This window comes from Akebia trifoliata, chromosome 14, assembly GCF_017979445.1.
Source record: "Akebia trifoliata isolate Shusen 1 chromosome 14, ASM1797944v1, whole genome shotgun sequence".
In the NCBI taxonomy this organism is placed as follows: domain Eukaryota; kingdom Viridiplantae; phylum Streptophyta; class Magnoliopsida; order Ranunculales; family Lardizabalaceae; genus Akebia; species Akebia trifoliata.
Genome location: NC_141388.1, coordinates 16,528,267 through 16,600,355, shown reverse-complemented (window position 1 = coordinate 16,600,355; position 72,089 = coordinate 16,528,267). Strand labels below are relative to the sequence as shown.

The 72,089-nt window shown below is 33.8% G+C and overlaps 3 protein-coding genes across 5 annotated transcripts; 2 read left to right on the top strand and 1 right to left on the bottom strand.

Moving 5' to 3' along the window:
* Positions 1-32,201: 32,201 nt before the first annotated feature.
* LOC147386457 (uncharacterized) lies at positions 32,202-37,764 on the top strand. 2 transcript variants are annotated; one of them, XM_086422134.1, is made up of 4 exons: positions 32,220-32,707; positions 33,014-33,083; positions 33,193-33,282; positions 37,593-37,764. In XM_086422134.1, the coding sequence occupies exons 1-3, from the start codon at positions 32,363-32,365 to the stop codon at positions 33,243-33,245; spliced, it is 468 nt and encodes a 155-aa protein (XP_086278260.1). In that variant the 5' UTR covers positions 32,220-32,362; the 3' UTR covers positions 33,246-33,282; positions 37,593-37,764. The 2 variants fall into 2 exon arrangements, with proteins under 2 accessions (XP_086278261.1, XP_086278260.1); XM_086422135.1 differs by lacking the exon at positions 37,593-37,764 and having other exon boundaries at positions 32,202-32,707; positions 32,992-33,083; positions 33,193-33,283.
* Positions 37,765-40,394: 2,630 nt separating this feature from the next.
* On the bottom strand, positions 40,395-42,953 carry LOC147386456 (putative 38.1 kDa protein). The gene is made up of 9 exons (XM_086422133.1): positions 42,714-42,953; positions 42,053-42,108; positions 41,850-41,964; positions 41,657-41,767; positions 41,387-41,574; positions 41,236-41,295; positions 40,987-41,146; positions 40,836-40,904; positions 40,395-40,739 (listed from the first exon to the last, which is right to left on the bottom strand). Exons 1-9 carry the CDS (start codon positions 42,867-42,869, stop codon positions 40,641-40,643), a joined length of 1,014 nt encoding a protein of 337 aa, XP_086278259.1. The 5' UTR covers positions 42,870-42,953; the 3' UTR covers positions 40,395-40,640.
* Positions 42,954-55,283: 12,330 nt separating this feature from the next.
* On the top strand, positions 55,284-61,538 carry LOC147386455 (solute carrier family 40 member 1-like). Of its 2 annotated transcripts, none has more exons than XM_086423598.1 (9): positions 55,284-55,539; positions 56,147-56,297; positions 57,168-57,364; positions 57,520-58,005; positions 58,671-58,842; positions 59,412-59,549; positions 60,406-60,516; positions 60,612-60,772; positions 61,295-61,538. In XM_086423598.1, the coding sequence occupies exons 1-8, from the start codon at positions 55,430-55,432 to the stop codon at positions 60,756-60,758; spliced, it is 1,512 nt and encodes a 503-aa protein (XP_086279724.1). In that variant the 5' UTR covers positions 55,284-55,429; the 3' UTR covers positions 60,759-60,772; positions 61,295-61,538. The 2 variants fall into 2 exon arrangements, with proteins under 2 accessions (XP_086279724.1, XP_086279723.1); XM_086423597.1 differs by having other exon boundaries at positions 55,285-55,539; positions 60,612-60,774; positions 61,286-61,538.
* Positions 61,539-72,089: the final 10,551 nt, after the last annotated feature.

The window sequence follows — 72,089 nt, the reverse complement described above, 5'->3', positions numbered from 1 at the left end:
AACCATCATAGATGTGGCCGTCGTAACGACGAAAACCACGTAGCTAAAAAGGGAATGGGAGAGCTATTATCTGCGTTTCAAGATAACCATTTCGAACTCTATCGGTGACTTTTCACAAAACTGCCGAGACAAATCTGTCCCAATATGGCACCTTTTTTGGAGAGCATAATCAATCGATCTCTCTTTTTTGTGAGAGAGAAATGTTACAGAAGGTGAAAAACTGAAAATGAATGGTGCGAAGATGAACGATAGCCTTGAACATTCCATTTGAAATAATCACCAAACGACATCAACCCTCATTTTATCAAAAAAAAAAAAAATCAAAACTACTATATTACCCTCCGTCATTTTATGTATAACGACTGCTATAGTCAGTCGTTTTTAGCATCATATTAACATCTTAGCTGATATTTATACCTGCACATAACCCGATTTGAGTCAAGCATTTTTTTTTCTCAAACCCAAGCCAACTATATCCAGACCTGACCTAAGGTCGGGTTCAATCCAACGAATTTGGGTTTTGCCCGCCCAAACTTGATAAAGTAAGGATTTGGTGGGTAACAAACTTAGTAAAGTAAGATTTCCTTGAAGTTGTGAGAACTCCAATGGAGTTCTTGTAACAAAATGCAACAGCTAGATCTACGTGTCAAATCTCATTTTAAAACTATTGGCAACAATATCGAAATAGATAAGATTGATCTTTTTGGTAAGAATATCTGAGAAAGATCCCATGCAAGTCTAATCTTACAAACTTAGTGAGATTTCAAATTTTATTAATAGTGGTGAGCTCACATTGTTGCATGGGAGAAACAATATCCAACCCCACAGGGATTTAGAGGACAAAATTTTATGAATTAATACAAATAAAATAAAAACTTAAAGAAAAGGTTGTTTTTCACAGTTAAAATTTAATTTGATATTTGGGTGTTTAGTGGTCGTTCATTTTCAAAAACTTGAATCAGCTCAAAACAAATTATTTTTTGAAATTTATTTGTGGATATGATTTTTTCCATGAAATCTAGATGGCTGTTGTGTTAGATTGTCGATTTGGTAATCCATTTGAGCTCAACAGCCCTAAGTAAGATTTGAAATCTCACCAAGTTAGTGAGGAGTGTTTCTCAACAAGCACCATCCATTAGAATTGTGCAGGAATAACTATGAAAGGCCGCAAAATCTAGACTATCAAATCCAGGGTTTAAATAAAATTAAATGTAAAAAACTTATCAAAAAAATGTATTTGTCTCCTATAAAAGCCTCAATCCATTCTCCATTGTAGCAATACTCTCTCATCTGTAGTTGATGATGAAGTATTTTTCTTTCCTTTTGATGCTTCTGCTTCTACTCACATTCCCGTTAGGGACTCTCTCTCTTCCTTCTGATTTAGACATACCCTTGATACTTTGATGAATATTTGAAATACCCTATGTTTTCAAATTATGATATGCATCCCTCAACCTAAGTCTTCTGAGGTAGAGGAACAAAGTGACCTAAATGCCCTTGTATTCAACCTCGGAAATAAACTCTTGATTTTTCTCCTCCAAAGCATGTTGTCATTAAAACCTCATATGTAAAGAATTCTAACCATCTTGTTCAATCTAACGGTTCTATATTCCTAATTACCACTTCACCTTGTGCCATCGAAAAATATGATCTGAAAAATTATATATATTTTTTCTTTAAAGTTTCAACACATTCCATGAAGCTAAAAACGATAATAATTATTATTTATTTTAAATTTATTCTTGAATTTTTAATCCATCTGGCCACAGGGAGATTTGTAATCTTACCAAGTTAATTAAGCTAGTCTGAATCTACATTATTAACCTATTTCTATTGTTTTATGTGTGTATGCCACGTGGACAACACAGATGCGAGATGTGATGTTGTTTATTAAGGTATGATCCTCTTCAAGATTGTTGCATGAACAAGACCATCGAATTTATTAAGCCAACATGCGAGCAAACATTATGCTCGTACCTATGCATACGAAAGTATGATTATGACCTAGTTGGTTTTACATGTTTGAAAGCATCTGCAAGTCTCTACGAGTACACCTTTTATTGTTGACGTCAGCTAGGATGATGTGGCAATGTTCATCCTTGTCAGCGCATCTTCTTGATGAGCAAAAAATAATATCCATGTAGATAAAAAAAATAATTAGTGTATTTTGCAAGTTGAAATAAAAATTAATAAAGCTGACGTGGCAATTTATTTTCTAATAAATTTGTTGTGTAATTATTTGTGTAGTGCTTCTAATTGAGTGTGATTTTGGAGACCCCACATTCCTATTGATGACATTCCCAATTTTAAAAAAAGAATAATGATTTTATGACGCCCCCTCCGACATATATCCACCTACGCTCCCATCACATAATCGTAGATCATTTGCCTTAGTAGTGTAAGACGTATCGATACTATCATATGTTAAATGAGTGCGAATATTTCTTATCATTTTCTTCCCCCCGATCAGATTAGGACACTTCACACAAGGGCAATAATACCAATCATCATCCCCTAATTTATATGTATTGGCCTTTATGAAATCAAAATATGAATTGATTCCTTCTAACTATTCAACAGAATGTCTTGGTGCAGTCATCCACATCTTACTTGGGGATACAGGCTTCGAAGACATCTTCTAAATATTCAATAACGATGTGTTTGTACCTACAAGTTTATTTTTCCTCTTTTACTCTCTCAACCTCAAAGAAGATGACTACGGCATGGGCAAACTCCAGTGCGAATGTGTGTATATATATATAAAGAGAGAGAGAGAGAGAGAGTGCAATACTCCTACAACCTTTCAACATATATGTTGAGCATTTTCTCCAATATGGTAAAAAAATTTCTTGAAGTCTTTATGGATGAATTCAGCCTTCGGATCTAGCTTTAACAATTGTCTGTATCACTTAAAATTAGTCTTAACTAGATGTCGTAGGAAAAATCTTGTGTTGAACTGAGAGAAGTGCCATTTCATGATCACTTCCAGGATTGTGTTAAAACACATCATATCCCATAAACGAATTGAGGTAGATAAGGTAAAGATTGACCTTATCACTAATATACCTCCCCCTAAAACTGTAAAGGAAGTTCGTTCTTTCTTAGGGCACGCAGGTATTTATAAGTGCTTCATTAAGGATTTTAGAAAGATTTCCAAACTCTTGTGTGACTTACTATCTAAAGACACCAACTTTGAATTCTCCACAAGCTGTTTAACGCATTTGATAAACTCAGAATTGAGTTGACGTTAACACCTATCATCCAATCACCCAATTGGGATCTATATTTGAGGTGATGTGTAATGCTTCAGACTACGCAATAGGTACTATATTTAGGGCAATAAGTTGACCAACTCCCCCATGTCATTTAATATGCAAGTAAAACGCTAAATGATGCCCAACTTAACTACTCCACAATCGAGAAAGAACTAATAGTTATAGTTCTTGCTCTAGATTAATTCTACTTCTACTTAATAAGATACAAGATAGTAATCTTCATTGACCATGCAACGTTGCAACACCTTCTTTTCAAGAAGGATGCCAAAGCAAGGTTAATCTGATGGATTATCTTACTACAAGAATTTTATCTCGAAATTCGGATAAGAAAGGATGCGAGAATGTGTTGTCGACCACTTATCCAAGTTGATAGTTGAAAAAAGTTTTGACTCCCTCCCCATATTTGAGAAATTTTTAGATAAACAACCAATGGCTATCTTTAATCTGGATACATCATGGTACATTGACATTGTCAACTACCTAGTAATATGGCAATTACCCACCTCGTGGAAAAAACAAGAGATGATGAGATTCCTCGCCCAAGCTAAATGATTTTTTTGGGACGATCCTTACTTGTTTAAGTACTGCCCAGATCAAATAATTCATCGGTGTATTTCTAACCATGATCAGAAAAATATTCTCAAGTTCTGCCATAACTACGTTTGTGGTGATCACTTTAAAGGCAAGAAAACAACCACAAAAATGTTGTAATGCGATTTCTACTAGCCAACGTTTTTTCAAGACGCCCACATCTTCGTTAAATCATGTGATCGATGCCAACATTTAGGTAAGATTAGTCGAAGGAATGAAATGCCCTAACAACCCATTCTAATCATCGAAATCTTCGATGTTTGGACATTGACTTCATGGGATCTTTCTCCATTTTGAATGGATTCCAATATATCCTAGTCGTAGTCGATTATGTGTCTAAATGAGTAGAAGCAACAACGTGCCAGACCAACGACCAAAAATTCATTGTGAACTTTCTTAAGAACACCATATTTGCTCGCTTTGATACTCCTAGGGCCATTTTTAATGATGGAGGTAAGCATTTTTGCAATCACGTCTTTGAAAGCCTCATGCGTAAATACGCCATTACTTACAAGGCCGCAACTCCATATCAACCTCAAACGAGTGGACAAGTCGAAATATCCAATCATGAAGTAAAAAATCATTCTCGAAAAAATAATAAATCCTCCGTGAAATGATTGGTTTTTGCGAATAACTGATGCCCTATGAGCCTATCGTACGATTTTCAAAACTCCGATGGGTATGTCTCTCTATTGTCTCATCTTTGGGAATGCCTGTCACCTCCCGATTGAACTCAAACAATGCGTATATTGGGCTATAAAACACCTCAATTTTGATCTTGCCAAGGCATTAGAGCACAGAAAACTTCAACTTTCTTAGTTGGAAGAATTGCACAGCAATGCATATGATAGTGTTAAATTGTACAAAGATCGTAATTTTTTAGAAGACGAAGTTGTAATCAAAGAACCTTTGCCAATTTTGAAATTCAAGAAGCAATAAAAGATTCACCTTTCTTTTATCTCTCTTCTCTCTTTTACATCATGTTTATTTTATTTTATTCTATTGTTCTTGCAATGATTATTGGTTAATTTCTTCGTTAAATCGATTGAGGAAGTCAGGGCAAGATTTTATCAATATTTTTATTGTTCTCATAATAATTGCTTAATCATTTTATTGTGATAATTTTTAAGAGGATATTTTCGGACTTAATATTGATTATTTCTCAAAGTTTTGATGGTTCATTCTTTGATAAGTTCAATATTAATCATGCTTCACAGAGAACAATTAATACTTATCCCAAGATCTTGGCTTAATTTATTAATCACATACTTTCAATCTCTTTTCTATTATAACTATTTGATTTTTCAATCCATAAACATTAGCTTTGTTTAGTGGATCGAGATAAATAGAGGACCAAAAATCATTGATAAAACTTGTGAAGGTGGATCCGACTGTTTTACACTTCTCCATCATATTTTAAAATTTTTTCTTTTAGTATTTTATTTTAAATAATTTCTCTCGAAATCTATTTTTAATAGTTTACATAAATTGAATTGGATTTAAAAGTAAAAATATTTTAGGATTAACGTTATCTTTGTGGATCAATCCTTACTTGCCAAGGTATTTTGTTCTTTTATTTAAATCATGATCTACAGCTTGAACAAGATGTACTTAGGGGCAATGTATCACCAATAATTGATACATGTCCCACAAATTCTTCCAACTTAGGGGCATTGTACATGTATATATTATATACATGTTTTAAAATATTTTCCCACCTCAAGTTCATATCTTTTAGCCAAATTCACTTAACTAGGATTATAAATGAATCTTGATCTATGCAAAAGCATAAATGCCATGGATCTTGAGCTATGCACCTAGGTATATTAATTTGGGCTCTGAACTTAGGTTTATTTTTATATGCAATGAAACTTTTTAGTTCATTTTTTCAAACCATACATCCATTTTGGAAAAAAAAAATGTACAAACCCATTTAATATTTTAATAAAACCTTTTATGCAATTTAAATAAAAATCAACATTAATAGATTTTTTTTGTGCTATTAAAAAAGTTGAGGTCTAGAAATTTTAGTTGTTCAATGATTGACAGTTGAGAAAGGTAACACAATGAGTTTAGTCTCAAATTGGACCAAAAGTAGATTTAAGGGATTTATTGGTAGACAAAATAACAACCAAGGTTGGACATAGAAATATTTCCTATTTATACAATGTTGTTCAACATCGATCTCCTTTTCAAGCTTACTATCATATATTCTAATTGCATGATTTTCATTTTTGGTTAAATTTGTCTTTCAATTTGAAACTTACGGTTGTAATGAGAACCAACATTCAGGGTTCTAAGACTAACTTAAAGGTTACTACCATTTTGGAAAAATTAAATATTATTCGCATGATTATGTTTTGATTAATAGATTTTAACTTCCTCCCACCTTCAAATTCTAGATAATTTCTTGACTTACAATAAAATCGTTATTAATTAAATTTGGCATTGGCTGGGAACGATGAGGATGGTGGTGAAGATGGTTGGAGTGATTCTTGAAGATTATTTCAAAATCAAATTTTTCTATACAGTCATTATACAGGTGAATGAACCCATGTATTATTCTTTCTATCTTTTCTCTTTTTTACTCTCTTTCTTTCAAGTTTTAAGGTGATCAAGATGGCTAAGCATATCAACAACTCAAAGGTCCAATCTGTTTGGTTTTGCTCTATTCTAAATCTATGTCTAATATTGTATGCTTTCGATTGAATATATGTATTTAATAGTTAGGATTCTACTTTACCCACAAAAATCAGTGTGGGATCAAATGTTAAAAATGCATGATGGTTGAGACTCAGCTTGTGAGCACTGTGTCCATTTTTATAACATTGACCTATTTTATTTTCTTGTTGTGGTAGTATAGACACAAAAGCCTAATATCAAATGCTTTCACTAATCTTGTAAACTAGTATGAAATTGCTTATTGAAGAAAAATTATGCAAGGTTGAAATATTGCTTGGATTTGCACTTGTAAGATAGTATTAGTTGTTGTAAAATAGTCATCCCTCTTGAAATGAATTTATTCTGATTTTAGTGCACTATTTTATGACAATAATTCATTTATAATCTATTTCAGTTGTTGATTTTGGACCATAACTAATGTATAATGATAGAATTACAATGTAAGGGTTTATCATAGCATGAATGTTCATAATAAAAGTATATGTGCTCATCCTTCTAGTCATCTGCTTATGCACTGAACGATGTTAAAAGCACAGAATAGGGATATTTACCCTTTATTTATAATGATTATGTAATATTAATTTGATTAATTGGGACTAATTGATTTAATTTTTATTTTGTATGTGTGAAAGGCCTAAAATAGGACAAAGAGGCTAAATATGGACTTTTAATGAAGAAAAATTGCAAAAAGAGGAAAGATGAATTAAAGGACAAGTAAGGACTCAAGAAAAATTTATAAAATGAAAATCTATCAATTTTCCTCCTACTTTTTCTTTCTATCTCTCTTCTACCTACCAATTTCTCTTTCATTCTATATAATTTTCCTTCTATTTTCTATTTTATCTTTCTCCTAATTTTCTACTTATTTTCTATAGAACTCTTTCAATATTCTTATTCTTCCTCCTCCATTATTATTCTTCATATCTAGTTTTTTCTTATTTTTGTAGGTATTTATTCAACAATTTTGATGAATTTTTCTCTAAAATTATTGTTAAAATCTTAGTTAGGACTAAGAGTGAAGCTCGACGTTCTACAATTTTATTTTGTTCAACAAAGATATATAATTTTCATAATTATGTATTAGTTTAAAGGTGAATTTTTTTTTTGTCAAATTTCATATCTATGAGTTATTTTTGAATTTTATTTATAATCATCACATTAATGCTCAGAAATTATCTTTCATTTAGTGTTAATAAAAATTTCATTGATTTCGTGGAGAATCCTTGTGATACATGAATGAGTTATACAGACAACTTTTGATTATTCAAAATACTTTTAGCAAACAAATTTATAATTTTAATTGAATATATTTTTCGGATAGATTGAACTTATATTTAAATCTAACCGAGATATAATTGAACGAATAAAGTTGTGGATTACTAAGGGGATCCCCACTGCCTTAATACTTTTTATTTCTTTCAAATCTATTAATTTTTTTTCCATATGAAATTGTGAAAAAATGGCCAGTTTTCATAATTTAAGCCAAATCTCTTTAAATTTACTTGTTTTTCGTTCACTTGTGACATCAATCCCTTTGGATTGATCTTGGACCCTAAGTACATACCCTATACTAGGGATTTTTAATGTACAATATTTTAATTATAACAAACACCCCTTGTCAAAATGCATTGATGATTTATTGAATCATGCATTCAAGTACTTATTTCTCCCTCTACTAAAGCACAAAATTGATAGATAAACTCTTGGTTCGGTGTTCAAGATGTCCATTTCTCTCTTTTAAGGGGAGATTATTATGACAATCTACATTAAGCTTACTTCCTTGGTTAAAACAAACTACTTGATTGTGCTTACCACTAGTGCATTCAAGAACTACGTGCTTCCCCTTACGTTCTCTAAAGAAGATAAATGTGATATGCACCAACCATCTGAGCCGTCGGATCAGTATGGATCTATGTTGCTTAGTTCATTAGTCCAAATTTAGGTTTGTGGTTCGTGATTCATCACTGTAGGACAAACTCGATTCATAGGATTGGTTAAAAAGACATCTTTATACTATCCGAAATCATGTAATTTATGGCATCTTAAATTGGTTAATATGTCAGAAGTTCTGTTTCTATATTCACCTGGGTCAAAATTACCAAGAGATCTAAATGTGATATATGTCAGTTTCTATTGATAACAATGTGAGATATGAGAGAGAATACAACTAAATTGGAGATACAAACTTTAAGTATAAGAAAATAAATACATACTTTAACAAACATATATAACTTTAATTAACAGAAAATTATAAAAAGACATAAAATATTTTAAATATTACGAGATAAAATTTTATTCTGAATAATTGACTGGCTTTTGGAGGGATTTGTCTAGAAATGATTTAAAGATAACTATCAGAAATGGTTAGAAATGACGATCGGAAATGGTCGAAGATGGTGATCAGAAATGGTGGTTGGAGATATTGGGTGTTCATCAAATGACGGTCTTCCTTCTTTTATAGACTTGGACTTGAAATTTTTATTTTGGAGTCCGAACAGTTTTAGATATGTGTTCGATTTGAGAAGGGTTCAAAGACTCTAGATCCTTTTGGATAAGATCAACCGGGACTATTTGGGGTAACTTGAACTATTCATGAATAATATGTTGTCTGGGAATATTACTATTTATAATTATTATAATGCTGAAAGCGACCTCGATCCGCGGGGTGCACGGATCCACTTTTGACCCTTGAGGTTTGGGAGTCGCCACCTAGTTATTACGGTCTAGGAACCGTACTGACTCTAAACAGATAAAGAAACTAATCTACTGAAGAGAAAATGGGTCCGGGGATCACGTTACGGGGTTGGAAGGTGTTAGGCACCAACCCCGCCCGGCTAATGCCGGTCTCTACTTATCCCAAATAAGACTACATTGCCAACAAATAACATAGATAAAAGAAAAAAAAATAATAAAAGAAAGTTTACCTTTGATACGCAAAAATCTTGTTCCCTCAGATCCGACAAAAACTGCTCATTGTACTGCACTCCTTGCTTCGTTCTGTCTCCGGATCTGATTTCTGATCTCCGAGGCAAGGTATCTCTTTTTTTTGGATTTGGATTCTTTGAATTTGTTATGGATTTTGTGGTGTTTTTGAAGGGTTTTTAGGCATTTTTTAGGCTAAAATCGAAGTATCGGTGTTAGGTAAGGAGTTGGGGCTTCAAAACTAGGGTTTATGAGAGGCTAGAGGGACTTTTTGACCTACTTCTCTTGGGATTTATGATTTAATACGAAAATAGGGTGTGAGGACCTCTATTTATAGATTTTTGTAAGGGTTGATTTAGATAGCATTAGTGTTTGATTATAACTCTTTTAATTAGAGTTATGTTTTAGTTAGAATTATTTTAAGTAGAATTGTGTTTTAATTAGAATTATTTTAGGTAGAATTGTTTTTAGTTAGAATTCTATTAGATAGAGTTATTATTTAATTAGAATTCTATTATGATTTTGACTTTTGGTCTTATTTGATTGACTTTTAATATTTTGACTTTAGTCTTAATTGATTGACTTTTAATATCTTTGACTTCAGTCTTGCTTAATTGACTTTAATTTTGACTTTAGTCCCACTAGATTGACTTTAAGATTTTGACTTTAGTCTTGCTTGGTTGACTTTGATTTTTTGGAGAACCCCTCTCTATTATATATTTAATTCTTTGGACCCCCAAATGGAGGGGTCCTTAAAGAAATATCTCACGAACCCTCAACAATTTTACTTAAAAGTTCGATTGATCGATTTTTTTTAGTTCAAAATTTTAAATTAATTTCATTAATGTTTCACTTTAATTATTTAATGTTTTATTTATTAATTTCGAAATTTTTAATTATGAAAATTGTGAAATTATCGTTTTACCCTCGGAGAGGACTTTTCACGTTTTAAGTCGATTTTTAATGTTCTAGGATGTTTTAGAATCGATTTTTTGTAAGGAATTCAATGAAAATATTAGTTTGTATCATTTATGAAATTTTTCGTGTGAAATGGTCATGAACTTTATGAGGGGTATTTTCGTAATTTTGTCAAATTTTGTGAAAATTGGTGAAATAATTTATTTGATTTCGATTTGTTGTTTTATATGTTCGAAAGGATTTTCCTAATCGTAACGTAGGCTCTAGGGATATTTTAAGGTTAGGGGTATTTTGGTAATTTGATCATTTTTAGTGATTTTTATCGTTAAGCTTCTTTTTGGGTCTGCAAGATGATGATTTCTATGTTTTTGGAGTCGTATTTTCTTAGCGTAGCGTGGTTTCTAAGGTTTTGTCAGTTTGAGATACCTCATCCGGATTTTTGAAACATTTCTGGTAACAAAATAAAGCAATGGAATAAACATCCATCATTGGGAATCATTACGATCGGGTTGACGAGTTGATTAATCAGGCGAGTACAAAAATGAGGTGTCTACAGATGCCCCTCTTTGGCAGAGGGTTGAAACAAACTAGATAGCAAATCTATTTTGGTAGATAGTGTGATATCCGAATGTCAAAGCTAGTAACAATTCATTTTGCAGCCTGATTTAGCAATTCGTCGGGGCATTCAAATCCTTGAGTGTAAAACTCTCCTTGAACAAAAATGTTGTCAGGTCCTCGAGCGTGAGCTCTCACTGACAGTGTCAGATCCTTGAATTTTATAAAATTCTCCTTGACTAATGAAAAAGTGCACGTGTGTGCAATGGTGTGATGCTTACTGAATAAAAATGTGTCAGGTCCTAGAGATCTTCTCTCACTGACAATAATGATTCAAAATTGAAATGTGTTTATGCAACGAAAGCAATCATAGCAAGGTCGAATAATGAGGTAATTAGAGTCATAACAATATAGGAACTTCGTCAAATCCTATTTGAAATTCTTTTTTAGAGTTCGAAAAAATATGAGTTTCATTTATCGAGCTCGAACCTATTGTAGCCACGCTTCTCGGGCTAAAGAACTTAAACAATCCTGTTAATTCAACATGATTCAAACAAAGCTAGAGTCTCATTTCTCGGACTCTGGTTGAGGTTTACAGGAACTTAAACAATCCTATTAAAATTGAAGTCTCATTTCTCGGACTCGAACTTAAGTTTATAGGCACTTCAAAAAGCCTATTCATTCTATGATTCAAAAAGTTGGAGTCTCGTTTCTCGGACTCGAACTTAGGTTTATAGGCACTTCAAAAAGCCTATTCATTCTATGATTCAAAAAGTTAGAGTCTCGTTTCCCGGACTCGAACTTAGGTTTGTAGGCACTTCAAAAAGCCTATTCATTATATAATTTAAAAAGTTGGAGTCTCGTTTCTCGGACTCGCACTTAGGTTTGTAGGCACTTCAAAAAGCCTACTCATTCTATGATTCAAAAAGTTGGAGTCTCATTTCTCGGACTCGAACTTAAGTTGGTAGGCACTTCAAAATGCCTATTCATTCTATGATTCAAAAAGTTGGAGTCTCATTTCTCGGACTCGAACTTAAGTTTATAGGCACTTCAAAAAGCCTATTCATTATATGATTCAAAAAGTTGGAGTCTCGTTTCTCGGACTCGCACTTAGGTTTATAGGCACTTCAAAAAGCCCATTCATCTATGATTCAAAAAGTTGGAGTCTCGTTTCTCGGACTCAAACTTAGGTTTGTAGGTACTTCAAAAAACCTATTCATTCTATGATTCAAAAAGTTGGAGCTCGTTTCTCGGACTCGAACTTATTAAGTCAGTTTCTCGGGCTTAGATTTATAGGAACTTAAACAATCCTATTAATTCATTCTATGATTCAAAATCGAGCTCAAAGTTTGAAAGATCAGGCCTTTGTTGGCTTATCATGCATCTGGATTCATAATTATAATTGGGCTTCGTCGGACTTTTAAGCTTTTGTATGATTTTCTTTTTATCATGTGATTAAGAACAAAAACTTTGGAATTAAATGACCTTAAAAAATGCCCCTAGTTTCAAGGTTGGCTTTAACTGGGACTTGACTACGAAACTGAAGGAATGGATTACGCTTGAAAAATATGGACTCTGATGTATGACAGATAGAAGAACTGACATTCTCTTAAATTTAAGACTCTTAAGATTATCATATGTGCAATAAAGAGTTGATCATTATTTTTGAGAAATGCTTGAGCTGGACTTAAAAAATCTTGATAAATATTAGAATAGAAGTCTTTCTCTACAAAGTGGTTGATGGTTCTACATCTTCCATTAGCGAACACTTAAACAAGTAAACATACTCTTGAAGATCCTACAATGTTCAAGATGACTTTTGATTTTTTTGACTTCAACATTGTCTTCGTCGGATGTGAGCTCTTGACTGAAAAATGAATATTGTGGCTTGAATGGTTCTGCATTTTCTGGCTTCTGCACAAAAGCTTCCTTCTGAATTTTTCTTCTTGTTGAGACATTTCCTCCCATTTGATGATGCCCTAATTTTTGCCTAGATCACCTCTTCAGATTTTCAATCTAGCGGGCTTTGTTTTTCTTTTTCTGATGATGCCTTGATTTTTGCCTAGGTCGTCTTTTCAGGTTTTCAACCTAGTAGGCTTTCTTTTTTTATGGTTATGCCCTAAATTTTGCCTAAGTCGCCTTTTCGGATTTTCGACTTAGCGGGCTTCTCTTTTTTTCTTGATGATCTTGAATAACCAACTCGACAACTTCTTGGTTCCTTGCACCTTAACCGAATCAATTAGCATTTAGGAGGACTTAATAGGTGGGCTTAGGGTATGGTTTAGAAAGAAAAGATATAAGGCTCAACTTCCCAAAATGCCCCTAGTTTGATATTCTCTCTTTTCTGTCAATTATTTTAATTTTTTCTAAATACCTCTAGTTTGGTGTTCTTTTCTTTTTATCAATTCTTTTGATTCTTTTTTCTAATGCCCTTAGTTTGACATTCTTTTCTTTTGAACCTTTCAATAGGGGATTTTCTTTTTAGATGACATTTTTCTTAAGAAAATACACTTATTCTTTGCGTGACCGGGCCTGAAGTAACTTCTCAGGTTGCCTACGTACCCCAAATATTTCTTTTTTTTTTTGGATCAAGTCAAAACGTAGTTCATACTAAGATTCCCTCCCAAGGTTGGTCGGCGTGGTTTAGAAAGAAAAGGTTATTGATTTTTTTTTAAAAGGTTGTGAGGGGCTAAAGAAGGTTATATATATATATTTTTTTGATAAAATAGGAAAATGATTCGACCAAAGGAGGCCTCCTTTGATGAATGCTGCTCGACTTGGTCAAAGTTTCAAGAATTTGATATCTGGATTGCTCTGTCGAGTAAGGTATTCTTTTAAGAATGAATATTCTTCAGTCTTCTTTTGTGAAATCGAATATAATTGAGTTTTCTGACTATTCAACTCTTCTAAAACTTCGAGAAAATCTTTTATTCTCTTATGAATGAAACTCTCCTCTTTTGAGTGAGAAACATGGTAGATTCACTTGTAAGTCTTAGCGTCTTTGTCAATGCTTTCAACTATATCATTTTTTACCGATAATCTTTGACTTTGAAATCACTCTTAACTTGATCTATGTTTTTGTGTAATTCATCCATATATCCTTATGAGATCATGCAAGAAATATTGTTGAATTTCTCAAGTAAGTTTATTATTCTCTCATGTTCTCTTGAGGATAATGTATCACCAATTTGCACTTCTTAAGTGTTGATGAGACTATCGTTGTTCTTCTCACCGGAGTTGATAATAATCTTACGTTTACCTTACTTGTGGAGCAAGTAGGGGATTGAACCCAAGAGAAAGGAGGAATAGAGTTAAGCTAAGAAGATAAAATTCAAATTAACTAAAAGGAATTAAAACTGTTTTTCTTTGTATTTTTGAACTTATAAGAAAATGTAAAATTACTAGAAAAGAGACTAAAGTAAATGAAATTAAAAGCAAGTAAACTTATGAAATTAAAACACCATTAGAGGTGGATCTACCTAGAACATGTTGATGAGCAATTCTTAGTTTTAAGCCTTTTTATAACTCAATCGTAAGGGCTTGGTGTTAGCTCCTTAGATCGGAAAGTTTTGCAAATGAAATGAAATAAGGGAACATAAACAAAGTAGAATTCTTTGAAAACTTCCTACTACCAATTATCTAGTTTAAGCATACTTTATCTTGATCTAATCTAAGCATAAAGTATCTATATTAAGAACAATAGGTGCAAGAAACTTAAAGAGAATTCATAAGCATTTTAAATAAAAGAAAGACATGAAATTAAAAATAACATAAGAACTTGCTCTAGGCTTTTCCACTCTCCAATGGAGGGGAACTTAGCCTAATGTCATTGCAAGAGAGGGAAGATAAGAGATGAAAGAACTTTTCTTCATTTCATAGAGAAAATTACAACTTCTTCTTCTTCTACTTCTTACAAGACTAATTAGCCAAAAGGAAATAACTAGAAAATGAAAATACAAAAAATAAGATAATAGGCAAAGAGCCTTAGATTAAAGGAGTCTTAGATAAGAGAACCAAGATGGGACCCTTTCTCTAGAAATGAATGCTCTATTTATATAGAAAAATGTGTGTAGAAGAGTCTAAAAGTAGCCTCCACTTTTCTTTGCACAAAAAGACAAAAGAGGAGAATATGAGTTAAGGATTAGGGCATTCCAAAGTGTTAGGGCATTCCAAAGTTGGCCCAAATGCTTTTGCCTTGAGATTTTGATTCCAAATTGTTGATTTTCTGCACAAGAAACACACGTAATTAGATTTATCTAGTAAATGAATTTATTTATATATAATTAAGCCTAATTAACATGCAACGTGGTGGTTTGAGGCTTATCATGATTATTTTCTTAATATAGAGAAATAGGTACAAAAATCAAGATAAATATCCGGAAAATGTGCGTAAAATTGAGTGTTTGGAGACACTCATCAAGTGTACTCTTTAATTCCAATATTTATTAAGTTTGATTAGTGAGCTCTAAGTCAATCCTCATGTTAGATATTATGCTCAAATCATTATTACACGTATGATAATCAGAAGCTTCTATATTTTATTGGAATTGAAAAACATTGATTGACAAACTCAACTACTGGATTTAAAGACTGATAAAAACTGGATTGAAACCCAAAGAAAACTCAGGGACAATTATCTACAAAGAGAGAAGGTCCTTCTGGGTGGATGGACTACTTGAACTTAACATTGGTACTTTGACTAGACGACTCTTTTGACGGACCCAAAATGACACAGATGAGGGTTTAAAACATTTGGGACCAATTATCATCCGATTGGAAGTAAACCAAGGTTAACCATTGACTCTAAAGGTTTGACTCTTAACCACATGATTAAAGTTTCGATATAGAATCACCCAAGTTCGTTGGGAAATATCGAATCCAAATGCACTATAAGTCTATGGTGACCAAGAAAGTGAGAAAGGTTAGACACGGGTCTACCCCTGATTGGGATTGAACATTTGATCAAACAAATTAATTTGATCCTAAGATGAAATCTTTCTATACAAAGTAGTCTGGATCTTTAAAAGTGAAACAAATTAGTTCAACTGATTTGGTATTGATCAGTTTGATCTATTTGTCAATTGGGCCAACTGGTTTAAGTGGTTTAAATTAATCGGTACATTTCACCGATTAGGTTGGATCGATATTGCGGGTTTTGTTTGATTATTGTGGATCGGTCCGCCCACTTACCTGTTGGTTAGATTGAATAAAGCAACCCGGGAACACCCATAGTCAGTTCGGGTCGTGACCTATAGGAAAGCTTCTAGACTCTAGGTTTACTATGTACAATGCAATTTATCTGGCCACCCTTGCCCAAATACACCTATATACCTCTCGATACGTGGTGACTTGGTTTGATATACCGTATAGGTGATAATCTAAAACCTCAACTCACTTCTCTGAAGTCAAAAACAGCCAGTTTGATCTCCAGTTGAGAGGTGGCGCACAATGCTGAGCAAAGGCCCACTTAAATACCTCTCGTCTAGAATAGACGTAGTCTATCCCCCTCGTACAGTAGGGTACAGCGGGGTAAGATCTCGTTTAGGCACTGGTTTTGACCAAGAAGTGCAATTGATATACTTAGATTATCTTTTACATACCTATGGGTACGAGTCAAGAGTTGTAGTTTTCATAAATGGTTTGGCATCTCACGAGGGGACTGACCACGTACTAGTACTACGTTGGCAATCGGGACATGTGACTGTGTGACTCACAATAGGTAAAAGGCTCAAGTTACTCCAGCCTGGGTGCATCAATACATCTCTCAGAATCACCTGATCAGACGGTATTGATGCCCCAGTTTGATATACCCTAAGGTACGTGACTGGAGTTGTGGTTTTCATGAATGACGCCGCATCTCCGAAGAGATCGGGCTACGCACTAGTGCCACGTTGGCTATATAGAACGTGTAAGTGTGCAAAATAGTAAACGTGCATGTGGTGTGTGCAAAACAGGGTGGGGTGTGCCCGGGGCCTTTTCTCGAATAAATGGGTCCATGAGCCGGATCAAACCAATCAAACCATTAACATATAGATATTGAATAAATATTGATCAAAAATACAGAAATATTCAAAATACCCAATTCGACATTAAAGCATGTATATATCAATTAAGATCATGGCATTTCAGATAATAACATAGAATAATTGATCAGATTCAATATTGAAACATGTACAAAAAATTATTTTATTTTATTTTATTTTTCTTGGAATTTTAGGAATTTTTTTTGCATTTTTGAATTTAGGACTCAACAAATTTCTCAATGAGAACTTGAATTATCTCAACGAACACCTTAAGATTTAAAAATTACTAAGGGTCATTAGGGCACGTGGCTCCTCATTGATAATTTAATTCCATGGCCTTTACAATTTTGATTGGAAAATATTGGATCCAAAAAGAGAAAAAATCAATTTTAAAAATGAGAAATTTAAGTCCAATGTTTTGAAAATGGTGATTATGAAATCTCAACTTAAAGTTTAAGATGACATTAAAATTTTTTTTTTTTTTAATTGAAAATTTCTTTTAAAAGTTCATGAAATTTTGTTCGCCACAAACACATGGCATTAGATCACCCTTTTGGATGCCACGTGGCGAAGTTGATAACCCTTAGTAAGGAAGAGACCTTACTAAATTAGTAAGACTAGCCCCCTTTCTTTCCATATATTTAAAAAAAAAAAAACAAACACCAAAATCTGTTTTTCTAATAGAAATCCGAAACCGCGAGTTTGAAATCGTTGGTCCAAATTGGAATAAAATCAATTTTTGGTGAGAACAATGTGATTCGGTGATCGAGTTTTAGGATCAAGAGTTTTCTCCCCTTTTTTTATTCAAACAATCATGGTTTAATTTATTAGGAATCAATCCCTTCAAATCAGAGCAAGAAATCCCAAATTTTCCCCACATTTGATACATTTATTTTTTGCAATTTCCCTTGGCTTCATCTATGAAAATTGATATTTCGATCAATCAAGAAATCAATGGAAAAAAATGCTATCTGAAATCCTTTCTTAGAAACGTCCTACGAGTCATCCGCACCAAATCAAGAACTTCGAATTGAGGACGAAAAGAGAATTAATACCTGGAATTGGATTGTATTGGTTAGATGTGTGGAAGAGATGAGTAATGTCCTAAAGAAGAATTCTGGTTCCCTTCTTGTTAATGGTGGAAGATGAAGAAATTGCAAGAAGTGGATTTGATTGCTTGGAAAAGAACGGTGGGAGATTCTCCTTGTGATTAGAACGGCCGATGAGCTCCATTGATAAAGAGAGAGAGAGAGGGAGAGAGACGTCTCTCTTGCTGTTTTTTCGTTTTTGAACAGATGGAGAAGAAGATACAAACAGCAAAATGTGTTTTCTGCTAATGGCACACCACGCGAATTTTTTTTTTTTTTTTTTGCGATTTTTTCTGATTTTTTTTTCTTGGAATCCTCTTCTGATCACGAACAACATTGAAAAAGGCAATTTTTTTTTAGTGCATCGCTCACCAATAATTTTTTTTATAACTTGCCGCCTATGCCTAGTAACGTGCCAAAAAAATCATCCAAATTTTTTTTTTTTTTTTTTTTAAATAATCATAACTCTCATCTCAATCACCATCATTCAATCCTCAATTTATGTCAATTTGAATCTTTCATTATTTAGGATCATTCCCAAAATGACCCTAGATTGAACCAAAAAGAAAATTGTATGCCAAATCCCAAATATCCAAAATTGTACCAAAGGGTACTAATAAAGGATAATACAAATAAAAAATAATTCAAATAAAAATGAATCAACACCCCTATTTTAGACCATTACCTTCTAGAAATCCGGCATGATTTTAAGATCATTCCGAATGACCTTTGATGATCCATCAAAAAAATGCCAAAACAAAATACTCAACATGCAAACCAGTACTCAATAATTGATCAAAAAAGAAAAAAAAATAATTAAAATAAAATAAAATAATCAAATAAATAAATGACTAAAAATAAAATAAAATAATTAAAAAATTAGGTCCTACTGGCAATGCTTCCCATACTTGGGACTTTTCAAGTCTGATCCTCAATAGTCCCCAGTGGAGTCGTCACTGAAAGCGCCCTCGATCCGCAGGATGCGCGGATCCGCTTTTGACCCTTGAGGTTTGGGAGTCGTCACCTAGTTATTACGGTCTAGGAACCTGATACTGACTCTAAACAGATAAAGAAACTAATCTACTGAAGAGAAAATGGGTCCGGGGATCACGTTACGGGGTTGGAAGGTGTTAGGCACCAACCCCGCCTGGCTAATGCCGGTCTCTACTTATCCCAAATAAGACTACATTGCTAACAAATAACCTAGATAAAAAAAATAATAATAAAAGAAAGTTTACCTTTGATACGCAAAGATCTTGTTCCCTCAGATCCGACAAAAACTGCTCATTGTACTGTACTCCTTGCTTCGTTCTGTCTCCGGATCTGATTTCTGATCTCCGAGGTAAGGTATCTTTTTTTTTTATCTGGATTCTTCAAATTTGTTATGGATTTTGGGGTGTTTTTGAAGGGCTTCTAGGCATTTTTTAGGCTAAAATCGAAGTATCGGTGTTAGGTAAGGAGTTGGGGCTTCAAAACTAGGGTTTATGAGAGGCTAGAGGGACTTTTTGACCTACTTCTCTTGGGGTTTATGATTTGATACGAAAATAGGGTGTGAGGACCTCTATTTATAGATTTTTGTAAGGGTTGATTTAGATACCATTAGTGTTTGATTATAACTCTTTTAATTAGAGTTATGTTTTAGTTAGAATTGTTTTAAGTAGAATTGTATTTTAATTAGAATTGTTTTAGGTAGAATTGTTTTTTAGTTAGAACTCTATTAGATATAGTTATTATTTAATTAGAATTCTATTATGATTTTGACTTTTGGTCTTATTTGATTGACTTTTAATATTTTGACTTTAGTCTTAATTGATTGACTTTTAATATCTTTGACTTCAGTCTTGCTTAATTGACTTTAATTTTGACTTTAGTCTCACTAGATTGACTTTAAGATTTTGACTTTAGTCTTGCTTGGTTGACTTTGATTTTTTGGAGAACCCCTCTCTATTATATCTTTAATTCTTTGGACCCCCAAATGGAGGGGTCCTTAAAGAAATATCTCACGAACCCTCAACAATTTTACTTGAAAGCCCGATTGATCGATTTTTTTTAGTTCAAATTTTAAAATTAATTTCATTAATATTTCACTTTAATTATTTAATGTTTTATTTATTAATTTCAAAAATTTTAATTATGAAAATTGTGAAATTACCGTTTTACCCTCGGAGATGACTTTTCACGTTTTAAGTCGATTTTTAATGTTCTAGGATGTTTTAGAATCAATTTTTCATAAGGAATTAAATGGAAATATTAGTTTGTGTCATTTATGAAAATTTTTGTGTGAAATGATCATGAACTTTGTGAGGGGTATTTTCGTAATTTTGTCGAATTTTCTAAAAATTGGTGAAATGATTTATTTGATTTCGATTTGTTGTTTTATATGTTCGAAAGGATTTTCCTAATCGTAACGTAGGCTCTAGGGATATTTTAAGATTAGGGGTATTTTGGTAATTTGGTCATTTTTAGTGATTTTTATCGTGAAGCTTCTTTTGGGTCTGCAAGATGATGATTTCTATGTTTCTAGAGTCGTATTTTCCTAGCGTAGCGTGGTTTCTAAGGTTTTGTCAGTTTGAGATACCTCATCCGGATTTTTGAAACATTTCTGGTAACAAAATAAAGCAATGAAATAAACATCTATCATTGGGAATCATTGTGATCGGGTTGACGAGTTGATTAATTAGGCGAGTACAAAAATGAGGTGTCTACAAATGCTACTAATAATAAGAACTATTTCTTCTGTTGATTGATGCTGACTAGATGCCGATTGGATGCTGGATGGATGCGAACTAGTAATTTTTTGGAAAATGACATGGAGGAAATATTCTTGCACAATCATCTTCATTTTCTTGAGCAAGGTCTTCAAGGAGGTCTTTTTCTAGATCTTCTTCTTCATCAACTTGGGATAATGCTTCTAGTAAATGTTTCCTCATTTCTGCTTTGGATGTAGCACCTGCAAGTCTTCTTTAGCAACTTTATCAAATCTAATATTAGCCCACCATTTTACTTTGAATTTTTGAGCAAGGAATGGATGTTGTTGTAATTGTGAAATTGATCCTATGTAGTATTCCTAACAAGAAATCCATGCAAGGGAGAATTGGGCAAAAAATATTAATAAATTGGAAAGTTGAGATAAATGATCTGGAGATATGAAATTTTGAATGAAGAGCTGGAAACTTTCATGAATTGGAGCTGGAAGTATGGCTGGAATTGGTCCATATTGATTCCACCAGTTGGCGAACCAATTTGGGAATTGGATTTTGATTTGATAATTAAATATGAAGAACCAAGAATGGTTATATTGGTCGTTTTGGAAAGTAAATCTATTAAATCAACCTTTTTGGTAATCCCAATAATTATAAAATTGAGGATTAAAGGATTGGGAAAATCCTTTCATGGTATTGGGATTTTGTCCCCAAGTGGTGAGGGTGAAAATTCTTAAAATTTTTCATTTTGAATATGAAATTCTGTTTGGATCAGATTTATTTGAAACATGAGTAAAAAGTGCAGAATCTGAATCTACTAGTATGAATTCATAGAACTGTTGAGTTTTTGCGGGAATCGATGAGGTGAACTGGTTTGATTTTAAAAAGATGGATTGAGAAAACACTTTTGGATATAATTTTTCAAGTTCTAGTTCTACTTGGATAATGGGTACTAGGTTCAACTTGTAAATATACTAGGGTTTTAAATTGAATGTTGGAACATGTTCTGCTTTTGGAAGATTTTGGGGATACGAAGAACTGGAGATTGTTTGAGCATAAGATTTAACTAGACTAGTGGTTCTTAATGCTTGAAATCTGTTAGAAAGATTGCTGGGAGAACCAAACTGTGAGGGATTGACTGGGACTATTTTCTGGGTCTGTGATACTGGAGGAGGCATGTCATAAAATCTTTTAGACTTGGATTTTGATAGTGAATAAATGGATTTTTCAGCTATTTTTCTTTTCTTAAAGAAATTCTCTAGTAAGAAAATCTAGAATAGAATTAGATTCTCCCTTTATATATTCTATTTTAAAATAAAAAATAAATAAAATAGCCTGCCATCTTGCGAAACATATTTTGAAGTAATATTTTTAGCATCCTTTTCTAAAACAAATTTTATTGATTTACAATCAATTCTTAAAAGAAATTCTTGATTTAAAAGATCTTCTTGAAATTTTGAAATACATAAGACAATAGATAAAATTTCATTTTTCATTGTTGAATACTTTTGTTGTGTTGGATTCCAAGCACCTGAAATAAATCTTATTAATTGTTCATTTTTATCTTTTTCTTGTTTTAATATTCCTCCATATCCTAATTCACTAGCGCTTATTTCAATAATTTTTAATTATTTTGGATCTAGAATATTTAAACAAGGAATGTCTTCTAATCTAGCTTTTCCTTACTGCTTCTGTGTGTTCTAAATTCCATTCTAGAGATTTTTTACTTAATCTTTGGAATAATGGTTTGGCAATTAAGTATAAATCTTGATAGAAATTACTTATATAATTTAAGCTTCCTAAAAATCTTTGTAATTGTTTTTTATCTTTTATTTCATTAGGGAATTTGTTTGCAAATTGTAAGGATCTATCAATAAGGATTATTGTTCCGTCTGTAATATTGTGTCCTAAGAATCTAATTTTTATTTGAAATAATACAATTTTTGGGGTTGATATTACTAAATAATGAAATTTAATTATGTTAACAAAAGATTCCAAATGTTTTCAATGTTGTTCTATTGATTTTGAATATATTAGGACATCATCTATATAAACTATTATAAATTTGAAAATTTGATTAAAGATATCATTCATTATTCTTTGGAATTCACTTGGTACATTTTTGAATCTAAAATGCATTACATTCCATTCATAATGGCCAAATGGAACTGTGAAAGTCGTTTTGTATCTATCTTTTTCTAAGACTTGTATTTGTCAAAACTCTGATTTCATATCAAATTTTGAAAAGATTAATGCTTCATATAATCTATTTAATAAATCTTTTTTATTAGGAATGAGATACCTAATCCATCTAAGAGCATCATTAAGAGGCTTATAGTTGATTACTAATCTTGGTGCTCCTCTTTTTATTTCCGAATATTTCTGAACATAAAATGCTGAACAACTCCATGGAGAATTATTTGGTTTTTTTAAGTTTTTGTCTAATAAGTCTTGAATTTCTTTTTTGCAACATTCTAGAGTTTCTTTATTCATTTGTATTGGTCTGACTTTAGTCTTAATATTTCTTTCATCAAAACTGAGTTCATATGGAAGATCTATTACATGTTTTTCCCAATGCCAAAAGGTATTAGGTAAATTTGAACAAACTTCTATTTCTAGATTTATTTTAAATTCTTGAATTTTATTTAATAATATTGGATCTTTTAATTATTCTTCTATCTTTAAAAAGTTTATTTCCTGTTTTAAATATTGCTATTGTTTTTTTCTTTTTTTTGTTATTACATTTACAAGTCTTTGTATGGATTTATTTTTTACTATATTTAATTCTTTCTCTTGTGGTTCTTCTATAAATTTAAAATGTACTTCTTGATCTAAAAGTCTACTCTTAAGTCCTGTGTGGTCTACCGTGAATGGTTGTATTAGATTTAGAAATGGTATTCCTAAAATAACAAATTTTGTTAAGTTTTTTCACTAAGATGAAGTGAGTATTTATACAAACTCCTTGATTAAATACGTGTACGTCTATTAATTTGTATTTTATTTTTAAATTTAAACCGTCTGCTGTCGAAATTCCTTATGTTATTTTTTCAAAATACTTGATTGGTATAATTCATTCTTGTATACAATTTAAGTCTACTCCTGAATCTATTAAAGCTACTATTTCAATCATAAATTCTTTATTTATAACCAATTGTATATTAACAAACCATTTTTGATATTCTTTCTTGTTTATTTACTAAATATAATGTTCTTCTTTAATTTCTTTTCCTTTAATATGAGTAGAGTTGAAATTTAATATATCAATTTGTCCTTGTTGTTCTTTATTAATTATTTTTAATTTTCTAATTTCTTCTTTTACTTGATTTATCTCCTTTTTTAAATCTTGGATAGTAATTTCTTTGTCTGATTTATTTTCATATTTTTTGAATATTTCTTGAAGATTATAATTGGGTTTTTATTCTCTTAATTCTTCTTTTTTAATGGTATTTCTTAATTGGATTAAATAACCCTTTTGTAATTTTGGATCCTCTATATTGTCAATATATTTAAATAATATCTTTTGTTCTTTTGTTAATACATTTATTGATTTGTCAGAACATTTGCAAGTTGTATTACAAAATTATATTGATTTATCCTGATCTTCTTCGTATCTCTTATTATTACTTGAACTGTTTATTTCTTCTTCTTGGTCTGTTTCATTACTACTTGAGTATTCTGAATTAATTATTAAATTGGATACTTGTAATTTTAAATTTTTATCTATTTCTAGTTCATTTATTTTTTGTTTTACTCTGCATTGATTTTTATAATGTCCTACTTTTCCACACTTATAACAAGTATGAATTTTTTTATTTAGATTTTGACTTTGTCTTTGAGAATGTTCAAATGTTCAAGTTGTGTTTTTCTTTGTGAAAGGTTTTGATCTTTTTTTTTATAAGATGTGGGTTTATTACAATATTTTCTAGAATCTTTTGAATATGTCGTATTTCCAAGGCGAAATTTTTTTGAACGTTTAAAGGTTTTGGAAGGAGATTTAGAATGAAGTGGGGGTAAACCACATGTTCACAGAATTGACCTAATTCTTTTTGAGTGAAAAATTTATCGTGTTTTAGTTTATGTTGTAATTGGAGGTCATTGCATAATTTTAATCCTTCTGAATGGATAAAATAAATAATTTGTCCATAAGTAAGGTCTTGGTATGGGATATTACCATTATTGAGATTTCATATTTTTGTCCTAACTCGTTCAACAAATAAAATTGGAAGGCCTGAGATAAAATTTTCTTTCCAAAAGCTTTGATTACAATCAGTTCGTAACATTACTTTGGTTAAAAGACATCTTTATACCATCTGAAATCATGTAATTTATGATATCTTAAATTGATTAATATGTCATAAGTTCTATTTCTATATTGACCTGGGTCTCCTACAAAGTATTTAGTGATTGCAAAGATTAGAGTAGTTACTGCATCTCCTATGTCTTGACCTTGTTCATATTTAATTGGTACTCCTTTTATTGTAGTTTTGACCTTTTATAAAATGAAGATTTTTTGTTTTTATGTAACATAATTATCCCACAATCCTTTTAATTGTCTTGTGAAACTTGAAACCAATCGTTGAGCTATTTGATGATCTGTAGCATATGGTTGAGCCGCTGTAGCTACCATGATCATTTCTTGAAGTAGATTTAATATATTATATTCTGTTAAACCATCTATATTCCATTTATAAAGACTTTTCCCATCATATATAGATTGTGTCATAAGACTTCGTTCTTCATATTGAGTATCTACTAGGTTTGGTCTTTTATAATAATTGGATAATGTTGGTCTTGAAAATCTTGGTGTTATTGTTGCCATATTTAATTGTGATTATTCTTGAAATTCTTCTTGAAACTACCTTGTTAGCTCTTCTATATTGTCTATTTCTATATCTGAAGATTCTGACAATAATTCTTCTAGGATTTGATTTAATATTGTTATCTCTATTTGTTTCCCTAAGCTTAATTCAGCAAGTTTAATATTTATTTCTTGTAACATTTCTTTTTCATCAGGTATTGCTACACGCAAATTTTTTGGAATTTCTTAAGGCTTTAATTATTGCTTTTTGGTGTAAAGATTTTCAAGTCTTATTAATTGATCCCCAATTGAGGTTAAGTATCTATTAGTATAATTATTTTGTTTCATAAGATTATCTATATCTTTGAGTTTAGGTTCTTTTTCTAATTCTTTGAAGTCAATTGATTTATAGGGAGATCCTATTACTGTATTCTTATGGACTGGAATAACAACTTCATTAAGTGGTGGAGGATGAGTAGATTTTATTTATTCTAGTCTTAGTACGTCCCATGTGTTTGTTTTATAACATTAATGTCTGTTTCTTATATATATTTTTAAAATACTTATAATACCAATCAAAAAATAGGATAATAGATTTTTCTTGTTCTAAATGAGTATAATAGAATTTCCAAACCTGATCTTGGTATGTTTTAGAATTTTCTTCAAATTCTTCCCTACGGGAAGAAATTAGGTATTCTAATTGTATTTGTGGTTTATTGATTTTAAATTGTTTTTTTCTTCTAATACATGTATTTGTGGAAAATCGTCTTGCATTTGTGATTGGGTAGGGGATAAATTTGGAGAGTTTTGATTGAAACTTTTTCTGAGATCTTGGTAATATGGTATAGGAATTGTTTCATCTTTTACACCTTTAAGTTTTAACTTTTTGCTTGTAGAGGCCCTACTTGTTGATATTGTAGGGGCTATTATATTATTTTGTAATGGTATAGTTGTTACCGAACTTGTGTCATCTGTTAGAATTATTGATATTTTAAATAAAGGAAAATTGATTTTTATATTTCCATCAGGATATTGTATGATGGATTCTGATTTTTTATTTTCGAGTATCTGTGTTGAGCCTTCTCCTATTAAATTCCAACTTGAAGGTGAAATCGCCTCGACCCCCGCGGCCGTCCCCTAAATAGCGGATTAGGGGTCCGATCTATGTATCTCGGTGATTTTCTAAAAGAATAGGGAGTCGCCACCTAGTTTAGGTCTAGGAACCAAAATTAACTCCAAATAGACATGGGTCGGTCCGTGGATCAGAGAGATGGGTAAGGGGTCAAGTTACGGATTTCGGAAGGTGTTAGGCACCGAACCCGCCTGATCAAAATGATCAATCTCTACTGCGATCCAAAAATATCCTACGGTCAACATTCAAAGACTAAAAGTCAAACTAGGGTCCAATCATCATCAAATTGCATCGAATTTACTAAACAAATCCTACGGTTAAAATAATTACATGATTTAATGAGGCATACATGACACCAAAAATTAATGGATCAATTTGATCATACTTTGAATAATACGAAATTGATTTTCAATGTCGCGTATATAAGATTAGTGAATTGGCTCATTGACGATATTTTATCGAAGAAATTCGATCATTACGTGCATTAAATTCAGTGGGTTAACTCACAAATTTTGAGTTGCCACGTGCATTAAATCGGTGAGTTAACCACGTGCCTAATTTTAAAATAAAATCGATTCAAATTTTCAATGTTTTAAAAATCAGCGAGTCGACTCGCAATTTGTTAACCAAAAGAATCCTAATTTTTTGGAATCGCCACGTGTATTAAATTGGTGATTTAATCCACGTGCCTAATTTTTAAAAATTCCATTTTTGAAATGTCACGTGTATTAAAATCGACGAGTCGACTCACAATTCTTGAAGTGCCACATATATTAAATCGGTAAGTTAACCCACATGCTAAAAAAAAATCAATTCAAACTTCCAATGTCCCTAAAATCAGTGAGTTGACTCACAATTTGTTAATCCAAAGAATCTTGATTTTTTTTTTTTAAATTCGCCACGTGTATTAAATCGGTGATTTAACCCACGTGCTTAATTTGAAAATAAAATCAATTCAAATTTTCGATGTCCCCCAAAATCAGCTAGTTGACTCACAATTTTTATTGTGAAAATCGATTTTTTATTTTTGTGTTTAGTGTATACCATTAATTTTCATTGAGTCGAATAAAATCAACATTAATGAGCCGGTCCATCAACTTGGTATACGTGAATTGATTCAGTCGATCTATTAATCAAAAAAATATGGGTGAATTGATACACTAATATTTCGGAAACTCGAACATTGTCATTAATGCCACGTATACCCCAAAAATCAATGAATTAGTTTAGAGGCATTTAAAAAATAAAATCAAGAATAAATGAATAGAAAATAAAAATAAATAAACAAAACAGAGGCATAAAAAATACTCCTAACCTATTAATATGCAAAAGAGTAAAATACAAATGAATCAACAATATATATATATATATATATATATATATATTGTCCTACCCTATTGATATGTAAAAATAAATAAGAGAAGAAAGAGAAAAAAAAAAAATTTCAAACAAAAGAGATGTCTAAACATGTTCCCTAATATTACCGATATGCAAAAAGAATAAATAAAGCATAGAAAAAGATACATAAAAGAAAATCCTAATCTTATTAACATAAAAACACAAAAAAACTACATAAAATAAAAGAAAACTCTCTTAGTCCTACCGTTATAAAAATATAAAAAAAAAAAATTATCTAATCCTATTCAATGTGTAAGGATTAACAAAAATCACATAAACAACGTTTCTTTTAATCCTACATAAAAAAAATGTCGTAAAGACGAAAACAACAAAATTAAAAAAAAAATGATAAAAAAAAATCCAACAGTGAACTCACCTATAAGGAGAATTATCGGGAGTCAGTTCCTTCAGGTACGACTTGGAGGCTTGCAAGTATTTGCTGTTGAGAAATAGGACAAAGGAGTGGCTGCACTGCGAAGAGGATGATGGCTGAGAGTGAGGTGACTGTGTTGAGTAGTGAAGAATACGATGATTATGATGGCTGGTCGGTGATGTGAATGCGGCAAGGCTGTTGAAGGTATTGTAATGGAATCAATGAAATATGAGATAGGCCATTGAAGGAAATGATTTAATAGCAGAAAGGTTGGCTGTTGGAGGTGTTTAATGACAGCAACATTAGCTATTAGAGAGGAAGGAGAATGGCTAAAAAAAAAACATTGGGGCAGTAACTAACAAGGAAGATAAGGGGCTGAGAAGATGGGTATTGTTGCAAATGAGTTGGAAAGGAGACTGAGTAATAAGATTGCAGCTTTAATGGAAGAAGGAAAAGATTTTTTTTTTATGGCAGCCCAAAAAAAAAAACGTCTCTGTTTTTTTTAATGGTTGCTGATTTTTTTTGTTTGATGATGGTTGTATCATCAAATATCAGAGAGAGAAATGAGAGAGATCAAAGGGATGAAGGAGGAGAGTTGCTGGTTTTTTGTGCAGCAAAGGGGCTGCAATCGGTCCTCTAAAATGTGAGGGAAAGTTGGCTATCTTATGAAGATGTGGGCTGTAGTTGCAGGTTTAAGGTTGCTGTTTTTTTTTTGTTTTAATGGCTGCCTCTCCCAAAATCGTCCTCCCTTTTGTTCTCCTTCCCCGCTTTTATAATAGTTTATCTATGAAACGTGGGTGTGGGTGTGTGTGTGTGTGTGTGTGTGAGAGAGAGAGAGAGAGAGAGAGAGAGAAGATGGAGCATGGTTGCTGTCCAACGTGGGAGCATGGCAGCAGTTGGAGAAGGGAGGTTATGGAGTGGAGAGTGATGGAGAGAGTTGGAGAAGGAGTGGGGAAGAAAGTGGGTGTTGTGTGGGTGGTCCAAAACGTGGTTGGAGAAGATGGAGAAGGCGTTGGGGAAGAAGAGGAAAAATGTGTTTTTTTTCTTTTTTTAATTTTTAATTTTTATTATTTATTTATTTTTTAAAAGAATGAGAGAGGGGGTTCCTACGCTACTCGTACTACGGTAATTCTCCACCAATGAGTCGTGATTGGTTAATAAATTGATTTTGTTTCCAATTAGTTGATTTCGAATTTTTTTTTATATTTTAGTCGATGTTTTGATTTGAAATTTAATTTGATGTTTTAAATTACATTTGAATTTGTATTTGATTTTAAATTTTGAATTTCGATTAGAATTTAATTTGAATAATTTAGTTGTTGGTTGATTTAATTTTGATTTTTGATTGGTTGATCGTTCGATTTTGTTTTTACATTTTAATTGGTTAGGTGATTCGATTTTTAATTTTGAACGGATTGATTAATTTGCATTTAAATTGATTTCAATTTTTAATTGGTCGGTTGATTGGATTTCGATTTAAATGTGATCGAATGGATTTTGATTTGTTAATTACATTTTTGGTTGATTTGGTTGATTGAATTAAAATTTTAATTCAATTTTGCATTTTAATTGGTTGAGTGATTTTTAAATTGATTTTCAATTTGATTTTGATTTTGATTTTGTATTTTAATCGGTTTCTTGAAAATGTAATTTTTATTTTGGTATTGAATTTTAATTTTGATTTTACGATTTTAAATTAATTTTAGATTTTGGATTTTATTTTAATTTTCAATTTTAATTTTATTTTAGTTTAATTTTTTTATTTGAATTTTATTTTCCTAGGGATCAAGGTCTCTATGTTAGAGTTAGATGTTAAGGGGCGTTTTGGTCATTTTGACGATTTTTGACGATTTTTCTTGAATTTCTCTGTTTTCATTGATTTGAGTTCCGTTAGACTCGAAATCACGTTCTGAGTGCAATGGAGGTACTTTCGAGACTTTTCGGACATCCAAAATTTATGAGGGGTATTTTCGTCATTTTGATGATTTTTTAGAAATTTTTACAAATTTCTCTGTTTTCATCGATTTGGGTCCCGTTAGACTTGAAATCACGTTCTGAGTGCAATGGGGGTACTTTTGAGACTTTTCGGACATCAGAAATTTATGAAGGGTATTTTCGTCATTTTGATGATTTTTACAGATTTTTAGGAATTTCTGCGTGAGATTTCTTTCAGTCCCTGTGTGTTTGTTTCTAAATCTCAAATCCATATTTTCCTAGCGTAGTGAGGTCTCTAAATTATCGAAATGTGTAGCGAACCTATGCGTACGTGCTTGTTAAGTCGGGTGTAAGATGTAGCGATCCTAAGCGTGCGTAAATTTCTAGGTCAAGTCGTGACGAGTAGGGAGGATGAAAAGAAACTAGAAACAGAAGGAACCAAGCAGTACTCACAAGCCTTCGAGTTCTTTTATATTCATCATTAGGAATCCACCAAAATCGGGTGACGAATTGTCGAATTAGGCAGATGCAATAATGGGGTGTCTACAGAAGGTAATTAAGGATGAAAAAGGTTGAGACATAGGAGATGCAGTAACTACTCTAATATTTGTAATCGCTAAACACTTTGTATAATCAATTTAAGATGCCATAAATTACATGATTTCAGATGATATAAAGATGTCTTTTTAATCAAAGTAGGGATCCCCACTGCCTTAATACTTTTTATTTCTTTTCAAATCCATTAATTTTTTTCTCCATATGAAATTGTGGAAAAATGGTCAGTTTTCATAATTTAGGCCAAATATCTTTAAATTTACTTGTTTTTCGTTCACTTGTGACATAAATTCCTGTGGATTGACCTTGGACTATGAATACACACCCCACACTAGGGACTTTTAATGTACAATATTTTAATTGTAGCAAACAACCTTTGTCAAAATGCATTGATGATTTATTGAATCATGCATTCAAGTACTTATTTCTCTTTCTACTAAAGCACAAAATTGATAGATAAATTCTTGGTTAGGTGTTCAAGATGTCCATTTCTTTATTTTAATGGGAGATTATTATGATAATTTACATTAAGTTTACTTCCTTGGTTAAAACAAACTACTTGATTGTGCTTACCACTAGTGCATTCAAGAAATACGTGCTTCCCCTTACGTTCTCTCAAAGAGGATAAATGTTATACGCACCAACCATTTGAGCCGTCGGATCAGTATGGATCTATATTGCTTAGTTCATTGGTTCAAATTTAAGTTTGTGGTTCGTGATTCATCGCTGTAGGACAAACTCGATTCATAGGATAGGCATACATAATTTGTTTAATATGTAATTCAAGCAAATACAAGTATAATTATAATGTTAAATCATTAAAGAGTTAAATATATACATGAAAAATAATTTATATGAAGAGGTATAATTCAATTTCTCAAAAAGTACATTCTATCTTTATTTATTATTTATTTAGCTACTTTGGTTATAAAATTCAATGTGTGTAATTCATTGCTCAACTACTGGACACTTTCTCTTCGGCCTGATGAACTACACTAGAAAATATGCCTTCCTCTGATCTATGGTTCAGTCTAATTGGAAGGAATTTGATTACATCGGTGTAGATTGCATGTCTCGATATGCAAATCAAGGGGATCAGATAATCTTAACCATCCAATCTTTCCATTTATAAATATAGGAGAGTTGAAATTTTGATTAATTTTGGATCTAAAAAATCTCTTATGTGGGCCTTGTTGGACGGATGAGAGGGGAAAAAAAGCAAAATTTTAATAGAGATTAGTACTAATTATAATAAATTTTAAAGCAACTACCAAGGAATTTCGTCCCATCTCAAACAAGACTTCCACGTTTAAATCCATTGCACCGAAAGCCCTAATTTCACATTGGGAGACCTCTCTCTCTCTCTTGCTCACGCGGTATATGTATTTGTTTCAACTATAAAACATCTGTGTTTTATGGGAAAATCACTTCCATCAACAACCAAAATACTAGAAATTGCTAGACTTACAGCAGAGAAGCTCAACTATACAAAACGTTCAAGCCCCATGTCGAAGAACCGAGTTTTTACTCCAGAAACATTTAAGTCGAGTAGTATTAGGGGAGATTCGGAGAGATTGAAGTTGAAGATGGAGAACCCAGAGAGGCATAATCGGGCCCCGTTGTCTGATGTAGTCAACGATTGCGTCAAGCGATGGTTCCAAGACACGCTCAAGGAGGCTAAATCTGGCGACAGCAATATGCAGATCTTGGTGGGTCAGATGTACTATAGCGGTTATGGAGTTCCCAGAGATACCCAGAAGGTTAATTCTTGAATTTTTAGGGGGTTTTGATTTCTAGGGTTCAGTTTTTTGTTTTAGATTTACAGTTTGGTGGTCTTTTGGGTTTGTTCAGTAATTCAATTTTGGTCATTTGAGAATTTCAAGAGCATATTTGGATCACCATTGTCGCACCCAAGAAAAAAAAAGAGATTTTCCCCCAAAATGGTTCCCAAAAGTTACCTTTTTAGGGAAAAAATTGCGATCCAAACAGGTCATGAGTGTCCTATATGCACTGTTTATGGTATTATTGAATTTTTCTTTTTTAGTTTGGGTTTTTTTGGGATTCAGGGAAGAGCCTGGATGACCAGAGCTTCAAGGAATCGGTCATCAGTTTGGAAGGTTAGCAATAAACATCCAGGTGAGCTTTTTTTCTTTTGGGCCCCATTTGTTTTTTTATCGGTTTTGGTAGATCATTAGTTGTGCCTTTTTTGAACAGTTCTTGATTTGATTTGGTTTGATTTTCGAAGGTTATAATGCAAGTGATTCGGATTCGGATGAGGTGAAGGATGATGTGAAGTAAGTCAATAGGTTTCAAGTTAAAGACACTAATGAGAAATGTAAGTTGAACCCTCATACTTTCAATTATCTCTTGCAATCTTATCAGTTGAATTGCTTTTAGTTGCATGTTTAGTTAATGTTACAAGAACTCTGGATACCGGATGTATTGGCTATTGTGGTTTATTTAGCATTTAACACATGTCCCAATAAAAGAACCATAACTTGGAAGATCATAGAACATGAATACCATATCTTGTTTGCCCTTCAGTTTGTTATGTTTTAATTAGATCAGGTATTGTGGATTTTATTTATTTATTATTGTGTATTCATTTTGTATGCAGGACTATGATGATTAAACTAAGGATGGGTCTGAGATCAAGAGTAAATTACTAAAAGCAATAAAAATTATAAATTGAATCATATTCATCCATAACATAATGAAAATCAAATAAATAATTATGCTAAAGTTCAAAGTAATTACAATCTCACAAAGTTGGATCCCTCAAATATGAAGAGGAGGGTCCAATGGTAGATTGGACTTCCACTAACTTAGGGTTCAGTTCTAATCCAAGTGTCTCTTACTCCTCTGTTGATTTTGAGAAAAAAAGCTTAGGGTTTATGATGCAGGATGGTGAGGGGAGATAAGAATTTAATATTGGATTTACAATTTGGGTTAGGATAGGGTAACCCAAAACTTAAAATGAAAATTTTATTTCAATTATTGTAGGATAAAGAAAATGGTTAAAGAATTGGAAAAGTGATTAACGAAATAAGGGTAAAAGAAAATAGGTAAAGGATTAAGGGTAAAATAAAATGTGTTTCAAGAATAAAAAATCAAGAATTAAGAAAGTAAAATAAAATCAAGAAAAAAACAAAAGAATAGAAAAGAAAAAAAAAAGATTAAAGGAAAAAAAACGATAAAGGGATAGAAGAATAGAACCTTGTAATCACATCAAGGGTTTCTTGGAATCACACCAAGAATGGTGGAGAACCCATCACTCTATCAAAGGAACTCATTCTTTATTCATCAAAATTTGTTCATTGTTCATTAATAAATAAATTAAAATTCTAATACAATCTATATAAAGAAAATAAATCAAGAATCCTAGTCAAATTAAAATACCAAATAAATAAACCTAATTTTCGTAATTTTCTCTCTCTTAATTTTCAAACCCTAATAAACTTAAATAAAAGACAGTAAAATTATTAAATTGCCCTTAAATATTATACTAAGACCATGGGTCAATAAAACATAAAAATAAAGCCCTAAAACAGAAATCTAAATAAATACCTAAAATCTACTTTTTAAGATTTGATGTCCCCATCAATTCTCCTTGACTGGTAAGATTTCTCCATTGGCGAAATAAAATTGTAGTAATTCTCATCATCGATTGCTTTCCGCATTTGTTTAGTTCTAATTGTCTCTTAATCCTTAATGATTTTGAGAAAAAAAGCTTGAGAGTTTTAAGACCAACGTTTAGGGGTAAATTAGTGCATTGATTGCAAATTTCAATTAGCTTAAAGGACCCAAGATAGTTCGGTTTGGTTAAAAGGTGATAGGATATGGTACAATTGGGTGTAGAATAGGTTGGGGTAAGATTTAGGGCTAGTTGGGATTGAAGTTGAGTTAAGACTTTCTGTAGAAGTAATTAGAGCAAGGGTTTAGGGTATTGAAGGGTTTTAGAAAGGGTCTGGGTATCGCTATGAAGGTTTGGGATGTGGTTTAATAGGTTGGACAACAATATATAATGGCTGGGATGTGGGTCAGTTGGGTTGGGGTGCAGCAGCAGTAGGGCTGGAATGGTATATGAAGGATATGGGTCATGCAATCTGATTTTTTATGGGGTTTGATGGTATGGCAGTGGTGTTGGGGCAGGATAATAGGTGTTGTTAGGGTTTTGGAGGTGTAATTGGACTGGTTTAGGGTTTTAGAGGTAGGAGATAGGTTTGGTTAGGGTTTTGGGGTGGTGATGGGTTTAGAGGAAGAACAAGGGATCGGCTGTGGTTTATGGGTTGATAATGGAGGTTCAGCTAGTAGGTTCAACAGTTTGGGTGGTAGAAACCAGAAAATAGAAAGGAGAAGATGAAGATAAATAAGAAGAGAATAATAGGGATAGATCTCACCTTTGATTCACACTAAAATAAGAGAAGACTTTACACCATGTATCCAATCATTGGACAAATCAGAAATTCTGTAAAAATCCTCTATATTTTAATTCATTCATTGATTTAAAAGAGTTTACATAATTATGTATATATAGAGTCCTAATACTTCTAAAATATTAACTACTAAAGAGTCTTAAAACAATATAGGCTACTAATATGAACCCTCACATGATTCTCTACATGCCTCAACTGTTCCCCACCCGGACTTTCGATAGAGGACTCCCCTTTTTGGGACCCTAATAGGCATTGAGGCAACGATAGGCCTTCATCGAGCCACCGATTCCATATTGTTAGTGATTGCCTTTTTGTACTGAGTTCCCTTGCGTTTCAAAAAGTGTTAAGTTTGAGAATGCAATTTGTGGGCCATCTAAAGGACTAAATAAATAGAACATAAAATAAAATGACCTAAACACCTAAAATTGGACCATGGGTCTGATGTCCCCGTCAATTTTTCTTATTGTGATTTAGCCATCCCCCTCAATGTTATGTTGAATATTTAAGATACCCCATGTTTCAAACTTATAACATAGCCCCCTCTAGACTATGTCTTTGCCGAGTGACTAACAAAAATATACTAAATGCCTCAACTTTAACCTCTTTCAAAAGCCCTTTATTTTTCGCCCAAAAACCTGTCATCTTCAATCTCTAGGGTAAAATATTGTACTTTTGTCTTCAACTGCAAGATTTTATTTCCTTTAACCTTAAAACCTCAAGAACGTTATAAGATTTTTGGGGAAGTTGAAGATGATAGATTTGTAGGAAGAAAAACCAAGGTTAAACAGTTTGGAGACAATGGGATGCTAGAATTAAAATATAGGTTTCTTGGCTTGAGGTTGAAGATGAGGGCACTTAGGCCAGTTTCTATTGGTCTTTTAGAGTTGATCACTGTTATGGGAGGAAGGCATCTGAGTTGTAGTTGGTTGTTATGCTTGTTTCTCTTTGTATCTTTTTGTTTCTTGCTTTTTGTTGAGGACTTCTTGTCCTCTTTTTAATAAAACTTTCATTTATCAAAAGTAAAATTGAAAACACAAAGGTATCTCAAATATTCACCAAAATCCAAGAGGGTATATCTAAATTACCCTTTTTCTTATGATGAGTGAGAAAATGAAGTATGCACTGAGAGACTAAACACCAGCCTGAATAGACTGTAAATGCCGGTCTTCCCTTTGATGTGGTATTATTCCACAATCAACGCACCCTTAGAAGTCTTGAATCTCATCACCATCAAATCGGATTCAGGACTTCAAAAGTCCCAAATGTGATTGCTCAAGACACTCTACACCAGCCTCACATTTTGACAATCTTGAAATGAATAAGCTATTGTTTGCAGTGTTCTTTTAAATCATGTGATCTAAATTCAAACTCATATTCTTAACACAAAGAATTTAAATCTTAGGTTTAAATACCTTTATTTGAAAATTCAACTATATTTTGTGTGGATCTAATGATTCTCTCAAGTCTTTATGTTTTGAAGGTTCCAGCTTGCTCTGTTTAACTTTTGTGAGTGTCAAAACCTGGCTTTACCCAATAATTTTATCCACCAACTCTCTTTCTTATATTGAAAGAAGTCTTATGTTTTGAATTATAACATGGGATCTTTACCTGTCAAATAAATAAATAAAGCATGGGACACATTTTCCTATGAATACATAGTATCTTATGTTTGTGCTTTTGGTTTTTCTAAGCACTAAATATTACGATCTGTATAAGCCAATGCAAGGTATTAAATTTTGATTGCACTGTTTATTTTGGTAAATCTGGAAGGTATTAATGTTTCAATCAATGCAGAAAGTAATACATTTTTCATGGACGTGAAGGAAATATTTTTGAAATGATGTGAATAGTAAAGAAATTTTCATTGGAACTGTTGGAAATAATAAATCCAACATGAAAACACACTCATAAGTTGTCAAACTACAATAAAATGCTGTATAGATTGTAGAAATGAAGATCAATAGTGTTCCGTTATGTGATGTTGGTAGTTGTGTGTGTGTGTTTGGAGGGGGGGGGGGGGGTATGGTTTCTACCATCCATCCAGCTTTTCTTATTCTGATTTGAATAAAATTCCATTCCTTGTGATTTTAGGACCCAATTTAGTTTTTTCAACCTTGATTAGGATTGCATCTTTCTTTTACAAGTTGCTTTGTTTTTATGCCTTTAAATGAAGGATTGTGAAGCTTTTTATTTTTATTTTTTTGTACAGGTGAAAACTATGTTAATGCTTCTGAGAGAATGCAGAATTTGGAATGAACCTCAACGTGTTTCATGGTCAACTTTCTGATTATATTCCTTAATTTTCTTCTTAAATAACACTACACACTAACTTCCATCGGCTCATTTAATAAGAATGTTATATGGTTCTCTTTGGTTTCTTATCTTTCTTTGTTGTGTTTTTTGAATTGAAAGGCTTTGATATTTCAATATGCCTAATGCCTGAAAACTTCTCGATACAATACCGATGCCAGGCATTTCAGGGATACTTCTATGTCACAGTTCTCTCATTCTCTGACTATTAGTTAATTTCTTAATTCAGTTTTTTTTTTTTTTTTTTTACAAGGTAATTCAGTAATTTGCTTGTTCAACAAGTATTTGTGTCTATTATATTGTGCCAAGTGTTTCCACAAAAGAATGTCTTGATGTTAGGTACTGAAGTGCCAGCTTAGCTAATTTGGCAAGACGTGTGGAATGTTAGTCCCACGCCTTAGGTTCAAACCCCCTTGTACCCAACTTCACCTTGCTAACCTCTAGTCCTAGACCAATCCAAAAAAAAAAAAAAGCATACTTCCATATCTGCATCTCAATTTTAAGTATGAAAAGTTGTATCTCTGTTTCCTGTTTTGATGTCTGCGTCGGTACTTTTATATGTGGGCATCTTAGTTGGAAGGTGAATGAATTTCAATGTGAGTGCTGGCCTAGCCAACTTATCTTATCTTCTAGGTTGTGTTGAAAGAGGTGCTGTCAAAGGCACTGTTCTTTCACTTAGGAGTCTACCCATGTGTCCAAGAAGGATTACTACGTTGCGCTTGTTCTTTCGGAAGCCTTAGTGAGCAAAGTGGCCACTTATCTTCTGCTCAGCTTTTGTGGCCAAGAAGACATGGGGAGTTTACTAGAAGTTGATTGGCAGGAATGATTTGTTGCAATGCATTGGAATCAAAGCTTGTTTCATAGGCTGTACTCATAAGAGTGAATTCATGAAGATGCTATAGGAAGAACTTGGTTGGAAGTCTTTTCAGATGTTACCACCATCACCTTGATGATTGGATAGATTCTTCTTCTAGATTACAATTTTCTCATTTCCTATTGTACTATTAGTTGTCATTTTGAAAAGCTAGTAATATTTGTTAGTCCATCTTGTCATGAAAATGAGTAAAGATTCGTGAGCTGAATATGATGATGAAATTCTGATATTCCAAATTACTGTTTAATTTAATTCCCAAAATACGAACATGGAGATCACAGATTTTTCAAGTGGTGATCCAGCAGGTTTAAAATGACAATATCACTGATATTTTCATTCCAGAGTGACAATCTTACTGGTTTATATAGTAGTGTAGTGAGATATGGCTAAAAGTAGCGAACCTGCAAGATTGTCACTTGAAAAACCTGTGAACTCATTGTTCACATTTTGGAAATTAAAATGAAGTGGGCTGGAATCAGATTATCATCAAAAGTTGATTACATTTTGGGAAATCTTTCTAGATTGTAATTCACTTTCAAATATTGGAAGTTTCAATAAATTTGGCAAGAGAGACCTATGAAATTAGAGTCGGGGTTGGGTGCAGCAAGGTTAATTTAACTCTGGCAAGGACATGTGTCAGGAGTGGGATATTGCAGAGGAACGTCGCTGCTTCAAGGAGAAAAAAAAAGAAAGATCAATTCAACAAGAATGATACCAAACTGAGTTTAAAAAATAAAATACTAAAATACACTCTTAACTGACATGGAATGTGAACAGAGCCATATTTTTCCTTGTGAATCTTGAGGAAATATATATATGTTTATATGCACAATCCACGTCAGTTGAGTGTTATTTTTTAGTCAGGTGGTGGGCTTGGTGGATTATTGATGCTACCAATCCACCATCACTGCTATTATGGTTGCCCATGCCCCTACGGGGTACTGCTATCCAGTCAAGATGTTATAGGCGCTGGGTGTCTTTGGTCCTTAGGCATCTTTGATGGGTGTCGGCATGCTCTGACTCCTAGTTCTCATGAGTCATAGTCAGTGTGCCTTTTTAGGTATCGCCTTGGGATGATTCAAGTTCTCCACATTCAATTTTGTCGAAGGTCAGGATGTGAGTTGCAACATCGAGGCATGGTTGGATCCCTTCTGAACTGCTAAATCAGATGAAGATGGTCCTTGAATGAATAAACCATTACATTTTTACTCCAGAAATTGCTTAATCTCGATGAACTAGTTCATTATTTTAGGCTACTTTTCTCCTAATTTAACTGAAAAGTCTATTACCTACAGATACTGTTGGAGGTCACAAAGCATATTTTGGACAAATTGTCTTTCTTTTGTTTCTTCAGATTTTGTTCATTTTTCCAGTTCTTGCCAAAAGATTTTGATTGTAATCTATCCCCAACTTTTCAAATGGGTCTTGGGGTCAAATTAGATGGACAACGTTATGGTATGGCTTCATTAGGCTCTGCACGGTAATAATCAAGTATAAACTCAGCACCGATTAATTCTGATAAATTGGGGAACGTTTGCAAAAAACTTTAGGAAAATTTTGGGGATTACACAAATGATGTTTCTGAATTCCCTCCAAAAAAACCCTACAATTTCAACCTCCTTAATATCCTATCTTGTTCTTGAGATATTAAGGATGAAGAAGACAATATCTTGAGGTTTAGGAGGGGGAGTGGTATCAGTCAATGGCTTATTAATTCGTCGATTTATTTGATCGGTCACTTATTCGAAGGTTATTTTTTGAAATTTTGAAAAAAAATCACCAAATTTGCGACACTGGGCCTCACCAAAGTTCAACGCTTGAAAAAAATTAAACATACAAGTTATCTTGAATTAATTAAATACATGGTAAAGAAACTTTGTTGATTCTATTCTTTCTGTGTGTCATGCAGGCACAGCTTACATTTCTCAAGAGTCATTCCTTCCAAGTTGAAATTGTAGTTTTGTTTCAGCTCTCTACTGGATTGCTAACTTACATTAACAGATTTATTTGGTTCAAGTTAAGTAAATCCAAGGCAATTTGGAAGGCTAGACTTTGTACTAGCATATATACAAGTTATCTGCCTTCACGACGATCCTTCCTCCATTCCCATGGCTTTTCAGGGTTCGACGAAGCCCACAGTCCAACCCGAGCAGCTCGAGCCTCTTTTTCCCACTAATATGATACATAATGGTGTCAAAAAACAAAAACAAAAAAAGAAAAAGAAAAAATCTAAGGGCATGTAATGGACAACGGCTTTGGGTAACTCACCGATGCAAGTTCTGAACGATGGTCGTAGGCTGTGTAATGCCATGCAAGACCTTTCTTTAGCATCCATTCCTATACAAAGGGAACTTAGAAGGATAAGATTGAAGGCTAATTACAATAGAATATCAGTTATAGAGAGGGTGCCTTCTATTACCTGCACAAATTTACCATTGCAGTGTATATCACCAACACATCGGCCATAACGATCTTCCCCATAAATGTGGACTAGCAAGCACTTCCCTTGAACTAGTTTAATCAACTCCTCCTTTGCTTCCTTCCCAAAGGGCATCGAACTTTCTGGTGCATCAATGCCCCTGTTTTCTTAGAAATGATAGATTAACAAAATTATGGAATTAAAACACAGGGAATAAGTTGTACAATTTTCTTTCTTTTATTTTTTTACCTAAGTCGAATTCGATATTTTCGAGCAAGAATGTCATCGTTGTTTGGACCATTTAGTACCCTATAACGATAGAACACATAAAGGGATTAATGGGTTTCAAGGATAATTGACACCAAAAACAAAAAAATTGAAGTCAGGGTCAAGCAAGAACCTATATCCAGCATCAACGATGTTCTTTTGAAGCTTGTCTGCCTTAGCATAATCCTTCACAGCACGTGCTTTTGATCTTTGTTGGACTGCGACTTGAACCTCCCTCGGAACACTAGATGCCTCTCTTGGATCCACCGTGTTTACATATACTGTTATGGTATCCCCGTCTGCTACAGCTTTCGCATCCACCTAATTTGCGTAAGATCATGAATTAAACTAAATGATAGAAGAAAAAGAAGTTAAATTGCCTGATTTTAGCTCTTAATCTCACTGGGAGAGTCTGAAATTCGAATTTAACTCCTTCGGGCCAAGAATGTGGGGCTAACTCAGGAGTATCAACAAGAGTATGGGGAAGAGGAAGACCATAGAAGGTTAAGAGTCCCTATAAAAAAAACAACACCCTTTAATCAGAAAGACAAAATGGTGAGGTTAAATTCTACATTAATGTTGTTTTATATATGTACCTTAACATCTGCCTTTTTGTGTCTCTTCAAGGTCTGGATAACAAGCTCAGTAGCTTCTTCAGGTGTTTTTGGTGGGGGGTTTGATACTCTCCATGCCTCTAAGAGTTTCGTGTACCTTCATGCACACACAACTCAACAAAATCAAAAGGGGTTTCTTGATATAAAAAAAAGGAGGAAATTTTTTGGGTGGGTCGCATTTATACCAATTGGCCTGAGCGTTCTTCGACGATACGACATGCTGGCTAAGTCCTTCAGGAACCTTAATCAAGAAACTAGAAATGTTAGATCCTACCAATATAATGATGATGATTTAAGTACCCAAATTTATAGTTAACAAGGGATGACAATTTATAATTAACTATGGATTATGACAAAGATGAACCCATAACAAAATTAACACAAGAACCAATACACATTTTTTTTTTAATCCAAAAAAGCTAATTAAAGCTTAAATTATTCTTGTAATGATGAGGGTGCCGCCGACTACTTGCAGATCATGGCCTGGTGCCAATTTCATTCCATCACTTAAAAGTTTCTACTTGCACTTTCTATATGTATAATTTCACTATAAGTAAGAAAAATAAAGAAGAAGATTGCACTTCATCATCATCTTCTTCTTCTATTTAAATGGCTACGAAGCCTTGAAAAGGTGTTTGTGATTGTAATTAACAGCAAAGCAGAGAAATAAAATAAAAATAAATAATGAAGTGGATTGAAGAAGATCGTAAATAATCCTATGATGAGATGCAATTAGTAGGGTTTAAATTAAGGATATTGAAAAAATATAAAAAATAAATATTTTTTTAGATTTAGATGCAATCGTCTACAAGGACTTGAACCCAATGATGAAAGAATCTTGATTACCTGAGATGTGTTGTCAAAGTGGAAGAGATCTTGGGCAAGAGCTGAAACTCCAACTGTGGCGGCTGAGACACCATGAGGGCCTAATGATATATTATCAGATTCTTGAGCTGTGGGATTGCAACAATTCCCATATAGAAACCGAAGGGCGTTACCCATTAAATTAATTTAATAAAAAAAATCTATTGAAACAAGACTGGTTTTGTCAGAATTAGATTTGAAGAAAGGAACAAAGAGAAGGAGATGGCGTCCCAGATTTCTTCTTTTGGTATCTTTTAGAGGGGAGGAATCGATATGCCAACAAACTGACACGTGGTGGCATCTTATTTGATTATAGCTAATTTACTACGATCTGATTTGATGGTGTAAAATGTTAAAATAATTATTGGTCAGCGATCGTTATCATCGGTTTCCGTGCTCGATGGTGAAATAATTATGGTGCTCCCAGCATGATAAGACCACCGTTAAAAGTTTAAAGTTGGTGCATAGCGTGGCCCAATAAACGAAGGGTTAGGACTTTGATCTTGAGCCCACAAAGGTTGTAGTTGCCTTGTCGGACTCAAAAGAATTTCGATCCAGTAAACTCAGGCCAAGTAAGGGCCTGATAATCGCAACCTGACCCAACCCACTATAATATTTTATATATGTATATTTTTGAGAAATTTACCAAAAAGAAGAATTTTTACAAACTTATTTATCAAAATGGGGCACTATACATCCTATTTTCTAAAAAGGTAATTTATTATTTTCAAAAATATTTTATTTTATTAAAAGGGTAAAAACAGTAATATATATTTTTGATCTTATATATTAGAAGAATTTTTTTGATATTGTATAAATACATTCTGATCTCATGTTAGAAGGATACTTTTGAAAAATAAAATATTTTCGATAGTAAAAATATGAAAATTATTATTTTTACCATAAAATAAAATATTTTCGAAACTGATAAATTATCGTTTTTGGAAATAAGATGTACAGTTCACCGTTTTGATAAATAATTGATATGTCGTACATGTTTTGATAAATTTGCCTATATTATTTATGGTTTAGATGTAAAATTTTATAATCATTTTTTCAATTAGAATTATAATGGGAATTAAACCCTTATTTTAATTAAATATAAAATTAAGCAATTCCAAATAATTTTGTAAAAACATGAATTTATTTTTTTATAAAATTTAAAAAATTAAATCGAGTCAACTTAGGCCTAATAGGAGAATGGTAGGACTCAATGAAAGCCAGCCCAAACCCACCCATTGACAGCCCTAGTGTCACGGCCCTATTCTTTCGAAGCGGGGTCGTGCGGCGCAAGGGGGTCAAATCCATTTACAAGCCTGTAAAATGATTGTACACCACACACACGTAGCTAGCAAACAAGTAAACGAGGCAACACGAGATAAAGTCCGGAGGCAACTTTGTTGATATAATATTGATTACACGGTGCAACGCGTTACAAAAGCAAATAGATGCGTTACAAGCAATTGATGATCCTATGACACGCGGGACTTCCACAGAGCTGGGCTTCAAGGCTTCAACAACGTGGGTGTAGGCTGGGGATTGGGATAGCACTGACACCCTTCCTACAAAGTGTATGCTAAGTCTTTACTAGATTTCCAGAAGGAAACATCAAAAGTAAAGGCCGGTCATACTCCCTTATTACGAAAATGCCACTAAGCTAACAAGCGTGCCCTGGCACGGGGCTGACACGTACCCTAAGCTAACAGATATGCCCTGGTACGGGGGCTGACATGACTTCATAACGAGCCTTACATGATGTTACATGGGTGCTCCCAGGTAGCTCCGGGGCGAGCTTACACCTAACTCTAGGTGACAGATGATTTTGCCGTTACAGTCTCCCCCACCTATTCTGCAGACGTCCTCGTCGCATTGACCTGGCAAACTCTTCAATCTGTTGCTTGAAAGGTTGTAGGTTCTCTGCACTCTCCTGTGTAGCTTCAAATTCTGGCATGTCCGGTGTGACGAAGTACTCCACGTGCTGCTGCTGCTGTTGCTGAATGGAACTGCTGCTGAAATGACGTCTTCGAGAACTTTGTCGACAACACGCTCTGGCTGAAAAGCTGAATGAGAAGTGGTACGTGTTGGAATGCTGCGCGCGGGATCTCCTTGATCTGCTTGGTACGGCTTGAGACTTCTTGCATGGATGACAGAGTAGATGCTGTGTAACCTGTACGGTAACCAAAGTTTAGCAAACCTGTATGTCCTTGGACTGTGTCTCCTGTAGCCTGAAACAATAGTGTGAGAAGTTAAACACTGTTGGCCTGATATAAGTTCAAAAGCACTCTTGTTGGAGGAAGAGTTCTTCTGAATGGTGGAATTGAACAAATTCGCCCAATTCGGATGATCGGCATTGGCAAGATGCCTAAAATACTCCAACGCAGAACTGAATCTCTCCTTTGGCCAAACTGATTGATGATGTACACTGCTCGGAAAATCAAGCTGGAATCTAAGTAGTCTGCATGGTCCGTTCCATAACTTTCCTGTGACTCTTGAATCTCTGACGCTGACAACACTTTGAAGTACATCACAATTCTGGTTGACACTCTGACGAAGTAACTGAGGGGCTTCTTCTGCAACTTGAATCTTACAGTAACCTGATCTCTGACCTAACTCTGAAAAACACTTGGCTGTCCCAAGCTTATCAAACAAGTCGGCACTCTGCTGGATAGGATACTTGTTCTTGATGGTGATCTTCTTCACTGCTCGATAATCGATACAACGTCTTGAAGACCCATACTGCTGCTTGCTCAACTCAACTAGTCTTGGAAGATTCATCCTGTAAGGCCTCTCTATAAGAGGTGTGGCAACAGGTAGCAATTCATTCTGATGATCATTCGACCTACGTGGCTGTAGTGTCTTCGGAAGCAAATTCGTTATCTCATCATCAACTTCTGCTAAAACCTGTGTGGCTTGTGTGGGAGTTGAACTATGGTCCTTTTCTTCGGCTTCAACTCTCAAGGAAGCAATGTACGGTTGCTTACCTTTCTTCAACCCTTTCTTCACCTGAATGGCTGAAATCAAATTTCCCTTCCTTTCCTTGCTGTGAAGACGGGAACAAAGCTTGGACATTCACCTAGCATGCCCAAGTGTTGGCGAATGGCATCGGTACAACCCTGTTCTGTCGCATGAAATCCATCCCAATGACAACTCTGAACTCATCGAGCAGAACTGCGAGTAAATCAAGCTTACCCTTCCATGTACCTATCTTGACGGACACTGACTTGGCCGAACCTTGGATAGGAGTGGCTTGGGAGTTTACAGCTTTCATACGGCTTGAACCCTTATCGAGCCGGATATTGAGACGCTTCGCCTCTGCAGGGGTAATAAAGCTGTGAGTAGCTCCTGTATCAACCATTGCCTGGGTGGTCTTCCCACCAACTTCAATATCGACATACATTAGACCCTTCCGTTTCCGGCTATTCTGAGTCTCAGATGTCTGTTTCATTGCATTCAAAAGATGCAAGGCTCCCATGTGAGGAGAATCTTCATAATCTCGCCCACTCGTACTCTCGTGACTAGGGTCACTCTGGGAAGCTAATAGTGCAGTCAGTTTGGCTCGCTGTGGGCACTTGAATGTCTTGTGAGGCCCACCACACAAAACACATCCATGCTTGTGACGACGCTTGACTGGCGAGGTACTTCTGCTCTGTGAAGGAGAGGAGTTCCGTGATGATCCCGGACTGGAACTCTTTCTATGCCTTCCATTCTTGCCATTCGAAGACTTCTTTGTGTACTCAGGTTGCTGGTAGTAACCCTTCGATTGAGGATGTACATACTGTTGGCTCCCTCCCACGGGAGTATAATCAGTCAACCGCTCGGCTGCTGCAATTGCAGACGCGAGATCTTCCACACGTTGCCGTTGAGTTCTGTCTGAACCCAAGGCTTGAGTCCTTCTTGGAATGAGAACAGCTTGTCTTTCTCTGACATATCACGGATATCAAGCATCAAGGCGGAAAACTGCTTGACGTACTCGTGAACTGTACCTGTATGTTGGAGTTGCCTCAACTTTCTGCGGGCAATGAACTCCACGTTCTCTGGTAAGAACTGGTGCTTCAATTCTTTCTTGAGGTCCTCCCATGTATCGATGGAACATTGGCCACTTTCCATCTCGGTGTACTTTGTCCGCCACCATAGCTTGGCGTCACCTGCAAGATACATAGAAGCAGTTGTTACTTTTACCTCTTCGGAATCCGGACGAGCTGCACGGAAGTACTGCTCCATGTCGAACAGGAAATTCTCGAGCTCTTTCGCATCGCGAACACCATCGAAGGTACGTGGCTCGGGTACTCGCAAGCGCGAGGGAGAAGCATCACTACTGGTAGGCCGTTCGTTACCGACGGCTCTGACCAGGAGGCCTACTTTCGTAGTGAGCTCCGTAATCTGTTCCTGTAAGACGGCTAGACTGTCTCGGGTATCTTCCTCGAGGGCTGTCACTCTAGCTCTGAATGTCTCGGATCTTTCCTCCAGCGTGCTCTGGCGATCATCTATTCGTGCAATACCATCAACAATACCAGATAGCATACCTATCTTTTCCTCCAATACCTCGATGCGTTCCTTGTTTGTACGTGGTGCTGGTGGTGTGGAGCGCGGGAGATCCGCGGTACTAGTAATTCCTCTTACATTGTTCGCGTGAACTAAATGGAATCTCGGGGGAATAGCTAGGGGGAATACCTACTGTGCTCAAACAACTGCTGCTCTGATACCAACTGTCACGGCCCTATTCTTTCGAAGCGGGGTCGTGCGGCGCAAGGGGGTCAAATCCACTTACAAGCCTGTAAAATGATCGTAACCACACACACGTAGCTAGCAAACAAGTAAACGAGGCAACACGAGATAAAGCCCGGAGGCAACTTTGTTGATATAATATTGATTACACGGTGCAACGCGTTACAAAAGCAAATAGATGCGTTAAGCAATTGATGATCCTATGACACGCGGGACTTCCACGGAGCTGGGCTTCAAGGCTTCAACAACGTGGGTGTAGGCCGGGGATTGGGATAGCACTGACACCCTTCCTACAAAGTGTATGCTAAGTCTTTACTAGATTTCCAGAAGGAAACATCAAAAGTAGAGGCCGGTCATACTCCCTTATTACGAAAATGCCACTAAGCTAACAAGTGTGCCCTGGCACGGGGCTGACACGTACCCTAAGCTAACAGATATGCCCTGGTACGGGGGCTGACATGGCTTCATAACGAGCCTTACATGATGTTACATGGGTGCTCCCGGGTAGCTCCGGGGCGAGCTTACACCTAACTCTAGGTGACAGATGATTTTGCCGTTACACCTAGGCCCCTAACTGCCACACAATATGATTCCCCGTATTGTTTATATATCTGAGGTTTGCCATGTTTTACTGTCATGGCTCATTACAAATACGTCCCATTTGGTAAGTTTCATATAACTTACTTGGTAAAGTCTTTAGGTGATCATTCCATAAACCTGTGTTCCACTCCTCTTAGCCCCAAGTTATTGACATGTACAACTTAAGACACTTAACATAAACAATAGGGGAAACTACCAAGATGATCACTTATGAGGCCAAAACTACTAGCCCAGCCAAATATTTATCAAAAGAGTTACATATCCATTTTTTGTAATTAACTATTTACACCAGAATGGAAATCCCCTCGTAATCACATTTTCAATCTTACTTTCTAAACTTGTCACCCTCAAATAAAAGATCATGTTTTATTGTTATTTATTATTATTATTTTTTTTAATTATAGAAAAAAAAAACTATATTTAGGAGAAAATAAGGACATAAAGGTTATTTCAACTAAACATTATCTTTTTTTGGAAAAAATTAGTTCCTTCTTATGAATTTCAAAACAGGTATAAAGATATATTCAGTTTACTGTTATGCAGTGCGTGCCTATTTTGATATATGACCTTTTTGATAAATATTTCAAAAATATGGTCTGTCCCATAATTTTTGCAAAATACTTGACTGTTTTGGTAATACACCCTAAGAAATATGTGATAGATCACTGAAGTGTCAATTAGCAGACACAAATTAAAACTGTTCGATTAGTGGATCACTTCTTGAATGGGCATTTGATCTGAAAATTGTATCCATATTATGGAAACAATTTGTTTCAAATAATTTGCTTTTAGCCATCAATATTTTTGATTGGATGGTTAATATCTGTAAAATAAAAGTAAAGAGATTGTACTTTTACTTACCACACACAAATCCTTTTGAAATTCGGCAATTGTTTACATATAAAATTGGTGTGCTATGAGTAAAAGTTGGTATGTTAATAATAATATTTCTAAAAGTAAGGGTCAAATAATAATATTTTTTAGGAAAATTACTTAATAACCCTCTCACATGCACTTTTTTATATAAGTGTTCCCCAGCCTTGGACTGTATCGTAACAACCTGGTTAGTAAGAGAAATCTTTATTTCTTAATGTCCCCCACCCCCATAAAACTTAAAATTCAAATCCTGGAGATCAAAGATTCAAATTGTTGAGATGAACCAATCAAATCATTGATCTTGATTATTTGAATCATTAATCTCAATGATTCATGTACAAATGTTGAGATCGACAATTTATAATCATTAACTCAATAGCTATATTAGGTTGATCTTGATGATTGAATCAATATTTGGTCTCAATGATTTGAATTATCGATCTCAATAATTAAAATCATCAATGGTGAAGATTAACAAAGAAAAAGATTACCACGGTTTAAGGGACTTCTGAAAAATCGTCTTCAAAACAGAAGTTCTGTGAACATTGGATTTAGTGGGTTTAACTTAACGGTTTGGATTACAAGAGATCGAGAGTGCAATCCAGCTGTATCTTATAAAAAATGAGAGGTATTTATTTTTACCTCCCTCTCTATTTTATTTTTTTTAAAGGAAATAAATCTCTCACTATCTCTTCTCTCTCTCGAGTTGAAATTACAGAGAACAGAACTCAGCCCACTCTTTCTCTCTCTCTCTCTCTCTCTCTCTTTTTCTCTTTCTCTCGATGGCTTCAAAGAACCGCCCCTCATCCTCCTGTTCTAGAACACGGCTCAATCCTGCTTCGAGGGATTTCTCTAGTTGCTGAAACTCTTATATATTTAATCATTGGAGCTCTTCTCCCCTCATCCTCTTGTTATATATAAATTGAATAATATCACCTGTTTTTATTGCACTAGATGAAGAAATATTACATATTAGAGGCAAGTTTATACTTGAGTTGATGACTTTTCTCTACGACTTCCTTGAATTGGTACTTGGTAATAGAGAGTTTTCCTACAAAATTGTTATTTCAACAGCCCTATCCATGACAAAAATGAAATAGAAAATAAAATAGTTTGGGATACAAAGTCATGTACCATGTATGATAGTTCTGACAAACACTTCATTTTATTTTATTTTTTGACAATTAGAAAAAATTCAATTTTTGTAACCTTCTTAGGCCCGAATCCTTAAGGATCCATAGTAGATGAAACTCTCCATGAGTAAGGTGCAGATCGAGAGAGCTCGAATTGTTCGAGTCAACCAAGAGAGAGAGAGAGAGAGGACTGAGTTCTGTTGTCTGTAATTTTAGATCGAGAGAGAAAGAAGAGATAGTGAGACTTTGAGAGAGAAGAGACAGTAAGGGATTTATTTCCTTTAAAAAAATAAAATAGAGAGGGAGGTAAAAATAAATACCTCTCGTTTTTTATAAGATACAACTGGATTGCACTCTCGATCTCCTGTAATCCAAACTGTTAAACCCACTAAATCCAATGTTCATAAAACGTTTATTTTGAAGACGATTTTTCAGAAGTCCCTCGACCCGTCCCCATATATATATATATATATATATAGAGAGAGAGAGAGAGGAGAGAGAGAGAAGGGGAGGGGGGGGGTGTTCAAGGGACATATGTAAAAACAATGGTTTTTCAAAATATGGGTTAGAAGTTTTGAATTGAGTTGATTTTTTTGCAAGGATGGTCACTATGATGAGAAGATCATCCTCACAAAAAATCAACTCAATCTGAAACTTTTAAATCCATCAAAAGTGATTTACAAATTATTGATAAAAATTGACAAAAAATCGACTGTCCACATTCTAAATCACTTTTAATGGGGTTAGAAGTTTTAGATTGGATTGTTTTTTTTTTTTTTTATCTTTTTTTTTTTTCCGGATGATCTTCCCATCATAGAGATCATCCTCACAAAAAATCAGCTCAATCCGAAACTTCTAACCCATATTTTGAAAATTTATTAATGTTATATTATTTTTACATATGTTTTTTCATATGTCCCTTGATCTTGACCCACCATATATATATATATATATATATATGGGATCCCTATCAGATTGGGAGATGGTTGATCGGAAACCAATCCAAGAAGTTATCAACCAGATATTTATTAACCACTTGTTCATGAGTTTCTGTTTTGGAATGATTAAATTTGGACCAATTTTTGTCCCATTTTTTCACACTATCTCCATGGTCAACATAACCTGGTGAGATGTTCCTTAACCCTCTGAATAGTTGAGTAGATATTTTAAGGTGGAGTTAGGTTTTCTATACATGCCACTTGACAATTTTTTTCACGCCCATTGTTTAATTAACTCCATGATATACTACTTACACATCAAATATTAGGCTGATTGATGTATTCTACCCATCTTAATCTTTAAAACGAGCTGGCTTACCAAGCCCTGTTAGAGACAATTATATATATATATATATATATATTATGGGTTAGGATCTGTTGACTCCTAAGAATGCCTTGTGAAAAAGACATTGTCTCAACCCGTTAAACACAAATTCTAATGGTTGAGATATATGAGTACCTTGATTACACAAATTTCAAAAAGATAGTTATCCCAAGAATAAATCTCAACCATTGAATTTTGAATTTAAAGGGTTGGAAGCATGTGTTTTTTTCATGAGTTATTCTTAGGAGTCAAGGGATCTTTGCATATATATATACATATATATGGGTCCCGTTCAATGGCCAACAGTTTGGCAAACACTTTTTCAAAACATGGGTTAGAGGTCTTGGAATGGACTGATTTTTGGTGAGGATGATCTCTACGGTGAGGAGATCATCCTCACCAAAAATCAGCTCATTCCAAAACTTCTAGCCCCAGTTTACAAGTTGAAAAATCGTGAACCGTCCATTTTTTGTAAATCATTTTTGATGGGGTTAGAAGTTTTGGAATGGGCTGATTTTTGGTGATGATGATCTCCTCACCGTAGAGATCATCCTCACCAAAAATCAGCCCATTCCAAGACCTCTAACCCATGTTTTGAAAAATGTGTTTGCCAAATTGTTGGCCATTGAACGCTACCCTATATATATATATATATATATGGGAGGCGTTCGGATGCATGTGTTTTATCAGTCGTTTTAACAAAAGAAATCCGACCGTTGGATATTGTTGAATCGCACGGTCGAGATTGTATGGTGCGTTTAAGTTATAATTTATTGTTTTTTACAGCGCCATCCCTCTTTTATCTCATTATTCGTGCCACCTCCCCGAGTGAATTACAATGACAGATCTGTTCTCTCTCGTCTGTTCTCCCTCGAACACCTCTCTCTCTCTCGCTCTCGTTCCGCTGAAATCTCGAAACCCTCCTCTCTCTCGCTGCAACTCTATCGACGAAAACCTCTCTTTCCCTCTCTCTCTCTCTTCTCTCTCTCTCTCTCTCTCTCTCTCTCTCGCTCCGCTGAAACCCTCGTGAATTGCCACCTCTGGAAACATCTCTGTTGGTTGATCTTGAGGTGGTGGCGCAATTGACTGAGAGGAAGAAGCACATCCATCCATTGATGCTTGCAATGATCGGATTGCCCTCGAAGTTCATGCATTTCCTCGCCCAACTTGTTAATTCGTTCTAGTTGAGGAATGACGGAATCAACACAATCACTGACCTCCTTGGCTGCAACCATGGCTTTGATACCAAATGTTTAGATCCTATGGAAAAGTTTGATCCACTTCAAGGGGGATCTTCCTACAGAATTTAATTAATTTATTTTATTGCTTGCTTGAAATAAACATATTACATCCTCCAACATATAAAGGAGGATGAGGAATGACTTAATTGAATGAATTGATTTGGCTGTTTTAAATAAAATAAAAAAAGAGAGGATTCAAGTGTTTCTTCTTGTTGGGTGGGTCATGGGTGGACATCTATCCCTGCACATAGGATGAAGAATGACAATTGAATTGAACCTTCAGTGGTGATGACAACTACGGGTTCCTTTGTTGCCAAAAACTGTTATAGAAGAACAATCGATTCAAAAACGAAAGGAATGATTTGTCTATGGCACTTGTTCCTTCAACCCATTCTTCCTCTTCTGGTGATGCTGGACTTAACTCGGTTTATTATGGTTCTACTCTTACCTCAAATTTATTCTCTTCGGTTTCTTACTTTCAACTTTGAAGAGAAATGTGTATCTATTCTATTCCTCTGAAACTTCATAATATACATATGAAGCCATACCCCAATCCCAGGATTGATAAATTGTTTTTGAACATTCTTACCCCAAAAGAATAATAATAAAACACTATTTCTTGTCTGATATTTGTGTTTCTCGTGCATTTCTTCATGACCCCTGTTACTGCATAAAACATACTTCTCCTCTATTTATTTGTCTTGGATTTTTATTATGTTTTTATCTGTTACAAAACCAGTTCTAGACATCTTTGCCTACCTGTCTAAGCTGTTTAAGCTCTTTAGAGTATTATTGAATGGCAAGAATTGGATTCAAACCACATTTGCACGTATGAACGACTACCAATCTTGATAAAAACAAGATGTCAACACAAAATATTTTTGGGGTCAAGGCAATGGCTCAATTCATTGACCTATTGCTTTTCCACCTACTCAATCATGAGGTCAGGAGTGAGTTGTATATCCCAACTTAACCATCAAAGCAAGTCACACTACTTGTGGTTATGCACTTGACTCTGTTGTATTTTCTAAAGTTGCATTCTTAAGACAAGCTAGCGGTCTTTGATATTTCTGTGTTTGGTATCCTCATTTCTTTCTCTCTCGTCTGTTCTCCCTCGAGGGTTTTAGCGGAGCGAGAGAGAGAGAGAGAGAGAGGTTTTCGTCGATGGAGTTGCAGCGAGAGAGAGGAGGGTTTCGAGGTTTCAGCGGAGCGAGAGCGAGAGAGAGAGGTGTTCGAAGGAGAACAGACGAGAGAGAACAGATCTGTCGTTGTAATTCACTCGGAGAGGTGGCACGAATAATGAGATAAAAGAGGGATGGTGCTGTAAAAAACAATAAATTATAACTTAAACGCACCATACAATCTCGACCGTGCGATTCAACAATATCCAACGGTCGGGTTTCTTTTGTTAAAACGACTGATAAAACACATGCATCCGAACGCCTCCCTATATATATATATATATATATATATATATTTTTTTTTTTTTTTTTTTTTCTTTTCTTTTTCTTTTTTTCCTATGAGTGTTGGTGCGATTCAAAGAAAAATAAAATTAGAACAAAGGTGCTAAAGTAAAAAATCCGACAAAATCTTCCAATGGGAAGACATGGTCTCCATGTGTATCTAAATTGTGCATCTCCAAAATCACACTCTTAACTCCATGGTATTGGCTCAACTTATCAAGCATATCTCTAGTTCCAAAAATTATAGATGCCTTCCTTTATCTTTTTTATTTTGGCAAATTATTACCATTCATCACAATAATTGGATGATGATGAAAATCACAAGTAGACAGAAGCCACTCTTCTTCTTCTCTTCAAAAGAAAAACCCCTTAATTTCAAAAGATTTGGGGGTCTACTAAACAATTGCTATTCTTTCAAATTGAATTATGTCTTCTTTTACTATCTTCATTCGTATTCTTTTCAGTCTTTTCCTCAATTTAAGATCTTCAATTTTACTATTTTTTCAAATTTAATTATAATCAATGTTCGTTGATCATGACCATGTCCAAATCATCTCGATTTGATATATAATTTATTGGAGTTAATCTTATAATTTTAAGAAAAGAAAATATTTAAATGTTTGCATTCCTAATTTTATTGAACACACTCATTTCTAATTTTATTTTGAACCCATTTTCACAACCTTTTCTTTTCCATCAAATTTGCACGAAATCAAATAACTCAAGATTTATTTGAGGCTTAGACCCATAGCTCAGTTGGTTTGACAAATTGCAAAACAACTTTGAGGTCGTGGGTTCAAGTCCAGTTTACCAATAATAATATAAAAAAACTCAAGATTTATTTATTTTATTTATTCATTAAAAATTGAAATCAAAGGAGGGATGTCTGTCATGCAGCGTTAGTTAACATTAACAAAGAAGGAAATAAGCCAAAATAAAATTCATTAAAAAAATTGGCATGTTAACGTCTTAGGTAAGCACGTAGGGCAAGTAAAATTTTCCTAATAGAAGTTTAATATTTTATGGAGTTTTATAATCTAATAATATATCTCTCTTAGAGTAAGATTTCATTGACCTTAAAACGCGAATCATTTTGGTTTATTGTAGCGTGAACTCGCATGCCGGTATTTGGTGGCTAATTGAGAGTTTTAAGACCGAGTTAGTAATAGATACCTATGGCCACACGTGTCTCGTTTCAACACAATGCATCACCATGGACATCATCATCGTCAGCATCACCATCATCATAGAAACAATAATGGAAACCCCCAAGTCTATTTTTCCCATGCACTGAATTACCAGTATCACGAGAGGCGAGTGTTGAAATAGAAGAAGACATGATAAGGCAGCCTCTTCTTCCTGAATCTTCAGGACAACAAACTTCTAATAACCCTAACCTTATCAAATATTTGTATGTTGGGCACTTTCTAGCCAGATGGGGTGCAAGGTATCTTTTCACTTTTTTTTTTTTTTAAATGTATGGTATGATATATAAGGTCTTAAAGTCTTAAAATTCCAATTACTTGGATGGGGTCTCTTTATCTTTCTCTTAATTATTATTATTTCTTTTGATCCTAAAAGTCTGTTTTCTATTTTTTGATTATAGAATGAGTCCTCTAAGACATTATTGAAAAATGTTGAATATCTAAAATTCTATTTTTCTTAATTATTATTATTTCTTTTGATCCTAAAATTCTGTTTCTTATGGCTTTTGATCTGTTTATATTCTGATGCAAGCTAATCCAATTTGTGCAAAACTAAATTGATGCTTTAATAAAGCAAAATGTAGAATATCTTTTTAGAATGCAAAGTAGCCTAAACCCTTTCTTGTATTGGAGTACATTCAGCAGAGACAATGGGGCCTTAAATCCAATGGTCATAATCATAAGCAGTTTTTATACCCTTTTTTGTGTCTAAAATTACTTGAACTTGAAGACGGTTCATGTGAAAAATCAATCTTATTTGATGATGGTATTGATCATCCACTATGTATGTGTTGGTCCCTTATTGTTCAGTTATTTGACATGCCATTTCCTTTTATTTTCCTTGTTCAGAATGTGGGAATTCTCTGTTGGTTTATACATGATCAATATTTGGCCCGATTCTTTAATGTTTGCTGCTGTGTATGGTGTTGTGGAATCTGCCTCAACTGCATTATTGGGTTCCACTATTGGACAATGGGTGGATAGATTGACATACACACAGGTTAGCTAAAATTTTGTGTGTTACTAATGCTTTCCTGTATATGTGCCCCCATCCATGCATCAATCCTCGACTAGTACTCAATGAGTGGGTAAAATTACATCATGGACACGACATTTGGAATTGAAACAAGTGATGTGTCAGACACTAGCATGACATCCGCTTGAAGTTTAAACAACAAAACACAAACTATCTTGATTATTGTAACCCCCCATTAAAGATCAACCACTTGGATGACTATAAGAAGGTGTTGTAATTTCTGTAAAAAATTTCGATATGAGTCTTAAGATTATCTAATATATATATATAATATATATATATATATATATATATATATATAAAGGTGTTACAGATCGTCCAAATGGGTTCCTGCAAATTTAATGTTCTGCATCAATTCAGGGATATCCATGTATATATTAACCAACCAACCACTCCAAAAGACCAATCTGTTGGAAAGGGGGAGAACTATGAATAAGAGGATCACGGAGCTTGACTGGGGTATGACACACCCGAGAGTGGAGGAAAACATACACTCAACACTGCCCCTCACCCATGAGGGTGGAAAGAATCGAACCTGTGACCTATACGAACCTAGCGCTTTGATATCTTGTTAACCAACCAACTACTCCAAAAGACCAATCTGATGGAGAGGGGGAGAATTATGAATATAAGAGGGTCACAGGGCTTAACTAGGGTACAACATGCCCGAGAGTGGAGGAAAATATACACTCATCAATATAATGAGAAATATGGAGAGTTTTGTGACATTTAGCTTATTATACGGGTTGTCATTACCTCATTTGTTACTGAATGCATGAGAAGGTTAAATATTGGTTGATAAAAAATTTTCATCTTAGCATTGATATCTTACAGGTTCTCAGGCTGTGGTTGTTCACTCAAAATCTATCCTTCATGGTGGCTGGAGTAGCAGTGATGGCATTACTGGTATACTCAGACTTGAGGTTGACAGGTTTTGTAACATTCATTTCTCTCGTCATATTAACAAATATCTCTGGAGCAATTGGTGTGCTTTCAACTCTTGCTGGAACCATCTTGGTCGAAAGAGAATGGTAATTAAAGATCTAAAAATAATTCTCTCCAATAGAAATATTTATCATTGGGATGTCACAACTATGGTTTTTGTCGTTTTTACGGAAAATAGCTTCAGTTTTGACTCCTCTCATTTTCTAAAGTCTTAGTTATTGAAGTTATGTCGAAATTACAGGGTAGTTGTGATTTCAAATGGCCAACCTCCAGAAGTATTGACAAACATGAATTCTGTTATTCGTCGGATTGATTTAATTTGCAAGCTTTTTGGCCCAGTTGTTACTGGCTTCATTATCAGCTTTGTATCACTTAAGGCATCAGCAGTGACTTTAGCTATTTGGAACACTATCTCTGTTTGGTTGATATACTGGCTTCTAATAACCGTATACAACGGAATTCCAGCTTTAAGTGAAAACAACCAAAAGAGGCTATCAGGACTAGCAACAAGTGATCTGGTAGAGAGTTCATCTATTTCTTCACCTCAGACAGAGAGTTTGCTTTCACACATGGGAAGTGATTCGGCATCAGGACAACGCAAATGGGAACAAAATTTAGTCGAAAGGCTCTCGAAAATTCCATGCGTTCAAGCATGGACTGTGTACTTGCAGCAAGATGTGGTGCTACCAGGAATTTCTCTAGCTTTACTGTATTTTAGTGTCCTCAGGTAACACTTTGTCCCAAGTTCATGTTCTGTCTAGAAAAAGAAAGAAAAAAAAATCCTCGGTAAGATCTATGGAGGCAAATTTTGGTATCTGACCACTACTGCTTCTGTCCGAGCTTGGATTTGGACTTGTGCGTCCCTGCAAAGCCTCTGACGCTCAAGTCAGACAAAAGCTCAAGACTGAACTGTATAGAATGTATTCTTGGGTTGGAATTGCGTACCTTGGATGGGTGGTCCCGTGCCTATTTATAGGTGAAATCATAATATATTCTTCCCTTGATTTCCACCCTTGATCTTGGCCTTGATTTGCGTGCCAACTCCATTCTTGTTGCGCTCTATAAGGTAGCCTCCATTTCGGTTAAGCTTTACGATTTTTGGGGGACTAATTTTGAATTCAAATCTTTACAATATTTGGTCTGGGATTTTATCCTTTTTGACCAATTGACCTTCACTATCTGACCCTTCTTCCGATGCCACGTGTCTTTGGATTATAGGGTAGAATTTTTCCTCCACAAGATCAACCAAATATCGTTTTCCAATGTAATGCTATGCCATGGTAGTCCTTCCTTAAATTTTACAAAAGAGTTTATTGGATGGCATCCAAGATTTGTTGCTTATTACGTTCATGTTTTTGCTTTGGGATGTAATATATTTGCTTTCTTTTGCAGCTTTGGAACGTTAATGACGGCTGCCTTGGAATGGAAAGGTATACCAGTTTACATTATTGGCATAATGCGTGGTATTAGTGCTACAGTTGGAATAGCAGCAACTCTTCTATACCCAATCTTGCACTCACGTATTTCAGTCCTCCGAACAGGATTATGGTCTATCTGGACTCAGGTATCAATTTTAATTACAATTGACAAAACAAGAGCTTAGTGTGGAAAAATCTATGAAGATTTAGGAGCATCCCCTGACCTGAACTCGTAGAAAGCACATTCAAAGTACAGAAAATGATCCATAAAACAGATTTCCAGCCTTGTCTTGTATAGGCCACTATATACCATATGATATGTCCGAGGAAACCATGTTTCACACTCTTTTCTTGCGCGTTAGTATTTTATTATTTATGAACAATATTTGTACATTCTAAAATACTTTCTACACATATTGAAATAATTTTCTCCTCATACCAATTTCACCCTAATTTAGGTTTGTCCAATTGAGTTCTAGATTGAGGTTGTTTGAGACATTATATATGCCTGATACCAAATTACCCAGTTTTCACATTTGTGCTCATTAGACCTTACATTTCCTGTATGTATTGAATATGAGTGTTGGAAGTAAATTGAATCGTGGTCAGTGAAGAGTTGAACTTCATAAATTTAAGATTTAGGAAGTGAGGTTTTGTTAGTTTATGTAAATTTGACACTCACTAGTTGTTTGATATCTGCGTGGCTCTTGTGTAGTGGGTCTTTCTGCTGGTCTGTGTTGCTTCTGTATGGGTTCAAAACAGTGGTATCTCGGCTTGGATGTTGATGGGTGGAGTAGCAGCATCACGTCTTGGGTTATGGATGTTTGACTTATCTGTCATGCAACAAATGCAGGTAAAACTTCTCTTCAACGTAACTAAGCTTTTTAGATGATAACCTGTGTTTCTCCCTTTAATGGGGAATTCCATGTATTATGATGAAGCATTTTTGTTCTATTTCTCAATAGGACTCTCAGCTATATATTTCTTCCTCTCAGAGAGCTTAGTCACAAAATTCTGCGACTGACTAAAAACATCATGATTAAATTGTGATTTTTTCTTTCAAAAATTTAATTGCAACTTTCCTGAACTTTGTGATTAAATAGCAGAAAAAAAAAAAAAAAAACAAACAAACAAACAAAAAACAGATGACTTTTGTACTAATAAGAGGAGATGACCTTGATAAAGATGATGGTGATCATTTTGCCAATGAAACGTCAGATAATGAAGATGCGAATTTGATGATTTTGACCAGTTGATGAATCCAAGTGGATTCATGATTATAATCTTTTTCTTTTATTATATATTTTAACTAATATGAACCTTGAGTGTGTTGTGGACTTTTGATTACTTTTTGTGGATATAAGGATGATATCAATATAGAGTTTGGTGAATTATTATTGTAACTTAATATGGGACTTGATGATATGATATGAGAAAACCAGTTAATAGGAACAATTACATGGTCCTAACTTTAGCTCAATTTTTTCTCCATTCTCTCTCTCTCTCTTTTCAATTTTTCCCTGTTTTACCAACTTATCGAATTTTCCCTTTGCTGACTTATTCCTGAACTCCTCGTTGACGATGTCTATAACCCATTGTATGGTTACACATTAAATTTGTTGAATTTGCTAGTTGTATTTTCTGGGATTAAATTCAGTAAATCAACCTTTACATTCTTTCTAATCACTTATATTGGTTTTTTGTCCCAGGATCATGTTCCTGATTCTGATCGCTGTGTTGTGGGAGGTGTACAGAACTCGCTTCAGTCTACATTGGATCTGTTGACTTATGTCATGGGAATAGTCATCTCGAATCCACAGGTGACCATTCCTTAATATGTGGTTGTCCTCATTAACAGTGTAGATACGATTTAAATACATATTAACTTCTTTCCTATTACTGATTTCCTTCTCAGGATTTTGGAAAGTTGATGATTTTGTCTATGTTGCCGGTAGCACTAGCTGCAGTACTATATAGTTTCTATGTCTATCGTGTTCGAAAGCACCTTTTTCACTTTGAAAAGCTGGTTTTGATGATCCAATGTTTGATAAGACAATCTTAGGAAACAAAGACATGGTAAGTTTCATTCTTTAGTGGTACAGTGTTTATGTTACTAAATGTGCAAACTCTGCTCTTGATTGATCACTTGTACAGTGGACTGAGTAGTAGGCAACATCCAGAGTGATCCAATAGTAATGCCACTGTTTCATTTTCATTGGTGAATTGTTACCTTTGGCTTTCGAAAAGCCCAAAGGGACCTTCTCCAATAGAAACTCACCATGCAGGGCAACAGGCTGAACTTATGTTACTGGGTTCACTAATTTAGTAGCAAACCGTGAATTGATTCAAAGCGAACCAGCTACGAACCTAACAAACTCCCTTACATTTGTGAATTTTAGAGATGTCCCCACGGTCTGGTCAATATTAGAGATAACCCTTATTTTAGAAATCCCAAGATTTGGTCAAATATTAAAGATACCCCCTTTATTTTTAAACTGATGATATATGACCCCATGACCTGATTCTTCTTCTATGAGATTTACATAACTGACTCAAATATCTGCCACTAACTACCTCTACGAATCGGGTTTGTTCAAGAGTGGCGAACCATGGACCTGAATTCGAACCGAGCGAACCAACGAACCAGGTAACATAGGGGTGGACAACTATGGCTTGGCTCCACAGTGTCATCACTTGGATTGGCAGTAGGAATGTTATAATGTTGCCTCTATTGTAAAATGTTGCAACCATGCTATGCCCATTTACATTGGAATGTAGAGGGATGAATTGTTTGTCACTTAAGGAAACATTTTAGTTATTTGGAGCATATATTTCTTTATTCTATCATTGTGTGAACGAGTTTCTATCCCATGACATTTCTTCAAATGCGTCGGTTATATAACTAATTCAAGGCTTCGAAAAGTTGGTTTTGCTTTCATTATTGATTGTTAATTAGGCATTTTTGGAGAATCAACTTTGTAAGGAAGGAGCAAGGCCTATCTTTCTGGTGTAAAACATACACCATCAGTTGTTTTAAAGCTCAGATTGAAGATAGGTATATTTCAACTTTTGGCTTCGCTTCTGAGTTGGCATAAAGGGTCTTGGGTTTGATGTGATGTTGGTATTTTTGTAATACAAATGGCTTATGATGTGATATTTTATTCACACACCCCTAGATGTGTTATTAAGAGATGATAACTTTTATCTCATTTTGTTAGGAGTTGTAATAATCTGACTCCCTATTTTGTACGCCTCCTTAGAACCGTAGATCCTTGCTTCAGGATACACAAGTAAAAAGATTTATTGTTCTATGAATTGCCTCTTTTTTTAGGGATGTCGCTCTCGCTCTGGAGTTTTGGGAGTAAATCCTTCTCTAATCCCCGCTCTCAAAATATGGGATCCGCTCCCAAGATGTTCGAAACCTGCTCTTCATAAAGATTCACATTTTTTTTCATTATATTAAGTTTTTTTTTTGTCTTATTTCTTACATTGTAAATAGGTATGTCCTTAAAAACAAACATTACAATGAAATATTGGACGATATTTCAATTAGAAGATGACAATAGTGTTAAGATGAAAAAAAATTGAATATTACTAGAATTATCAAATTAATCTTAAACCTTGGAAGTAGAATAAACTTCAACTATTAAAACTTATATTGATTATCAAATTAATAATAAATGATAATATTAATCAATATTGTAGTTTTCAATGTGAAATTTATTGTCTTAAAATTTGTAAATTTTATATTGTAAAAAGGGGCATTTTTGCAATAGGGAGAACATGGTGATGGAATAAGTAAGCAAATGAAACTTACGAAAGTAAAATTGATATTTGAGAATATTATGTATATAACATTCTGGATGCGCTTTACACCTAAAGATAAGATATTTTTGAACTTGGAACTCTCGTGCTCATGCTCCTGTTCCCACCCTCACACCCGATCCCCACTAAAATCACTTAATTTGTAGAGTAAAATTTTAAGAAACATTTTAGAAAATATCCATTTCTACCCCCTGACCCTCTTTCTATTTTGATTGCATTTATAGATAAATAAAAAGACAGTTGTCATCATAATATACAATATGGCATATAATTTTTTAATATTACTTAATCTGAAATAATTTATTGAAAAGTTAATGAGTCCAACATGGAAAATTCTTTTTTTTAATGAGTTTCTTGACATTTATTCTCTTGAAAAAGTAAGAATGACCTTTTGTGATTGTAATGATCCTGTTTAGAGGCATGTGAATTTTGCAAATGGAGGTATTAGACCTTTAGTTGTTTTTTGTCTTATACGAGGAGTATATATTCTCCACTATTGATTGATCAAATCAAAATGATATTCACTTTGTATGATTGAATTTCCGAAGTGATAAAATTAAATAATGAGATATCTCACATTATTGTTTTTAACGAGGTAATTGTAGAAATAAACAATATGTCAATTTCGGATCCAATAAGTGGTGAGAGTCCGTAGGTTGTGAGTTCAATACCCAATATGAACAATATTTCCTCGGGACCACTCACGAGGTCGCCTTCACTTACTCAATGCATGTGATGTGCAAGCATTGTACATGCCTGAGAGAGGGACCCATATGCATTAATTTATTGAAAATTGAATTATGTTCCCGTATATAAATCTGTGGAAGGTGAATTGATTTATTGTCTTTGTTGTATATTTTTGATAAAGGTATTGTCATTTGCATAAATTGGAGAAAATTCTGAGCTGAGGATTAGATTGAAAAAATCATTAATGTTAAAAAAAATTAACAATTATTTTAGAGCTATTTTGTAAGAAAAAAGAAACAATTCTAATTGGGAAAGACTCTCTTCTTAGTTCTAAAATGAGGTTTTTTTTATTCCAATATTCTTTTCTTCTACTTCAAATTATTTTAGAGAACAACTGTATCGTTTTTAATAATAAAATATTGATTTTAAAAATCGTACTGTCCGCACTTGAATCTGTCCTTCCTCACATAGTTTCTCCACCGAATGAGGTTTGTCTACGACATAAATGAAGAAAGCGACGATTGGATTTTCTTTTACATACCCAAGAACCCCCCCAAACAATTTTTTATTGATGAAAATATCCCTAAGTCCTATTATTTGTACGGATCTTTTATTTACGACTACAATGACAAAATTGCCCCTAACACAGATTAATGACTTATGTGAATTGTTGACCTCAGATCGGGTTTAATGCGAACTCCTCGCATATAACTATATAAATTATAATGGGCAGATGATGGACATGTCATTGGTTATTAACATAAAAGATAATTTATTATTCTCTATCTAGAAGGTGGCATGTGAAAACGCATATGTATCAAAAGGGTTTATTTATAATTTAATATATTGATTAGAGTGTTTTTTTAGAGTAGATAATAAAAAAAAGGATATTTTGATAATTTCGAAAACTAAGTAATGTATTAAGGAGGTGGGTTGTAATTTTCTGACCAAAATGACCATGGGTATATTAAATTAACATATAAAAGTCGAGGAATTTATGATCACTCAAATTTTGGTGTCGACCCAGTTCTACTCGACATTTCTCATTATAATAGTAAAGATATAAACTTTATACGTGTAATAAAAGAATTAGAATTTTCTCATGATTATTATTTTTTAAATAATTACTTTAAAATATGGACATCTAGCATAAAAATTCCATAGATTTATGAAAATGAGAAAAAATGGCCATTTTTTTTTAATACTCAAAATAGGGTTATTTGCTACAATAACTCATGTTTGGATAAAATTACTCTCAACTACAATTTCTCTAATTAATCCTTAAAAATAATTTTTTATATTGTAACTTCCTCCCTCTCAACATTTTATACCATCAAAATAGAGAGAGATTTGTTCTCTCTACCAAAAAGCCATTAAAGCTCATCAAATAGGCTATAGATTTAATGAACAATAGTGAACCTTGTAGTTCTCTTTTATATCTTTCATTTTTTTAAATCATTTATATATTTTTATAATCTTGATATATTTCTCGTTTATACTTATAAAAATGAAAAAAGATAGCAAAAAAAAAAAAATTTTGATTTCAAGAAATTTTTACAATTTGATTCATAAAATTTATCCAATGTCAAATCTTGACAAAATTATCTAATAGAAGCTTATACAAGTGAAAAATGTCCAAAGTGTCAAACCTCGACAATAGGTATCATTGAGTCTTGACTCTATAATACATTTTAACGTCAAGGTTGACACTGGATAAGTTTTATAAACAAAATCTTAAAATTTTGTGAGAAAAAAATTTGTTACCATTTTCCATTTAGATAATTGTGGATGATAAATGTATTAAGATTATACGAATATATGAATGATTTAAAAAAAACTGATAGAAATAAAGGTGAAATTGATTGCCTTTGGTGAAAATCTTCGATAGACTGGGAATCAAACATGAGAGTGTGTAAATCTACAAGATTCACTTTGTTTCCTCAAATCTAGAGTCAATTTGGCAAATAAAGGATCTTTCTCTCTCTCTCTCTCTCTCTCTCTCTCTCTCTCTATCTATATATAAATATATATCCCGTTCAGCAACAAACATTTTGGCAAAACATTTTTCAAAACATGGGTCAGAGGTTTTGGAATGGGCTGATTTTTAGTGAGGATGATCTCTACGGTGAGGAGATCATCCTCACCAAAAATCAGCCCATTCCAAAACTTCTAGCCCCAGTTTACAAGTTGAAAAATCGTGGACCGTCCATTTTTTGTAAATCATTTTTGATGAGGTTAAAAGTTTTGGAATGGGCTGATTTTTTGTGATGATGATCTCCTCACCGTAGAGATCATCCTCACCAAAAATCAGCCCATTCCAAAACCTCTAACCCATGTTTTATATATATATATAGGGAGCGATTCGGAGGCCCTAACATCTACCCAGCTTTGTGCCAAGTTTTTACGGCCGTAAGATCAAAATGAATTCGACGATTCAGATTTAATACATCGTTTTAACTTAAAACGTATAGTAACTACGTTCGGCCCCCTGGTCATTTTTTATTTCTTTCAAAAAATCCCTCTCTTCTTCGAACTCTGTTATACCAAATTACAGAGATTGAAAAGCAACGAAAACCTAAATCTCTCTCCCTCTTTCTCTCTCTCTCTCTCTCTCTCTCTCTCTCTTTGTCTCTCAAGTTTTAGATCGAAACCCTCTCCCCTCTCTCTCTCTCTCTCTCTCTCTCTCTCTCTCTCTCTCTCTCTCTCTCTTTCTCTCAAGTTACAAGCCCTAAAGAAAATGATTCGGAGCCATCGTCGTCTCTCTCTCATCGTCGCCGTCAATCTCTCTCAAGTTCGATCGAATGGGTATTTATTTTTTATTTTTTTATATTTTTTTGTTGTTGATTGTAGTTGTTGAAATTCTTATCAATTTGTATTGAAGCAAATTATTGTAGTTGTTGAACTTGAAACTTAAACAATTTGGGTTTTTTTTCTTATTTTTTTTCTTTACCCTTGTAATTTTTGTTGTTTTTGAAACTTAAACGATTTGAAAGAATCCCTCTTCTTATTGCACTCTTTTTTTCTTTTTTTCTGTTGATCTCAAAAGCAAGATAGGGATTTTTAAGAAGGTTAAATATGATGGGTTTTGAAGATGATGTTTAATCCAAAAAAAAAAAAAAAATTATGAATCTTTTTCGACTAATCTGAATTGAAACTCCACCAAATAATGGTTGAACCCGAACTTGTTTACCACTATTCACCAAGAAACCTTATAAAAGTAGGAAAATTTACTCTAACCCATTCTTGCAAGGTACTCAAGTTTATGACAAAAATTGATGACAAATTGTTTACCAAAGTGTTTCCCAATAACAGGGCACTCAAGTTTATGTTGAATTAATAATCAAGCCACAATATTCTCAAACTAAACTCAGCTTGTGTATTAGACGCCACCCAAAGAATTACTTTTAAGAAATATATCATAAAAATGATCCAAAGCTTCTTTAATAACTCATTTGGTATATCAATCATTTACCTGAGGAAGCATCGAAGTCATCTGGATCATACTTTATGAAGATTCATAGATAGTTCATTTGCATTTTCTCAGAGGTGTTATCACAATTCCTTCAACTCATTTGATTGCCTCCAAGCTTCTCGTATCATGGTTACTAATCATATTTGCTTAGATCCTTTCTATGTATTATCATTTATGCTCCAATTGGATTTTGATAGACTTTTTTTATTTAAGTTTCAATTTTATTTACTTGATTAGTTATTTATTTAAAATATTATATTTTTACAGGTATTTAGGATGACAAAGTTTTACGTTGTTTTTGTTGGAAGTAGACCTGGGATTTACACAACGTGGGAAAAATGTCACAAGTATACAAATGGATACAGGAGTAATGTTTTAAAGCATTTGGGACATTTGAAGAAGTCGAGAGGCATTTTTTTTTTCTTACAATCAACTTCACTATGGAAAGCCAACACAATTCCCTAAAGAATGTCAAAGGTAAGAAAAGAAGTCACAAATTCTTAAAGAAAGTTAAGTGCCAACAAAGAGATCGCATAATTGCAAATGTCTGTTGTTTTACATAATTTTTCTTTTTTACTGTGTTTATGGTTGTGTTAATGATGTATAAATTTATCGAATAAAAGTTTATCTAATGTATAAATTTAGACTAGTAGACGTTTGAGTAACTACTTAATTTATTTTTGTGATATTTTTATTTCTCATATTATTGATTTGTAGTATTTGGACTTGATGACAGGTAATTGTTAACATGATTTATAATTGTGGACCGTCGATTTTTTATTGTTAATTTGCGAACAACTTTTGATAAGGTTAGAAGTTTCAGTTTTTGTTGATTTTTTGTGAGGATGATCTCCTCGTTATAGAGATCATCCTCAGAAAAAATCAGCCCAAAAATTAACTAACGTTGGGTATGCAACTTTTGATGTTTTGATGAAAATAACCTTGATAATTAGTAACTTCAAATGTAATATGGGGGTATTTTTAGGATTTACTCTAGCTTCTCTCATTATACTAGTAAAGAAGTAACAAATTGGCAAACATTGTGAATACATTTCAACTAATGCATTCTGCATAAATTTTACATTAATTGTTCAATTCTCATTATCTCTAACATGTGGAATTACAAGAAGGAAAAGCTTACAACAACGAATATTCATATCTTACGATACATTTACAACCTATACAATATGAGGCCTTCGCCGCATATATTTATTTACGTAAAACTGTTAATTATGAGACCTATACAATATCCTTTCTAATGGCCTTCAATTTTGAATCAATAACCGAAAACCCCGGATCAGAAAGTAGGTCTTGAACCGTCGTTCGGCCTTCCAGCATGCTAACCACTTTAGACATGGCATGTCTAAGCGTGGGAGATGCATTGGTGCATAAAAGAGACACATTTAACATCACCATTACCTCTTCAAGTTCAGAATTTTGACCCCAAGTTTGGATCAACCAACTCCAATGGACTCCCTCTCTCTTGCTAAACATAGGCCTATCAACACAAACTAAAAATTTAACTCAGTAAAAGTAAGAAAATAAGTGATTAGTCAAGTATTTTGAGGTGATTTGAGTTACCAAATCAAGAAGATAACCACATTCTTCTTTTAGCCTATAGTTTGTATTGCTCTTTCCGCTTACAATTTCACAACCTCCCCAAAGTTCAATCTTTCACTTCTCTTCTCTTCTCCCCTCTCACACAAGTTCCTAACTAAAAGCTGGAAATGCTTCAACTTCAACTGTCAATCAACATACCAACAAAACCCATTTTCTATCAAACAATTCACCATGTCACAAACTCAAACTAAAGTAAAATCCTAAAAAAATTCGACAAAAATCAAGAACTCATCTGTCCAAAAATGATTCTCCATGTGAGAGAAGATAGAATAATTGATATCCGCTATAAATAAGCAAAAAAACAAGGGAATTTCAATTCTGTCAAAGAATTTACTTGAGGATACAATTACGCATATCAACATCATAAAATGGAGAAACATAACACAATCAATGTCAACCACAGAAACATAAACCATTAAAAATCTCAAATACCCATTAAAGATTATAGAGGTTGCAGTCATCTAGAGCCTATGAATCTCTCTATTTCCAAATATCCAACTTATCTTAGTAAATGAGTGAAGAACAGGAAGTTGAAACTCATGGATTACAGAAGAATAGAAGAAGAGTTGAGGTTGTAACAGTCTCTCTCTTTGTGAGAAATTCACTATATGGGTAATAGAATCTTACAACTTGTTTGCTGTTTAGGAGTAATATACAGTTCCATATCTGTTATATAAACATAAGATGTTGAATGGAACTTGTAAAGGCATGCTGAATGGAACTTGTAATTTGAAATTGGAATTACCTCTTCATCTTTTAAAGCGGCTGGACCACTAGGTAGTGGTTTGTAATCTGAACCCAGACCATCTGAAACACAAAAAATCATATGAAACTTCATTATTTAGTAAAGTTTCAATCCATGGAACACAAGAATTGCTATAAAAAAAATAAGCAAAATGTCTAGTTAGTTTATTAAACTTTATTAGAAACCCAACAAGGCACCAAGAAAACCATTGAAGTTGTGTTAGAAAAGTAATACAAGTGCTGACCTTTTTTATACAATTGATGAGCCCTTCATCTCTGACTTTATTTCCATCATGGTTGATCACATTGAAATGTGTTGTTACTAAAATTTGATGGATGGCAGTCAGGTCCATTCTTTGATAGGCTTCGCCCATTAGTGAAAGTGGGTGCTGAGGAGTAGGAGGGGTATCCTCATGCTTGGGAATGCCCAGTATCACACAAGATGAAACCTGCATCGCAAGAACTTAGGTGATGAACAATCTTAAGATTTTAATGAACATAACCTAAATATGTAGATTTCTATCGGTCTATATTGAGATGTTTTGAAGGGCAGATATTATACAAAAGAAAAAAAAATCCAGAAGTCATTGAACATATAAGAAAGCAGAAGTCATTGAACAAAAAGATTAAACTTGATCTTGGAAACTCAATTATCAGTTTATAACAAAAAATAATCATAGAATTATTATACTCATAATACAAGAAATATCAATGAACCACTTGTAAAGGCATGTTGAGTGGAACTTGTGCTTGCAAGTCTTGCAAGCAAGTCGAGGAAAGCTATTGTTAGTAGTGTGGATGATGCTATAACAGATGGGGCACTCCTCAACGTTGCTTTTCCACGTTCGTATGGCTTCAGCTAAGGCTCCCAAAGCTTCGACTATGGAAAGGGTGTTAACCTGCCGAATCCCAAAGCTTCTCTTTATCTCCAAATAAATCTATTGGCTGCCACATAAAAAAAGGATGCTTTGAACCAATTCCATTGATAAAGACTCAAGTTTCAAGTTCCATTGATAATGCTCAAACTTAATTAAGAAGACTTAAGAAATAATTGTTGAGACTAAGAACTTTCTAAAATGGAAAACTTGTATCTAATCCAAACCAAAGTAATAGTCAATACATTGAACCTTCCTTAAGTTTCAAGTTCTAAATTATTAAACCTTGAATCCACATTATAGAACAGCGAAAATTTTCTTGGCTGAAAATAAATAATAAAAAATGTCTAATTGAAATGAGTCAACGTATATAATATAATAAAAAAAAGATTGGCACCTTCATTGCAAGTACAGTTCCATATATGTTACATAAACATAAGATGCTTCAAATTAGATAGAAGTACAAAAATATATGAACCATCTGTTAATTCCTATAAACATAGAAGGCTATACATCCATTTACTCAATTTTTTTTTTAAATTTGGTCTCTAATGTCCATTGGTACTACTGCAACCCCTCTACTATTATGGTCACACAGCAACAACGTTGTACCCCAAAGGTAATGCATCGTAATTGCAATAAGTTTCTTGGTCTAAATCTTGTACTTCCTCATTGACTGAAAATTACAAAGAAGGAAAAAAAACCTTACGTTATATTTCAATAGATATAAATGTGTATTATTTTACAAACATAAATTTAATTACCTTCGATAGATTCAATATGCTTTCTATTTTGATTTTCAAGACAAATCCACTTGTCATGCCCGAGTTTTTGACATAATGCACACATCCTTTTTTTCTTCAATTGGGCCAACTCAACACTTCTTTTCATTCTAACAAGATAATGAACCTTTTCTTTTCCCTTCTCATCCTTTTTCTTACCCTTTGTTTGTGAGACATTTGATCTAAAAGTAACAAATCTATTTGGTCATTACTCTTTTTCTCATCTCTATAATCAGATGCATCAAATGGAAGTTTCATTTCTTCAATTTTTTTTATGTTTCATTTAAGTGATCCAAGAAGATTTTATATCCTTCGATTGAAGTTCTTGTAATACAAGCCAATTTAGTGGCTTATTGACATAGGAAGCTAATTCTCATTGTATTTGACTGTTCATTTTCATTGTCCATTGTATGTGAACTCGTGATTCTGAATTTACGGTGACTTCTTTTCTCCATCTTTCGAGAATATAGTGGGACGGTATAATATCAATGTCATGACAAGCAAAAACCTTTAGCAAATGTCGACAAAGTATTCCAAGAAATTTAGTTTTTTTGCATTCACAAGTACCCTCGTATGTTTTCAAATTAAACTTCACCATGAACTCCTCAGGTGCATCATATTTACTTTTCACCACATACAATTGATATCCATTATCGATTTCCCATTCCTTTTCAAGTCAAAATTGAATAACTTTGACCCATTCTCGCTTAAATTTTTCAAACACATTTTTGATGTATAATTTTGCTGCGAGCTTTAAAAGTAACTCACCTTTATTAACACATCAAAACTTATGCTCTGAAATGAAATATTCTTTACTATTTTCATTTATATTCCTTTGCAACGCTTGCTTATGCTTAACAATAAATTCTTTGAGATTTGACCTTAAAGTAACGAATCCATCGAAAAAGGTATTGATACTTTCACTATGACCAGTGGTATTCATACCAGCAAAAAACGTTTGGCGATTATAGACTGGCACCCACGAATCCCTTACTTCCAATAATTGTTGAAGTCATTTATTGTTTTCTAATCTATTTTTCACGATCACTAATTTTCATTACTTTTCAAAGTCCTCAATCGTGTATGTCAACCATATACAATCTCTCATTTTACCTTTTAAGTTAGTATCTTGAGAATATATATGAGACAATTTTTCAACAAACTTATTTTCGATATGCCAAATACAAAGATGATGACGAGTGTTGGGAAACACTTTGGCAATTGCATTCTGTATTGTCAAATCTTGGTCTGTGATTATGGATATTGGATGACGTCCTCTCATTGCTTCTAGCCAGGTCTCAAACAACCATATGAAGGTTATCTCTGTCTTATCTTGTAAAAGAGTAATCCCAAATTGTATTGACTAAAGGTGATGATTTACTCTAATA

Excerpts from the sequence above, each read along its gene's own strand:
- LOC147386456 (XM_086422133.1), bottom strand. The coding sequence starts at position 42,869 with ATGGGTAACGCCCTTCGGTTTCTATATGGGAATTGTTGCAATCCCACA. Across the intron at positions 41,575-41,656 it reads TCGAATTTCAGACTCTCCCA|GTGGATGCGAAAGCTGTAGC; the intron begins GTGAGATTAAGA and ends TACGCAAATTAG. Across the intron at positions 41,296-41,386 it reads ATCGTTGATGCTGGATATAG|GGTACTAAATGGTCCAAACA; the intron begins GTTCTTGCTTGA and ends CTATCGTTATAG.
- LOC147386455 (XM_086423598.1), top strand. The coding sequence starts at position 55,430 with ATGATAAGGCAGCCTCTTCTTCCTGAATCTTCAGGACAACAAACTTCT. Across the intron at positions 58,843-59,411 it reads TATGGTCTATCTGGACTCAG|TGGGTCTTTCTGCTGGTCTG; the intron begins GTATCAATTTTA and ends GCTCTTGTGTAG. Across the intron at positions 59,550-60,405 it reads CTGTCATGCAACAAATGCAG|GATCATGTTCCTGATTCTGA; the intron begins GTAAAACTTCTC and ends TTTTTGTCCCAG.
- LOC147386457 (XM_086422134.1), top strand. The coding sequence starts at position 32,363 with ATGGGAAAATCACTTCCATCAACAACCAAAATACTAGAAATTGCTAGA. Across the intron at positions 32,708-33,013 it reads TTCCCAGAGATACCCAGAAG|GGAAGAGCCTGGATGACCAG; the intron begins GTTAATTCTTGA and ends TTTGGGATTCAG. Across the intron at positions 33,084-33,192 it reads GGTTAGCAATAAACATCCAG|GTTATAATGCAAGTGATTCG; the intron begins GTGAGCTTTTTT and ends TGATTTTCGAAG.